The 71,267-nt window shown below is 46.6% G+C and overlaps 4 protein-coding genes across 4 annotated transcripts; 3 read left to right on the forward strand and 1 right to left on the reverse strand.

The window, feature by feature from the left end:
• The first annotated feature begins 21,531 nt into the window (after positions 1-21,531).
• On the forward strand, positions 21,532-25,337 carry LOC123046547 (maltose excess protein 1-like, chloroplastic). Its single transcript, XM_044469945.1, has 9 exons — positions 21,532-21,916; positions 22,025-22,180; positions 22,285-22,575; positions 22,691-22,780; positions 23,418-23,519; positions 23,618-23,736; positions 24,495-24,557; positions 24,649-24,710; positions 24,817-25,337. Exons 1-9 carry the CDS (start codon positions 21,671-21,673, stop codon positions 24,897-24,899), a joined length of 1,212 nt encoding a protein of 403 aa, XP_044325880.1. The 5' UTR covers positions 21,532-21,670; the 3' UTR covers positions 24,900-25,337.
• A 149-nt stretch (positions 25,338-25,486) lies between these two features.
• LOC123046548 (trihelix transcription factor GT-3a) lies at positions 25,487-28,297 on the forward strand. The gene is made up of 2 exons (XM_044469946.1): positions 25,487-26,116; positions 27,446-28,297. Exons 1-2 carry the CDS (start codon positions 25,883-25,885, stop codon positions 28,019-28,021), a joined length of 810 nt encoding a protein of 269 aa, XP_044325881.1. The 5' UTR covers positions 25,487-25,882; the 3' UTR covers positions 28,022-28,297.
• A 2,171-nt stretch (positions 28,298-30,468) lies between these two features.
• On the forward strand, positions 30,469-33,409 carry LOC123046545 (uncharacterized). The gene is made up of 6 exons (XM_044469943.1): positions 30,469-31,001; positions 31,083-31,331; positions 31,715-31,849; positions 32,076-32,258; positions 32,445-32,606; positions 32,771-33,409. The coding sequence occupies exons 1-6, from the start codon at positions 30,558-30,560 to the stop codon at positions 33,173-33,175; spliced, it is 1,578 nt and encodes a 525-aa protein (XP_044325878.1). The 5' UTR covers positions 30,469-30,557; the 3' UTR covers positions 33,176-33,409.
• LOC123046546 (putative FBD-associated F-box protein At5g50270) lies at positions 33,309-35,339 on the reverse strand. The gene is made up of 3 exons (XM_044469944.1): positions 34,364-35,339; positions 34,061-34,234; positions 33,309-33,584 (listed from the first exon to the last, which is right to left on the reverse strand). Exons 1-3 carry the CDS (start codon positions 35,282-35,284, stop codon positions 33,309-33,311), a joined length of 1,371 nt encoding a protein of 456 aa, XP_044325879.1. The 5' UTR covers positions 35,285-35,339.
• Between the last annotated feature and the right edge of the window lie 35,928 nt (positions 35,340-71,267).

The following is a 71,267-nucleotide window of genomic DNA, read 5'->3' on the forward strand; positions in this document are numbered from 1 at the left end:
GGGGGGGGGTAGAGTTTGAAAATTGGCCCCTTTAGTACCAGTTCGTGGCACGAACCGGTACTAAAGGCTTGTCCCCTTTAGTACCGGTTCGTGGCACGAACCGGTACTATAGGTTAGACCTTTAGTACCGGTTGGTAACACAAACCAGTACTAAAGGGGCTCGTGGGGACCCGGCCTGACGCCAGCCTGCCACTACCCCTTTAGTACCGGTTCGTGGCACGAACCGGTACTAAAGGCTCAACACGAACCGGTACTATTGATCGCAGCCATGAACCGGCACTATTGATCACATTAGTGCCGGGTTTTTTACAAACCGGCACTAATGTGCTTCACATTTGACCCTTTTTCTACTAGTGTGATGTCAGTGGCGCCAAGCGCTTGAAGCTCATTTGAGATATCAGTGAGGCGATCGAAGGTTTGCTGAACATTTTCATTGTCGAGTCTTTTGAAGCGGTTGAAGAGATTGCGAAGAACGTCAACATGAGAGTCACGTTGAGTTGAGACTCCTTCGTTTACTTTGGAGAGCCTATCCCAGATAAGCTTAGCAGTTTCCAAAGCACTCACTCTTCCATACTGTCCTTTGCTCAGATGGCCACATATGATATTCTTCGCTTGAGAATCGAGTTGCTTGAATCTCTTCACATCAGCAGCATTCAGAGAAGGTGTGACTGAGGGAACACCATTTTCCACAACGTACCAGAGATCGTTGTCAATTGCTTCAAGATGCATTCGCATCTTATTCTTCCAGTAGCGGTAGTCCGTGCCATCGAAGGTAGGACACCCAGCGGAGACCTTGATCATACCTGCGGTCGACATAACTAGAACTCCAGGTGGTTAAACCAAAATCACACAGAACAAGGGAGTACCTTGCTCTGATACCAATTGAAAGTGCGTTATATCGACTAGAGGGGGGGTGAATAGGTGGTTTTTATGGATTCTTCACTGAGGAATTTGCCGGTGAGGAAATTCCTTAGCGAAGAACTACTAGCAGCGGAATAAGTACTCAGAAGTAAGCATAACAGGATACAGACATATTCATCATGATGAAATGAAGACAAGCACAGAGTACAGGAAGCGTAAACACAGGATAACACAAGATGAAGACAAACAGACTGAAGAAATTGAACTGAGGAAATTTCGAAAGTCATCAGTCAAAGTCTTCAAACACAGATATGAACAATCACTGAACACAGTAATGAGGAAATGAAAGAGTTGAGGAAATAGAACCAGTAAGGTTGGTGAAGACAATGATTTGGTAGACCAGTTCCAACTGTTGTCTCAGTTGTACGTCTGGTTGGAGCGGCTGAGTATTTAAACTCGAGGACACATAGTCCCGGACACCCAGTCGCTGAGCACGCAGCTCAAGACACCAAGTCCTCACCGTGTTCTCCTTGAACTAAGGTCACGCAGACCTCGTCCAATCACTCGTGGTAAGTCTTAAGGCGACTTCCAAACCTTCACAGACTTGGTTACTCGGCGATCCACAATTCCTCTTGGATGCTCTAGACCATGACGCCTAACCGTCTGGAAGAAGCACAGTCTTCAAAGGTAACAAGCGTCGGATCCACGCAGGATTAATCTCTTCAGTGATGCTCAATCACTTTGGGGTTTGTAGGTGTTTGGGTTTGGGTTTTTCCTCACTCTATGATTTTCGCTCAAAGTCCTCGGAGGATGGGTTGCTCTCAATTGACAAGTGTCAGTTTCTCTCGGAGCAGCCAACTAGCTAGTGGTTGTAGGGGGCGGCTATTTATAGCCTAGGGAGCAGCCCGACATGATAAGACATAAATGCCCTTGTCTGATATGACCGTTAGGTGGATAAGATATTTTGGGACAGCTGGCGCGCAGCACAGCAATGGTTGGAAATTTGACTCTCAAATTCCTCAGGGCTATCATGTTCCTCACTGTGTAGGCAATTCACACTGGCGAATTCCTAACTCCTCAGTCAAAACAAATTCCTAAGCGACTAGAAGAACTTCGTCTTTGTCACTGAAGAAATTGACTGAACTGTATGAGATTTCCAAAGGCTTCACTCGAAGGGTTTGGTAGGTGTAGGATTTTGAGTTGAGCATCACATGGAAATTTTTCCTTAGTATTTCCTCGACCCCCTTTAATAGTACGGTGTTTCCTATGACTCAAGAAAGAGAAAAACAAAACTATGAAAACGAAAGTCTTCAAGCTTCATATTCCTCGCATGAATATCAAGTCTTCACGGATACACCAATTTCTTCACTTTCAAAGTCTTCATGAAAGTCTTCAGGAATACCAAAATCTTCAGTCGAAGATATTCATTTTTAGGGGTCGACTTTCCCTGTAAATATCAAACTCCTCATAGACTTATAGACCTGTCTACACTCACAAACACATTAGTCCCTTAAACTATAAGTCTTCAATACACCAAAATCACTAAGGGGCACTAGATGCACTTACACCCTCTCCACGGGCTCCTGTTCAACCACCCCTCCACGGGCTACTGTTCATCCACCCCTCCATCGTTTACTGTTCATCAAGCCCTCCACGGGGTCGTCCTGTTCATCCAGCCCTCCACGGGGTCCTGTTCATCCAGCCCCAACCGGCTCGATCGATCGAGGTCCTGTTCATCCAGAGGCAACACCACGAGGTCCTGTTCATCCACTTCCACCGCTCACTGTTCATCAAACCCCCTCCCCCCCCCCCCGCAACGCTCACTGTTTATCCAGAGGCAGCATCGATCAACTTTAGTTAGCAGCAGTAGCGAAGGAATCGCTTGATCGGGTTCAGTTAACAACCATCGATCGATCACTCGGGTTCAGTAATGCGTAGCCTGCAGTGCAATCACTCGGGTTCAGTTAGAGCCCAACGCCTCGCACAAATGCGTGTACATGTACGAGAGAAACGCGCATCGCTCAGCCCCGACCACCCACCGTAATCGGGAACACCCTGATATTTTCCTCGCCCTCGCTTCTACCACGGTTTTTCCATCATGGACGGCCCAAAGAATGTCATGCAGCTGCGTCTCCGGCCCGCCCAGGACGAAAAGCCCATTTTCTGTCATGTTTTTTTGTCGTGGAAGTAGGATCCCACCACATCTATGATGATACCGGGTTTTGTCACAATTATCGTCATAGAAGTGTCATACGTATGACAGAAAAAAAATTGTTCGGCCCAAAATGTCACGGATGTGTCCTTTTTTTGTAGTTCATGTGGTGAGGAAATATCTAGGCACATATGTCCAGTTGAATATGGGTGGCATAAGTTATTATTATTGACATCACCCTTGAGGTGAGTGTCTTGGGAGGCGAAACTATAAGCCCCTATCTTTCTGTGTGTCCGGTTGAAACGTTTTGCTCATGTGTACGCGGTGAGTGTTAGCAATCATAGAAGACTAAATGATGGTTGAGTATGTGGACTTCCCTAAAGGCTCCAATACGCGACCCTTCATGAAAAGATGATGAATTGTAGTTGCAAAGTTGACTGAGAACATAGTTTGTTGGTTTTCAATAGAGTTTATGCTTTATACTTCATTGTTGTGATGAATTGTCACTTGTTCATGAGAAGTCTATGATAAAAGTTCTATAATAAAAGTTTATATTAAAGTTTGTTGCTGTTATAATATGTCACATGATGCTGCTATGTCCATATTTTTGTTTTTATCGGCACCTCTCTCTCTCTCTAAGCATGTGGGCATGTTTTTCGATTTCGGTTTCCGCTTGAGGACAAGCGAGGTCTAAGCTTGGGGGAGTTGATACGTCCATTTTGCATCATGTTTTCCTACTGTTAGTTATGTTGTTTTATTGTATAATAATGCTTTTTGGAGTAATTCTAATGCCTTTTCTCTCATAATATGCAAGGTATGCACCAAGGGGGAGAATTCTAGCAGCTGGAAATCTGGGCCTGAAAAAGCTATGTCAAGCTACCTATTCTGCACAACTCCAAATGAGCTGAAACTCCCCGAGGATTTTTTAAGGAATATTTAATAAATATTGGAGCAAATAAGTACCAGAGGAGGGCCACCAGGTGGGCACAACCCACCTTAGCACGCCAGGAGGCCCAGGCGCGCCCTGGTGGGTGTTGCCCTCCTCGGCCCACCTCTGGTGCCCATCTTCTAGTATATAAGTCATTTTGACCTAGAAAAAATAAAGAGAGGACATTCGGGACGAAGCGCCGCCGCCTCGAGGTGGAACTTGGGCAAGAGCACTTTTGCCCTCTGGCGGAGCGATTCTGCTGGGGGAACTTCCCTCCCGGAGGGGGAAATCATCGTCATCATCATCACCAACAACTCTCCCATCTTGGTGAGGGCTATCTTCATCAACATCTTCACAGCACCAACCCTCTCAAACCCTAGTTCATCTCTTGTGTTCAATCTTTATATCCAAACTATAGATTGGTGCTCGTGGATGACTAGTGTGTTGATTACATCTTGTAGTTGATTACTATATGGTTTATTTGGTGGAGTATTATATGTTCAGATCCATTATGCTATTCAATACCCCTCTGATATTGAGCATTTTTATCATTTGTGATTAGTTACTTTCGTACTTGAGGTCACGGGAGAAATTATGTTGCAAGTAATCATGTGAACTTGATATGTGTTCGATATTTTGATGGTATGTATGTTGCCATTCTCTTAGTGGTGCCATGTGAACATCGACTACATGACACTTCACCATATTTGGCATAAGGGAATGCATTGTGGAGTAGTCATTAGATGGTGGGTTGCGAGAGTGACAGAAGCTTAAACCCCAGTTTATGCGCTATTCCGTAAGGGACCGATTGGATCCAAAAGTTTAATGCTGTGGTTAGAATTTATTCTTAATACTTATCTCGTAGTTGCGGATGCTTGCGAGAGGGTCAATCATAAGTAGGAGGTTTGTTCAAGTAAGAACAGCACCTAAGCACCGGTCCACCCACATATCAAATTATCAAAGTACCGAACACAAATTAAGCTAACATGATGAAAGTGACTAGATGAAATTCCCGTGTGCCCTCAAGAACACTTTGCTTACCATAAGAAACCATTTTGGCCTGTCCTTTTCCTCAAAAGGATTGGGCTACCTTGCTGCACTTTTGTTACTACTATTGCTACTTGCTCGTTACAAATTATCTTGCTATCAAACTACTCCGCTACTTACAATTTTGGCACTTGCAGACAATACCTTGCTGAAAACCACTTGTCATTTCCTTCTGCTCCTCGTTGGGTTCGACACTCTTACTTATTGAAAAGGATACAATTGACCCCATATACTTGTGGGTCATCAGTTATATGCACCTATTACGTGTTATGATCCGCATACCCCAAGGTGACAATAATTGAGATTCTTTCCCCTGATTACCGTGATTTGAGGAGTTCATGTATTCATTATATGTTAATGCTTTGTTCTGGTTCTCTGTTAAAAGGAGGCATTAATATCCCTTAGTTTCCTTATGGACCCCACTGCCACGGGAGGGTAGGACAAAAGATGTCATGCAAGTTCTCTTCCATAAGCACGTATGACTATTTACAGAATACATGCCTACATTACATTGATGAACTGGATCTAGTTTTGTGTCGCCCTAGGTTATGACTATTATATGATGAATATCATCCAACAAAATCACTAATCCAATGCCTATGAGCTTTTCACATGTTGTTCTTGCTAAGTTATTATTGATGTTACTACTGTTACAACTGCTACTGTTACTGATACTATTGTTACCGTTACCCTGCTATCAAATTACCATACTATTGTGCTACTAATCACTCTGTTACCATGAAGAGCACTTGGTTGTTGAAATTCCAGCAAAGGTACGTGGCTTACTAGCATAATTTTATAACATACATGGAGAGCCACAAGGCCTACCACCGATGAGAGGAATTCAACATAGAATCGACTTAATTTGGGGAGCAAGTTTTCCTAATCTTCCACACTACAAATGAGCCCAAAAGAGCATGCTATATTGAAGGAGAAAGTGGAGGAATTACTGCAAAAGGGGCACATTCAAGAAAGTATTAGCCCATGTGTTGTACCATCCCTGCTCGCGCCAAAGAAAGATGGATCTTGGCCCATGTGTATGGATAGAGCCATTAACAAGATCACCGTAAGCTATAGATTCCTTGTTCCCCGTATGGATGATATGTTGGATCAGCTTAGTGGAGAAAGAGTGTTCATAAAGCTGGATTTAGGAAGTGGATATCATCAAATCCGTATTAGACCCAGGGATGAATGGAAAACAACCTTCAAGACAAAAGAAGGGTTGTTTGAATGGCTAGTCATGCCATTTGGACTCTCAAATGCACCAAGTACCTTTATGCACTTGATGAATCAAGTCCTTCGACCCTTCTTATCCCACTTTGTTGTGGTCTATTTCGATGACACCTTGATCTATAGCAAGGATGAGGATGAACACTTTGATCACATTTGGAAGGTGCTAGAAGTACTAAGGGGAAAATTAGCTCTATGTCAACTTGAAGAAATGTGTTTTCATGTAAACACAACTTCTTTTCCTAGGATTCGTCAGAACATGTGACGGTATTCGTGTTGATGACTCCAAGGTTGAAGCAATCTGAGAATGACCAACCCCAAAGACCATTTTTGAGGTAAGAATTTTTCATGGCCTTGCAACTTCCTATAGATGATTTGTGAAGAATTTCAGCACTATCATAGCACCAATTACCGAGTGCCTGAAGAAAGAAAAGTTCCAATGGACAAAAGCGGCTGAAACTAGTTTCAATGAGATCAAGCAAAAAAATCACAAGGTCCTGTCTTGGTGCTACCTGATTTCAACAAGACTTTTGAGTTAGAGTGTGATGCAAGTGAAGTAGGCATTAGAGCTGTTCTATCTCAAGAAAGGAAGCCCATTGCTTTCTTTAATGAGAAGTTAAGCGAAGATGGGCAGAAATGGAGCACCTATCAACAAGAATTGTATGTTGTTTCCAGAGCCTTGAAAACTTGGGAAGTTTATTTGCTGCCTAAAGAGTTCATTGTATATAGTGACCATCAATCCTTGAAGCATTTTAGAACTCAAAAGCATGTTGACCGCATGCTAGCGAGATGGGCAACATATCTGGAGAGGTTTAACTATCTCATTGTGCATAAAATCTGGCATAACTAACTGAGTGGCTGTAAGGGCATATTTATCCCCAAGATGTTTTGGTGATTGATGACAATGCTTTTGCGGACTAATCGTGTGCATTGAGTTCTTTCAGAGATTCATCCTTTGGCACGAGACGATTACCTCCCCTCGGTGTTTTATTCAAGATGGTGTAGCTCCTTCGTTTCTCTGTTGGTGGACTAGTTTCGTAGGAGTCACCGTACTATCAAGAGGGGATCCGCTTTGGTAAGGCTAGAGTGGAATCAACACGTACACATCCTTATCACACCCGACGTTTCTTTCCGTTTCATTGGAGGTATCTTTCCTATCTGTGCCTGCCCTGTCCTGTCCCAGCGGTAGTACCACGGTCCTCAGCGGTAGTACCACCGAAGCGCGGCAAGCGGTAGTACCGCTCCCCGAGCGGTAGTACCGCTTGTGGTCTTCATCCGTAGTACCACAGTGGTTCCGGGCTACTACCGCCTTGACTCGAGACCGCTGTTTTTTGTGTCGGGTTTTATGGTACTAGTAGCGGCAGTAGTGGCGGTAGTACCGCTCCAAGCGGTAGTACCGCCATTGCTCCCGCGGTAGTACTGCTCTGGGGCCAGGACCCTGCATCCCTCGTCAGCGCGGCAGTACCGCTGGTAGGGAGTGGTAGTACCGCTTATCAGCGGTAGTACCGCCCTGCCCAAGCGGTAGTACCGCTTTGTGCATGGCTGTTTGGGGGGGGGGGTAACGGTTGGATTGTTTCCCCCACTATATAAAGGTGTCTTCTTCCCCAAAGTTGACTTACCTCTTCCCCCAAAAGCTCCATTGTTGCTCCAAGCTCCATTTTCACCCGATCTCTCTCCCTAGCCAATCAAACTTGTTGATTTGCTCGGGATTGGTTGAGAAGGCCCCGATCTACACTTCCACCAAGAGAAATTTGATTCCCCCCCACTAATCCCTAGCAGATCTTGTTACTCTTGGGTGTTTGAGCACCCTAGATGGTTGAGGTCACCTCGAAGCCGTACTCCATTGTGGTGAAGCTTCGTGGTGTTGTTGGGAGCCTCCAATTAGTTGTGGAGATAGCCCCAACCTTGTTTGTAAAGGTTCGGTCGCCGCCTTCAAGGGCACCAATAGTGGAATCACGGCATCTCGCATTGTGTGAGGGCGTGAGGAGATTACGGTGGCCCTAGTGGCTTCTTGGGGAGCATTGTGCCTCCACACCGCTCTAACGGAGACGTACTTCCCCTTAAAAGGAAGGAACTTCGGTAACACATCCTCGTCTCCACCGGCTCCACTCTTGGTTATTTCGTGCCTTTACTTTTGCAAGCTTACTTGTGTTGCATCTATTGCTTGCTTGTGTGCTAGTTGTCATTGCATCATATAGGTTGTCCACATAGTTGCATATCTAGACAACCTATTTTGTTGCAAGGTTTAAATTGTTAAAGAAAAGCTTAAAAATTGTTAGTTGCCTATTCACCCCCCTCTAGTCAACCATATCGATCCTTTCAATTGGTATCAGAGCCTCGTCTCTTTATTAAGGACTTTGCCGTCCGAAGAGTATGGTTGACACCAACGACGGTGCGGAGGAGCACTCCGGTGTGAATCCTATCTCGTCTACGGCCGATGGGGGAACCTCGGTCTCCCGTGAGGAGTTCAATGTGGCTTTAGACACATTGAAAACCTCCATGACGACCGAGGTTGAAAGCATGTTTACTAAATTCCTAGAAGGACTTAAACTATCCACCTCGCCGATGAAAGTGGGTGATCCCACTAACAAGGTGACGGATGCTAACTCCGACAAGGGGGAAGCTAATAGTGAGAAGGGTCCTTCTACTAGTGGTAGAAATGGCACCGGCATCTATGCCCATGTGGAACCTCCTACTTATGGTGGACCGATTCCCTCTACTCATTTAAATCATGCCGGTCCTCCTCCTAAGATTGTGAAAAATGAGGATTTTGACGCTTGGGTTTATCGTTTCAAGCGTCATTTAAAACATGTGAATACTAATCTTTGGAGAATCATAGAAGAAGGTTTCTATCCACATGACCCAAGCAACTTCACCCCTCGAGAAGCCGTGGATAATCAATTCAATGAGAGTGCTCTCTTCATCATCCAAGATGCAATCCTTCCCGAAGATCTCCCTCATCTTCGACCTCATGCCATGGCTAAAGACGCATGGCAATGTGTTGTGTCTCTCTATCGAGGAAGTGCTAGCATTCAACGCTCCAACTATGAAGTGGTGCAAGATGAAGCCGATGAGTTTGCAATGAAAGAAGATGAAGAACCTCGTGAGCTCTTTCGAAGAGTGACCAAACTCGCGGTCGCACTCCGAGATCATGGGAGCAAGGACACGGATGACAATTGGATCAAGCGCAAGTTCCTCAAGGCCATGATGCCCTACAACAAGGCCATGTCCTCCGTCATTCGTCAAAGACCGGACTTCCACTCCATGACCTCAAGTGAAGTGTTGGATGAGTTCGTTGCAATGAGCATCTTGGACAAGACCGCCGACAATGCGGTGCTCCGTTCTCAAAGGGCAAAGAAGCCCAACCTTGCCTTGAAGGCCAAGGTTAGTGTGGAAGAAGAGGAAGAAGAGGAAGATGAGGAGAGCAACCCCGAAGACACGAAATATGATTATCATGAGCACATGGCTCTTGCCTCAAGACAATTTTGGAGCAAGAAGAATACAAGACCCAACTTCAACAAGAACAACTCAAGTGGCCTCAAGGGCAAGCAACGAGTTAGAACTTGTTTCAACTGTGGCAATGTGAGCCATTTCGTTGCGGATTGTCCTTACGAGAAGCGGGAAGACAATGGTGGCAAGTTCATCCGAAAAGACAAAGCCAAGTCCTTCCCCAACAAGAACAACTTCACCAAGAAGACTCCTACTCGCGGGTTGGTGGTTCAAGAAGAATACCGTGAGGATGATGATGATGATGATGATGATGATAGTGAAGCAATGGCTATGGCATCCGTTGCCATTTGCCACAACTCCCCGGGTGTCTCTCTTCGACTCACCCAACGAGAACATCACCGCCAAGTGCCTCATGGCCAAAGCCACCAACAAGGTAACCCCCAACATCAAAACCACCATTATTCCTAATCCTTGTTTGACCGTTGGCTTTGATGATGGTAAGGGGTCTAATGAGTAGGTAAATGAATTTGAGTCCTTCATGAGTAAGCTCAAGGACAAATCCAAGAAGCACTTCGTTGCTCTCTTGAAACAACTTGGTGAAGCCAATGACATGATCGAGGCTCACGAAGATGGAAGGTCATAGTCGTGACTATGCCGATGAGATATCGGATCTCTCTAATGCTCTTGAGGAAGAGTGTGGGCATCGTTTGGCTCTTGAGGAGTCACACAACGATGACCATGCCAAATTAAAGAAATATCTTGATCATGCTCTTGTTGTGTCTCGTGTGCTAACTTCCGAGAAGGCTAAACTTGGGGTTGATCATGCTAGACTCAAGAACGAGTTTGATGTACTTGATAAGGCACATAAGGTCTTGAAAGGTGCTCATGCAAACCTCAAGGAGTCTCATGCTCAACTCCAAGTTAAGCTAACCAAGGAAAATGCCACATTTCCTCACATGGTCTTAATTGATAATGCAAATGCTACTAACCCGTGTTGTGAGCATGTTGCATCTTGTGGAGGAGAATGCCAAGTTGAAGGAACAACTAGAGAAAGGTCTTGTGTCATGCATACAAGGTGAGAAGAACCTAAATGACCTTTTGAGCAATCAAAAGGAAGTTGTGGGCAAGGAGGGAGTTGGGTTCTCACCCAAGTCCAAGAACAAGAAGAAGAACGAGAAGAAGAATAACAAGACCAAACGACCTCCCCCGCTTAAGCAAACTTTTGTGAAGGAGGGAGAGGGTGCTCCTAAGGAGAAGAAGAACAATGCGAAGAGTGGTGATGCCAAAAAGGGCAAAGCCATCTCTCCCAACAAAGCCGGCGACTTTAACCCCTCTTATGTGTTGTGTCGTGCTAGTGATGGGCATATTTATGCTAAATTTGTTGGTTCTTCTTATGAGTACATTGAATGGTCTATTTGGGTGCCTAAGACCCTTGTTACTAACATCAAAGGACCCATTACTAAATGGGTACCTAAAACCAAGCATTGATCTCTTGTAGGTGTTTGCTTCCGGTGGGGGATCATGGTTGCTCGATAGTGGAGCAACAAATCATATGACCGGGAGCAAGGACTTGGTGGTGGACGTGCAAAAGATCCCATCTATGCCCACCAATGTCGAGTGGGGTGATGCCTCACATTCTAAGGTATTGGGTCTTGGCAAGGTTGTCATTTCTCATGATCTAACGATCGAGAAAGTCATGCTTGTTGTGTCCCTTGCATTCAATTTACTTTCCGTTCGTCAACTTGCACTCATGGGCTTTGCCACCTTCTTTGATATTGATACCGTGGCCCTCTTGTGGAGCAAGACTCTTAAAGTAGCCTTTGTTGGGCATGTCGAGAATGGTCTCTATGTGATTAACTTTTCGGAGCGACCCATTAAGACCGCGACATGCCTAATGGCTAAAGTTGATGTGGGATGGCTTTGGCATCGCCGCTTAGCCCACGTCAATATGAGATCTTTGCAAAGTCTTCTCAAGGGGGACCATGTCCGTGGACTAACAAATGTTAGTTTTGCCAAAGATCGTGCTTGCAGTGCTTGTATCGAAGGAAAGCTACATGAGACGGCTCACCCTCCCACGACTATCATCTACTCGAAGAGACCCTTGGAGCTCCTTCACATGGACCTCTTTGGGCCTCCATCCTTTGATAGTCTTGGAGGTAGAAAGTATTGCTTGGTGATTGTGGATGATTATTCAAGATACACTTGGGTATACTTCTTCAAGAGGAAGAGTGAGACTCAACAAACCGTCATCGACTTTGCAAATGAAGCTCAACGTCAACATAATGCAAAGATCTTGACAATAAGAAGTGACAACGGCACCGAGTTCAAGAACTACACCTTGGATGAGTTTCTTAGTGATGAGGGGATCAAGCATCAATATGCTGCACCATATACCCCTCAACAAAATGGTGTTGCGGAGAGGAAGAACCGGACGTTGATGGATGCGGCAAGGACCATGATGGCGGAGTTCAAGTCTCCATACAACTTTTGGGCCGAAGCCATCAACACCGCATGTCATGCATCCAATCGGCTCTATCTCCGCAAAGGCTTGAACAAGACTCCTTATGAGATACTCACCGGAAACAAGCCCAATCTCAAGTACTTCCGGGTGTTCGGGTGTAAGTGTTTCATTCTCAAGAAAGGTGTTCGTTTGTCTAAATTTGAGGCTAGAGCTTATGAGGGCATATTTGTTGGTTATGCTACAAACTCTCATGCTTACCGTGTTCTCAACAAGTCCACCGGACTCATTGAGGAGACGTGTAACATGGAGTTTGACGAAAATAACGGCTCCCAAGTGGAGCAAAGTGGTACTTGTGATGTAGGTGATGAAATTCCTCCCCAAGCCATAAGAAGAATGGGTATTGGTCATATTCTACCCATTGAGGAACCCCTTTTGGCCGAAGGAGAAGGATAATGCTCCACTCAAGTGGAGCCATCACCTACCCAAGACCCACACGCTTCCGAAGAACAAAGTGAAGGCCCTCAACCTCGTGAACAAGACCAAGGGCAAGATCAATCTCAAGATGGTGGTGAACCTCCAAATGATGCCCAAGGTCAAGTTCTCCCCCTCGAGCAAGTTCAAGATCATGAGCAACCTCAAGATCAAGAACAAGCTCAAGACGGCGCTCAAGATAATCAAGTTAACCCTCCTCCTTCCACATATGAGGAGGAATTAGAGCGTCGTGCCGCGAAGATTGCTTCCAAGCTCACCACCAAAGGCCATCTCATGGAAAATGTGGTTGGAAGCCTAAGAAAGGGGGTAAGCACTCGTAGACAATTAGCAAACTATTGTGAACATCACGCGTTTGTCTCTTGTGTTGAACCCCAAAAGGTCTATGAGGCGCTCGAAGACTCGGATTGGCTCAATGCCATGCATGAAGAACTCAACAACTTCGAGTACAACAAGGTGTGGAGATTGGTGCCAAGGCCATCGGGGAACCACAACGTCATTGGAACCAAGTGGATTTTCAAGAACAAGCAAAATGCTCATGGGAACATCATTCGTAACAAGGCAAGATTGGTAGCACAAGGCTACTCCCAAGTCGAGGGTATCGACTACGGTGAAACCTTTGCTCCCGTTGCTCGCCTTGAATCCATTCGTTTGTTGATTGCTTATGCTTCCCATCACAACTTTAAGTTACAACAAATGGATGTGAAAAGTGCTTTTCTTAATGGTCCTATTAATGAGTTGGTTTATGTCAAGCAACCCCCCGGGTTCGAGGATCCCTACTTCCCGGATCATGTGTATCAACCCGATAACGCGCTCTATGGCCTTAAACAAGCCCCACGTGCGTGGTATGACCACCTTACCGAGTTGTTACAAGATCGTGGATTTGAAGTTGGGCAAATCGATCCCACTCTTTTTACTAAGAAGGTCAAAGGGGAGTTGTTTGTGTGCCAACTATATGTTGATGACATTATCTTTGGTTCCCCTAACAAAGCTTTCAATGAAGAATTTGCCGCTCTCATGACCTCCAAGTTCAAGATGTCTTCGATGGGAGAGTTGAAGTTCTTCCTTGGTTTTGATATCAAACAAAGAAGAGAAGGTACCTTCATCAACCAAGCCAAATACACTCAAGACATGCTTAAAAGATTCAAGCTAAGTGATGTCAAGCCGGCTTCTACTCCAATGCCTACCAAGTGCCAACTTGACATTGATCCCAATGGTAAAGCGGTGGATCAAAAGGTATATCGCTCCATGATTGGATCCTTGCTTTACCTTTGTGCATCTAGACCGGATATCATGTTGAGTGTGGGAATGTGTGCACGGTTTCAAGCCGCACCAAAGGAAAGCCATTTGTGGCGGTCAAGCGAATCTTTCGATATTTGGCTCATACCCCAAACTTTGGCCTTTGGTACCCAAGAGGAGCAAACTTCAAGCTTGAAGGATTTACGGATTCCGATTGGGCGGGAGACAAAGTGGATAGGAAGTCCACTTCCGGAGGGTGCCAATTTCTTGGTTGCTCTTTGGTGAGTTGGTCTTCCAAGAAGCAAAGTTGTGTGTCTCTCTCGTCCACCGAAGCGGAATATGTGGCGGCCGGTAGTTGTTGTGCACAACTCTTATGGATGAGGCAAACTTTAAAGGAATACGGTGTCATTTGTGACAAAGTGCCTCTTTGGTGTGACAATGAAAGTGCCATCAAGATTTCTCTCAACCCGGTGCAACATTTCAAGACGAAGCATATTGAGATTCGGTATCACTTCATCCGGGATCACATTAGGCGAGGGGAGATCGAGCTCAAGTATGTCAACACTCATGATAACCTTGCAGATATTTTCATGAAGCCCTTGGATGAAGCAAGATTTCGCGAGTTAAGGCATGAGCTAAATATCATTGATTCGAGCAATGTGACTTGAACCCGTGCACACCCCACCTCACTCAACTTGTTGTCTAGTCTAGATGTAGGCATGGACATAGGGGGAGTGTTGCTCTCTCAATGAACTCTCCCTCCCCCCCATTATGCATAAATTGATCTAGTCTTTCACTTTAACCATTTTTATGGTACTGGTGCTTCAAGGACGAGTTTTGGTCATGGGTCCAAGGTTAAAATCTTCGCGACGCCATACCTCTTGACTCAAACATAGGTGGCCTCGGCCACCGCCCTCTCTTGAAGAGGTGTGTTCTGGTCCGTTGTTAGTGTGTTTGTGGCCGTGTTGGTCTTTCCTCCTTCTTGGCTGTGTTTTCCGTTCCTTTTTGAGCTTGAGCCGTGTGTCTAGAGGCCTGTTGGTTGCTGAGCGGTACTACCACTGGTGGTGTGCGGTACTACCGCTCTAAGCGGTACTACCGCCCACCAACGCGGTACTACCGCTGCGAGGTGGGGGCAGGGGGTTATATCGGGGGTAGGGGGAGTTTTCTTCTCCCCCATACCCATTCGCTCGCCCCCTCGCTCTGTTCGTCTCTCCAGCAACCGGGGCCTCGGGAGAGCTCCGGCGGATCTCCCTCTCCGAGGCACTCCTCTCCATTTCCTTCGGTGGAGACGATCCCCACCTTGTCCTCTTGCCATGGATGCCGGTGTTGCCCTCGTTCCCTCTCTCTTCTTGTCTAGATTTCCAATCTAGCATCTTAGGGGCAATAGTGGTTGCATCTCTAGATTTTTGGCCAAATCTAGGCTTGAGTAGGATGGAGAAGGCATCTAGGCAGTTTGGATTGGTGGTTGGTAGAAGTATTTTTGAATTTGGTAGGATGGTAGTGCCGGATCTGACCACGGCAGTAGGAAACTGTTGTTTCCCCGTCTCGAGCGGTACTACCGCTCCCTCTGGAGCGGTACTACCGCTTGGAGCGGTACTGCCGCTCCCAGGCCGCGGTACTACCGCCCTCTACCAGGTTCCACCATACTCTTACTACTCAGTGATCCTTTTTGGTTGTGTTTGGTGGCTTATGCTCGTTCTTTCTGGTTGTTTGCGTGTTCTTGTGTGTGGTTCCAGGTGATGAGCTTCCTGAGCATCAGGCTCGGCGTATCAACCCCGGTCGTGCCACGTCAAAGCGTTACCGCACAACTGAGTCTGCAGGAGGTTCCTCAAGTGCTCCACCTCCACCTCAACTCAGAAGAAGTCTGCTGTCAAGCCGAAGCAATCTGGCAAAACCGTGCCAGAAATGCAAGCCAAGGAGTTCTGGGCAAGACGTCGCCGCAACCCCTATGAGGCAGACCAAGATCCCACTTTGGTCAACCGTCCGTTCTGGAACAGGTTTCAGTTTGCCATCTTCTTTGATGTACTCAAGGCCAAGAAGAACCTCTTTGTTAACGTGCACTCCATCGACACCGACCATATGGAGAAGGATCCTGAATACTTTGGTGAAGCTCTTCAGATGTGCACTCAACTGAACATTCTTGGTGTCATGCAATTCAACAAAGATTATGATGCTGATATTGTGGCCCAATTCTATGCCACGGTTCATCTCGGGACTGATGAGGACAGGACACTGACTTGGATGACCAATGGCAAGTTGCTTTCAGTCAAGTGGAAGGCGTTCATGGAGTTGATTGGGGTGGAAGATCAAGGGCTTGCGTCTCCTGTCGGCTTTCGCCCACACCGCAACACCACCTCCACTCACAAGCAAGCTCTATGGCCCTACTGCACTTTGAAGATCAACCCTGAGACGAAGAAGGAAACGTATGAGCTGCCTCCCTTTCTGGACATTCTTCACCGTGTCTTCCGTGAGACTCTTTTCCCTCGCATCGGGAATCTGGATATGGTTCATTCTTATCTCGTGGACATGCTTCTCTTCTGCCAGCGTGAGAAGGAACAAAACACCGGAGAGTCCCTGGATATATCTCATGTTATGTGGTCTGAGCTTTTATCTGCTATCTCCGAGCGCAAGTGCCCGGTTTATGGTCCGTTCATCATGCTGCTTATTGAGAAGGCCTGGGATCGTGTATATCCCAAGGTGATGCTAGAGCTGGAGAGTTGGTTTCTCACGACATCAAACGTCTGAGGAAGAAGGACAACTGGGGCACTCAGGTCCCTAAATCTGGAGGTCCTTCGTCTGCTACTGCCATGGAGACCGAGGAGGAGGCTGAGGCTGAGGCTGAGGATGATGATGACTATGTGCCTTCTGCGGTAGAGCCCTCTTGGGCAAAGAAGCTCAAGCTCAAGATGAAGAAGTTGTTCTGCATGGAGGCTCACGGTTAGTACATGACTCATGTGGGTGAGAAGAAGGCCCGTAGTCGTCACAAGGAGCTCATGCATCAGTTGGGTGCCACTGTTAACAGTGGATCTGAGGACCAGCTTACTGAGGAGGAGGAGTGGATTCAGCAGCACTGCCCGTGGACCGATTCTGATGCCGAGCACTTCCCGACCGACGATGGTGGCGCAGATGATCCCGCTGAGACCTGATATTTGAGTCCCTCTCTTGCTATCACCTGGAGCCGTAGCAACACTCCCTCTCCTTTTTGGTGTCTTGATGCCAAAGGGGGAGAGAGTTTAGGGATTTGTGTTGTGTCTTCTGTCTTCTGTGTTTGTGTTTTATCGTAGTTTGCTTGGTTTGGTTTGTGTCAGTGAGACCTAAGTTCCAGTCATATGGTGTGAGACATATGCTACCTTATCTTCTTTCGAGTATCATTATCTATGTCTGTCTAGCTTATGAGTTGCATGAGTATCCTGTTATCTATGTTGCTCTCATTTACCTTGCTTAGGTGGTTGGTCTCTAAAATGTAGGGGGAGCGTTGATCCTGGTATGTGTGTCGTGCAGTCCAAAGCACTTATCTAGATAACACACACCTAGGGGGAGCCCATCTACATTTTAGGACGGTGGGGTTTTGCGCTTGTCCTATATCTTTCCTGTTTGTGCAAATCCCGTATTGTCATCAATCCACCAAAAAGGGGGAGATTGTAAGGGCATATTTATCCCCAAGATGTTTTGGTGATTGATGACAATGCTTTTGCGGACTAATCGTGTGCGTTGAGTTCTTTCAGAGATTCATCCTTTGGCACGAGACGATTACCTCCCCTCGGTGTTTTATTCAAGATGGTGTAGCTCCTTCGTTTCTCTGTTGGTGGACTAGTTTCGTAGGAGTCACCGTACTATCAAGAGGGGATCCGCTTTGGTAAGGCTAGGGTGGAATCAACACGTACACATCCTTATCACACCCGACGTTTCTTTCCGTTTCATTGGAGTTATCTTTCCTATCTGTGTCTGCCCTGTCCTGTCCCAGCGGTAGTACCACGGTCCTCAGCGGTAGTACCACCGAAGCACGTCAAGCGGTAGTACCGCTCCCCGAGCGGTAGTACCGCTTGTGGTCTTCGTCCGTAGTACCACAGTGGTTCCGGGCTACTACCGCCTCAACTCGAGACCGCTGTTTTTCGTGTCGGGTTTTACGGTACTAGTAGCGGCAGTAGTGGCGGTAGTACCGCTCCAAGCGGTAGTACCGCCATTGCTCCCGCGGTAGTACCGCTCTGGGGCCAGGACCCTACATCCCTCGTCAGCGCGGCAGTACCGCTGGGAGGGAGCGGTAGTACCGCCCTGCCCAAGCGGTAGTACCGCTCTGTGCATGGCTGTTGGGGGGGGGGGGTAACGGTTGGATTGTTTCCCCCACTATATAAAGGTGTCTTCTTCCCCAAAGTTGACTTACCTCTTCCCCCAAAAGCTCCATTGTTGCTCCAAGCTCCATTTTCGCCTGATCTCTCTCCCTAGCCAATCAAGCTTGTTGATTTGCTCGGGATTGGTTGAGAAGGCCCCGATCTACACTTCCACCAAGAGAAATTTGATCCCCCCCCCACTAATCCCTAGCGGATCTTGTTACTCTTGGGTGTTTGAGCACCCTAGACGGTTGAGGTCACCTCAGAGCCATACTCCATTGTGGTGAAGCTTCGTGGTGTTGTTGGGAGCCTCCAAGTGTTGTGGAGATAGCCCCAACCTTGTTTGTAAAGGTTCGGTCGCCACCTTCAAGGGCACCAATAGTGGAATCACGGCATCTCGCATTGTGTGAGGGCGTGAGGAGATTACGGTGGCCCTAGTGGCTTCTTGGGGAGCATTGTGCCTCCACACCGCTCTAACGGAGACGTACTTCCCCTTAAAAGGAAGGAACTTCGGTAACACATCCTCGTCTCCACCGGCTCCACTCTTGGTTATTTCGTGCCTTTACTTTTGCAAGCTTACTTGTGTTGCATCTATTGCTTGCTTGTGTACTAGTTGTCATTGCATCATATAGGTTGTCCACATAGTTGCATATCTAGACAACCTATTTTGTTGCAAGGTTTAAATTGTTAAAGAAAAGCTTAAAAATTGTTAGTTGCCTATTCACCCCCCCTCCCCTCTAGTCAACCATATCGATCCTTTCAGTGGCCGATGCTTTGAGTCATCGTGCATGCCTCTTGACTTCTTTTGAGGCTGAACTTCTAGGCATGAACCAAATGAAGGAGTTGTATCAGGATGATGAAGACTTTGGCCATGTTTGGGTGAAGCACATTAGGAGTCAGCCGGTAGGTGACGACTATTTGGTGTGGGATGGCTATCTCTTCAAAAATGATCGTTTGTGCATCCCAAGAAGTTCTTCGCGTGACAAACTAATTAGAGAACTCCATTCAAGTGATCTTAGTGGGCATATTGGACGGGACAAGACTATCGCTAACCTGGAATCTCGCTACTTTTGGCCACAACTAAAGAGAAATGCTGGAAAGTTTGTTCAGCGATGCCCTATATGGCAAACCTGTAAAGGACAAATCCAGAACACAGGGTTATACATGCCTTTGCATGTTCATGTAGCTCCATGGGAGGACATCTCTATGGACTTCGTCTTGGGCTTGCCAAGAACAAGGCGGGGAAGTGATGCTGTGTTTGTAGTCGTGGACAGATTCTCTAAGATGGCTCACTTAATCCCATACCGCAAGACAACGGATGCCCATCATGTGGTAAATCTGTTCTTTCGACAAGTGGTCAGACTTCATGGAGTACCAAGGTCCATCGTCTCAGACCGTGATAGCAAGTTTCTTGCTGCATTTTGGCTCACTTTGTGGAGGCGATTCAACACTGAATTGAAATTTTCTAGCACTGCTCATGCACAAACAGATGGACAAACGGAAGTGGTGACCAAATTTTTGGGTAATCTAATCCGTTGCATTTCTGAAGAAAGAAAGGGACAATGGGATTTGACTTATGTATTGGAGAGTTCTCCTACAATAACTCCAAGCATAGATCTATAGGAAGGATCCCTTCTTCCATTGTCTACACTAAAGTTCTGACACATGTGGTGGACCTGGTGAAGCTACCATCAAAGGGAAACTCAAAATTAGCATTGTCCTTTGCTGATAATTACACCGAGTTATTTGAAGAGATTTGTGGTGCTTTGGAAGCACAAAATCAGAAATATAAACAACTTACTGATTGCAAAAGGAGGCCAAAATCATTTCAAGTTGGTGATAAGGTGATGGTCTACCTCCGAAAAGAGAGGCTGCCTTTAGGTGTTAAGGGGAAGTTTAAGCAACGAAGGTATGGACCCTTCTCTATCACGAGGAAGATAAATGATAATGCTTATGTGATAGATCTTCCAAGCGACAGGGGCATATCAACACTTTAAATGTTGCAGACTTGACTGTCTACCATCCAGAAGAAGCGCTCTACGACGATAACTCGAGGGCGAGTTCCAAACAACCAGGGGAGAATGATGAGGAACAATAGATGAGAAAAAAACATGCCAGATCTGTTTGGCTACTTCTAGATACCTCCACTCTAGTGTAATATTTCTTTTCTTTTCTTTACCCTACCTGCTGTTTCTAGAGTTCTCTAGTTATAAGTAGCTGTGAGTAGAGTGGTTAATCTTAAATAATATTTTCTAGAGTGTTCCAGCTATAAGTAGAAGTATGTGAAGGCTTCTCAAAGCCCTATAAATAAAGGTCCTCACCTCTACTTTAGGAGCAGACTATGTACCCACTACTTATAATAAAACTTGTTCTTATCTAAGATTTTGAAGTAGATCTTGTGCCCTAGGAGTTCTGCATTGAACTCTTGCTGCCCTATCGGCCTACATTCGCCTCTAGAGCGATATCTAGCACAACACGTTGAAGTTGTTCCTTCAACACTTGTGATGTACACATTGTCGCAGCTAGGTGGAGCTGCTCCTCCACATCCTTCGTGCTGCTTCAGAAATCGCCGATGGTGCAATGTAGGAGTTACTCAACTCTCTCTTTGTCTTGCTGGTTTTCGGTGATCAAACTCACAAATGATTTTTTGTAGTTTACCCTTAGTCCCGATGCTCCACATCTCCAAAGCACTTCTAACGAACTCAAGGTCCGGGGTGTAGACATGACGAACAACGCCACATCGTCCGTGTATATTGATGGCCACTGTGTCATCGAGATCCATGTGTATGTGCTCAACACTCCAGCTTGCATAGCCGTAGTTACAATAGCCGTGAGGACCTTCATAGAGATGACGAACAATAGAGGGGAGACTGGATCCCCTTGGCGTAACCCTTTCGCATGCCAAATTCTCCTTCTCGGGACTCCATTGATCACTACACTCGTGCTCGAGGTTTGTAACAATGTGGCCATCCACTTGAGAAGTGGGTCAATCGTAGACCCCTGTTTCATCAGAGCCCACCCGAGCGCGAGAATTACGACTGCAGTGAAGACCCAAGTAAAAAATTTAGAAGATCTTCAAGAAAAGAAAAAGGAGAGCAGTATTTCTCAAAAAAGAAAAAGGAGAGCAGTGTTTCTCAAAAAAGAAAAAAAAAGAAAAAGGAGAGCAGTGTTTCTCAAAAAAGAAAAAGAAAAGAAAAAGGAGAGCAGTGAAGATTACGGACGGGGACACGAGCGAACGGGCGGCGGCGCGGGGTCCCGGGTCCATCGGATCGCGCGCGCGCGCAGCGCACGTCGCGCAGGCCAAGGCACCCGGCGCGAGCACGGCGCGCGTCCCCCGCGGCACCGCCCCCCTCCCTCCCCATCCTCCCGTCCTCACGTTCCCTTTTACTACTTCACTCACCACCGTCACACGTCGTGAAGCGCCCCCTCGCCTCGCCTCGCCTGAATCCAGCTCCTGCCTTCCACCCACCCCCGGTGCGTCTCCGATGTCGTCGCCGTCGCTGCCCACCGCGCGCCTCCCGCTGCGCCCGTCCCCTGCCGCGGCAACAACGCCGCTCTCCCGCCGGGGCGCGCCCGCCCGCTCCCTCGCGGCATCCCCCGCCCCCGCCATCGCCCTCAAGCCCCTCGTCTTCAAGGCGCCCGCGTCCGGCTCCTACCGCTCCGCGCTCCTCCTCCACCGCCGCCGCCGGTATGCGCTGCCCGAGACCGCCGTCTCCGAACCAACCCCCAAGGTCTGCTTTCCTCTCCACCTCCCGACATCGGCGGCGAATGTCGCGGGGGGGAATGTCGCCTGATTAAGGCTGCCTGCTGCCTGACGACGCTTGGTTTGGCGCGCGCAGGTCACCAAGGAGTACCTGGACTGGGACTCCCTGACGGGCAAGTTCGCCGCCAGCGCCAACGTGCCCTTCCTCCTCCTCCAGCTCCCGCAAATCATCCTCAACTACCGCAACCTCGTCGACGGCAACAAGAGCGCCCTCTTCGCCGTCCCATGGCTCGTACGCCCCTAATCATCCCCCCGTATTTCGCTTTCTTAGTTTCTCATGCTCTGATTGGTCGATTGGTCGATTTACGGCGAGCATTGTCTGTTTGGTCGCTCCAGGGGATGCTCACCGGGCTGCTCGGCAACCTGGCGCTCGTGTCCTACTTCGCCAAGAAGAGGGAGACGGAGGCTGTCATCGTGCAGACGCTGGGCGTTATCTCCACCTATGTGGTCATCGTCCAGCTTGCCATGGCGGAGTCCATGCCCTTCCCGCAGTTCGTGGCCACTTCGGCTGTTGTCGGCGCCGGGCTTGTCCTCAACTTACTCAATTACATTGGGTGGCTCCCAGAGACCCTCTGGCTGCTATGGGAGGATTTCACGACAATCGGCGGCCTTACCGTGCTCCCTCAGGTGACACTTACTTTTGTTCTCTGTCATCGTGCAGATCCAGCTGATGCCCCTGCTAGCTTATGCCATCCAGTGTCATGTTAAGCGTGATTATCTCAATGGTGAATTGAAAATGCAGGTCATGTGGTCAACGTTTGTTCCCGTCCTCCCCAGTAGCATACTGCCTGGCATAATCTGTGGCTCTTTGGCTGTTGCTGCTGTCGCAATGGTATGACACATCCTCTTGCATAAAGCTGTTTTGCTGAAGTTAGATGTGCGTGTACTCTCGTACCATCTCAATGCCTTAACGGAAACTAGAAAATGTGTAAGTTATACTGTACAAAGAGGTAATGGTAATTGTAGACAACCTATTGTCACTTGCATGACTTTAGTTAGTGCCCCATAATAAATTTGAGGTTGTAAAATAGCCTGTGGATTTAAGAAGCTTGAGTGCAGAATAATTAAACCCAGTTCCAAACTAGTACGAATCATGATAAGAGTTCATATTAGAGGTGTTTTAGATTCTTTAAGTGTGATAGGTTTGTTTCTCTTTTAGCACAGTACAAATCTGATCATTGATTCTTTATTTGGTAATTAATAGTTTACTCTATGTTTTGATCTGTACTTAGGCCCACTTGCTTCACAAGAAAATTTGTTCAATAAAATTTCTAGTACTTCTTAACATTCTAGGTATAAGAATGTCCATTGTATTTACTCTACTCCATCCTTTCTATTTCTGTTCATATGCCTCTGTATTAGAGTTTTCGTGCTAACTAAGCAATTTAGGACTAATGACACAATATCCACTTCTAGTATATTTGTCCTTTCTTATGTTAGCCCTTGATTTTGTGTTACATTAAATTCAGGCAAGGATGGGCAAGCTTTCCGAAGGAGGAACTAAATTTGTGGGGTCGTTGTCTGGTTGGACTGCCACACTTTTGTTCATGTGGATGCCAGTTGCACAGATGGTACTCAAACTTTTACACTTGTAGCATTTGAATCTTAAGTATTTAGTATCCCTTAACAGGAAGACATTTGCTTACAATTTATTTGGTGGGTTATGCAGTGGACAAACTATCTCAACCCAAGTAACATCGAAGGGCTGTCAGCGTTCTCAATGTTGCTTTCAATGATTGGAAATGCACTTATGATTCCTCGTTCTGTATTTATCAGAGATCTGATGTGGTATGTTCTATTTCAACCTATTCATTTTTCAAATCCGAGCACAACTGCATGAGAATATACAAAGGTGGACGCGTTAAAAAATATACAAAGGGGAATGATTCTCATCTGAAGAGTCAACCTCCACAACCTGCTTTTCTACTTCCCCAACAGAAACAGTCAATATCTTCCTAATCACCGTTTTAAGAGTTCTGCATGCTTTGCACATCGAAATTTATAGTTTAATCAGATGTGTTATGGTAAGCCTGATTAATGAGAAAAGTATCTGAAGGAGGAGCTCTCTTGGACCAATTACTAGTTGAGTTAGATTCAATCTCCTAGAAACATCCACCGTAGACGAGATAAGTTAGACTTATTTATTATGGCAAACAGAGAAGATGAGGTCATGTTAAAGTTATCGTTACTAGCCGGAGAGGAAAGAGATTCAAATTATGAAGTTTCCGAGCAGTAGGTGCTTAGCGAAACTCACTGCAGAAGAGGGTAAATGACTAACCTAACCAGTTTCCGTGTATGGAACTCTACCAAAGCCGTCCAGTAAGATATTTTCATTTACATCCTCGGTAATTCCATGACAGGCCATAAGTTGGTTGCTTATTTTGTGAAATTGCGATTGAGATAGAGGCCAAATGTAGTTCCATTGTAAGATAAGAAGTCCATTTCTCTTTGATGTTTCCCAATACAGTCAATCAGATGCCATTTTTTTTTATCTATCCACAGTTTCTTATATGACCACTCACTCTTGATTCTCCTAATCCATTTAGGTTCACCGGTTCTATTTGGGCATGTGCCCTACAAGGTTGGGGCAACCTGGCCTGCATGTACTGGTATGTTTTCGCAGCTATGAATGATAGCCCTGATTTACATATACAGCAAGTGTTTGTACAAGACTTAACCCTGAGCTGTTGCCCATTCCAGCTGCAACAGCATCAGCAGGGAATTTTTCTTCGCGACGACATTTGGGTTGCTTCTGTGGCTAGGTTTCCTCCCCGCTCCATCTCTAATAAATTCCGTTACTTTTCTTTATGATGAACCGCAACTCTTTGGAATCGGTCTCCTAACCGCGAGTCGCGCGCCGTGTTCCAGGTTTCACCTTCGGGAGAGACACCGATGCCTTCGGCAACAGCTCGCCCATGGATTCTCTGAAGGAGCTGGTCTTCGGGAAGTGATGACACCATCATCAGCAAGCAGTTGAAAGCAGCTGACTGTTCCGGGGTAGTAGGAACCAACCAGGAAAGCCCTCCTACAATAATTTTCTGGTGACCGGCAAGCAAGAACGAACCGGGCCGTGGTAAAATTCTTGGTAGGCATAGCATAGAGGTGAAAATTAAGAAGGGTACGCCGTCGCCGACAGTCCTCCGGCCGTGGTGAAACGCCGAGACGAGCCCCACCGCTGCAGCTTGCAGAAAGCGCCGTGGGTGTTCACGTGGCAGCAGAAGCTACCGTGTGGCGTGACCACCACCGGCAACGGCACCGGCCGGGGCCAGCTCGCTTGCGCAGAAAGGGTACAGTGGAGGAGTGGTAGCAGCAGATCTATTCTATTCGTTGTAAGAAAAATAAAAGTTTGCATTTCTTCTCACCTTGAATAAAGTTTACATTTCTTCTCACTCATGCAAATATATATGGAACAATTTTTTTGAGTGAAATATATTTTTGCTTGTTTTGGCGGAAGAATAATCTGTACAGTAAAAGGGTGGGAATATCTTTTGTTTGTTCTTGGGGATGGGAGGCCAGTGGGTCAGTGAGTGAGTGGGTGGGCGGCGGCGGGCCCGGGCCAGGTCCAGTCCAGTCAAGACCAGCCTAATACAAAAATCAGCCCGGTAAAACGATGATTAAAACCGGGAAACGCGGACGACAGCTAGTGTGAACGGAAGGGGCCCCGCCCCGTCGTCTCCGCGCAGAGAGAGAGGGAGAGGCGTGTGAATGGGCAGAAAAGTAAGAAACGTCAGGCAGCAGCTGCAACTGCAGCGGCATCCACCGGCGAGACGAGAGCGAGAAGAAAACGAAACGAAAAGCGGGGCGAGGCCACGGGCCAGACGCCAGAGGAAGGTCGCGTGGCAGAGCACGCCACCCAAAATCAATCCAGGCCAGAAAGCGAGCCGGGCGTCCGCCGCGTCACGGGCGTTGCTAGGCGGGAGAGGGCGGCGGGACGATGGAGGCGGGCGGCGGGGGAGGAGGGTTCAGGGACGAGCGGGTGCCGCAGTGGGGCGTGCAGGAGACGCGGGAGCTCATCGCGGCGCGCGGGGAGCTGGAGCGGGAGGCCGCCGCCGGCCGCAGCGCCAAGACGCTCTGGGAGGCAGTGGCCGACGCGCTCCGGGCGCGCGGGTACCGCCGCACCGCCGACCAGTGCAAGTGCAAGTGGAAGAACCTCGTCAACAGATACAAGGTACGTACCTGTGTGCTATACTCTGCCTGCCGCCATTCCCTTGCACCTCTGCCTCCCTAATAATGGAGTAATGGTTATAGCTGTCTGGTCTGGTGTCTCCAATTCTTCATGCTGCTAGGCCAGCCTTTGTGTTCTCAGTTCTCCGAGCAACGATTTCTCATGTAATGTTCTTACTTGGCAATCTGCAACGCATTTTGTGGGTGCTTTGGGTCCCCAAACGGCCCCTTTCTATCTCAAGAGGTCCTTTTGGGATTGGTAGGACAAGTTCCCTTCCCTTTGCTGCTTATAAATGACTAACGTTTCAATCAAAGGGAGGGATCTCTGGTCCTGTTGAATTAGTTGTTTATCCCTTCTAATTTTAGAAGGGAAGTTGAATACTTTTTGGCCCTAGGCAACCTAAAATGACCAATGAATGTGTAGCATTGTTTGACAAGTCATGTGTTGAATTGCACACCTTTAATTTCACGGAGTTTAAAATCCATGTCAGCCTAATGCAGTTGCCTGGCTGTAATGCTAAATTACAAGGCATTTTGTTTTTCCGTCTTCTTCTTATAGATATGCCCTAGGTCTGGGAGTGAGGCTTTTCTGAGTATAGTTGTGTCTAATTGGTATGCGAAAAAGTGTAGTATTCAGTTTTCCTTTTTAGCATTTCACTTTGTTCATTGCTGTATTTTGGGGTAAAGCTAATCCAACATGACACGATTGTTCCGTATGAGGCTAGGATAACCCAAGGAATCATCAACAATAATGGATAATTGCTCCTGATAGAAAGGGGAAAACATGTCAGCTCAGGTGAATATGGTCAGATTAGTAAGTGTGAAGGAAAAGCCAGGGTGGAATTTCTTTGCTTTAAGGGAAACTTCAGTGACAAACTATCCAGAATGGAGGCCACGAGTTTTGTCAGAAAAAGATACAGTACTATTTTTGTACACCCCGGGGGAAATATGGATGGCATTTCAGATGGTTTAATTAGGTTTATTGAGAAAGAACCAGGGCAAATTTTGAAATTTCAGGGGATAGACATGTACTACATTTTTTTCAGAGGAGGTTTGAAATTTCCATGTTAGGTTTAGAATGACGCTGATTTTGGGTTTGTTTGTGTGTTGGAACCAATTTCAAGTTTTCAGGTAAAAATGGTCCATTGGGATGTTCCTACAATGTGTCGCCTAATTTGTTTCCGTATTATCTTTGTCGTGACGACATTCCACTACACCCCTCTTTTTTGGTCATCTTTGCGATTATAAGTTTGCTGTGTGATTGCAACTAAGATTTATAGTACTACCTTCATTGCTTAGTTTATGGGGCAATAACTCTTTCTTTTTTCATCAGGGGAAAGAAACATCTGATCCAGAAAATGGTAGACAGTGTCCCTTCTTTGAAGAATTACATGCAGTCTTCACTGAACGTGCTAGAAATATGCAACGTCAACTCCTTCAGTCTGAATCGGGAACTTCAGTTAAAAAGAAATTAAAGCGACCTAGCGGTGACCGGTCATCTGGGGAGTCTGATGACAATGAATATGGCGTTGAAGTCAGCGATGATGAGAAACCCATGATAAGCAAAAAGCGGAAGGCCAGTGATAAGGGGCAACCATCGCAACGAATGGCGGAAAACTCAAGGACCGGCAGTTCAAGCATCCATGATCTGTTACAGGAATTCCTAGTGCAGCAACAGCATGTCGATATGCTGTGGCATGAGACGATGGAGCGGCGCGCCCAGGAGCGGCTCATTTTCGAACAAGAATGGAGGCAGTCGATGCAGAAGCTTGAGCAGGAGAGGCTGATGCTGGAGCAGTCATGGATAGAGCGTGAGGAACAGCGAAGGATGAGAGAAGAAGCAAGAGCTCAGAAAAGGGATTCGCTCATGACCACCCTGCTGAACAAACTCTTACAAGAAGATCTATAGAAGGCGAAGCTTCTTCGTCAACGGGTAGATAATGTACTAGACATCATTTTTCTTACCATGGTTCATCGATTCTTTTTAGCTATTGTAACATGCTGTTGTCCAGAAGATGATGTTTGATGCAGCTTATTAACTTTATAGGGCTCATTTGCAATTCTTTACCGGGGTTATATTTATATACTAATTTATTAGAGATGTAAGTATAAGAGATAGGTGATCTACTGATCTATGTGATTTTCAGAGACATTAGACTTTCAGGCATCAGTCGTCTTGCGTGAATATCATGTGCTCTAACATTTTCATGGCATTGTTCCTTTTTTTTTGAACAGTGAAAGGGCCCAAGGCCCATACTTCATTGGATAAGCATCAAAGCATAGATTACAACAGGACCCAACAGAAAAAGAAAACAACAAGTAAGTCCCTGACTTTTACATAGAGGACCCCAAACTGAGAGCAAGAAACGTGATCGGGTCCTTGGCAGCTGCCGCCCGGACTGAACCTCGCTGCCGTCGGGGACGAACCACTTGGTGCGACGAAATCGCCATAGAAGCATAGCATGCTCCGCATGGCTTCCGAGTTGCAGTTGAAACTGCCTCCCATAAGGCACGCAAGCCGGGAGGAATAGAGTCGGCCGCCATTCGACCAGAAGAAGCAGAGCACCGGTAAAGACCGGCAGCCAGCCAAGGGCGCCGTAGCTCCATCAAGGAATCCTCTGCTGATAAGCTCGAACTCGATCTGAGGGCTTCAGATTTCTGCATCTTCGTTGCTCCTCATCCACCCCCATGATGGCCTGAAAAAGCAAGCAACAGCAGATGGTTGCCCTCCAGATCAGGGAAGATAACAGGCTTATTGGAGAGGGAGAGCTCCTGCCAGATCCACTCCTATCTGCTCCCGTCCTCCATGGACGGCAAGCTCGGAAGGAACCCGGCGAGCACCGAACGCTGCCTGGACGCGTCGATGGGGAGCTCGAGAACGGCATTAACGCCAGACGCCCCGAAGGCAAGACTCTCTCGACTACTACATTTACTACTACTATATACAGAGGGGGGCCAACCGCCTATCCCATCCTCACGCCGGACGGCAGAGCCGCCGGAGAGAAAGAGGAAAAGGGGCAAAGTCGGAGCAAGCAAGACGACTCTCAACCTGAGCTACTCAGTGCCGGCAAAACAGTATGTGCGTGGTTGCGGCATTGTTCCTTATGTTGTGAACTTATAATGCAGACTGGATTTATGTTCTACTACAATGGTGAATTTGTGATTGGAACTTGTTTGGTTTGAGCCCACAAGAGACCTTGCCTGATAGAAGTAATGCCCAAAACCAGGGCACTGCCAAGATCGTGGCAAAAAAAGCGGCATTCAAAAAGTTAAATTCATTGGTCTCGGCACTCCCTTTCAGCGGAGTTATCCCAGCTTTTTTGTGAGCTAAATGTGACTGTTGAAACACATTACTACCTCTGTCCTGGTTTATTGGTCCCCATAGTATTTTGTACCAAATTTTGACCATAGATTTAACTAAGTAAAAAATAATGCATGTCAGCAAAATGATATCCCTCAATTCGTATTTGAACATAGTTTTGAGAGATATTATTTTTAATTACATGCATTAACATTTCGTTAGTTAAATTTAATATCAAAATTTTGCATAAAATACTAAGGGGACTAATAAACCAGGACGAAGGTAGTACTTTCTTTTCATTCTTTTCTTCAGATTTAAACATGAATTTCAAACGAAGATAGTTCAGGTAGGGCCACCTCTTGATTTAGAATTTTGTAGGAATGTAATCTTTTAAGAAACTTGCTGCTGAGAACCGTTCAATTGGATCGTGGTTGTCAAATTCCTACATAATACATTCCTTTGATCTCGATTCCCCTCTTTGACTCGAAAGATTATCACAATGTACTGAAAGAAAGCAAACGAATCAAGCAGCATGTCCATTCAAATCCAATATGATTAGAAAACCTAATACATTCGAAAACAAATGAATTGTAGCAAGAGGTCTGAGTGCATGTAATTTTTCCTCTAAAATCGAGTGCAAAGGAATTTCTTTCTTAGAGAAAACTCTTAAGAATTCAAATCCTGTCAATCAGACGACGTATGTGCGTTTTTTTCCTTTCTAAGGATCAAAATCCCCCAAAGAATCTTAGAAAATTCCTTGGAAGCAAACGAGCCCTTATTTTCTTTCTTTTTGACAAGTCTAATACTTGAGGACAGGGCGTCGACCTGTTGGCTGGGCAGCTGAGGTTGCTGCCAGCCCACCCAAGTTCGAGTCCCGGCACGGACGTGTCTTTCTCTCTCTCTCTCTCTCTCCTAATTTCTCCATTTTAAAAATTCAAAAACAAAATTTCTCCATTCTTTCTTGCTCATTTATGTTTAAAAGATTCAAAAGCATTTGTGAGTTCCAAACGGGTTGTGGACACAAGTTTTGGTTCAGGTCCGGGTTGCAGTGCATCTTCCCTTGACACGTTCCAGTAGGCCACTGGATAAGCCGCGGAGGTCGGAGGTCGGAGGCGGAGGCGGATAGGCGGCAGCCTGACCGGCGATGGAGGGGAAGCCGCTGCATCTCCTCCTCCCCCACCCTCGCCTCCCATTCCCAGCCCCAGGCCCCCTCCCTACCCACCGCCTCCGCCTCTCCCTCCACCACCGCAAGCCGAAGGCGAAGCAGCTCGCCTTCTCCTGGCCGCCCAACAGCCAACCGGCCACGCCCGGCCGCGGGGGCTGGGAGTGGGCGCGGGGCGCCTCCGCGGCGGCGGCGCTGGCGCTCCACCTGGCCGCCTGCTCCCTCCTCATCCTCTTCCCCGCCCCGGGGGCACGCGCGTGCGCCCAGCCGCCCCCTCCTCCCGCCGCCGCGGAGGCCAAGGAGCAGGAGGAGGGCGACGAGGAGTGGGAGGCCGCGCTGCAGCAGTGGAAGTCCAAGACCTACGCGCTCTCCGTGCCCCTGCGCGTCGTCGCGCTCCGCGGATCCTTCCCTCCCGCATGGATCAAGGTCCGCTCCTTCTCCCCTTATGCACTTCACACCATTTGCTTTGACTACTGAACGATTATGATTTTGGTTTGTTGTTTATAGGATTTCGTTGAAGCACAGGGGAAGCGGCTCAAGTTCAGCCCTGAGTTCCGCCCTAGTATCGACGCTCTCTTCTCCGAGTTGTCAAAATGCGTGGACAAAGGTCAGGTTCAGCCGAAATCCGCCATGGCAGCTGATGTCGTCTCAATTGGGGACTCCTGGCTCGGCTACGCCATTCGTAAGGGACTGGTAGAACCTATCAACAATGCTGAAGAGCAGGATTGGTATAGGAGCCTAAGTGACAGATGGAAGGTAAGAATCGACAGTTGAAGTGTTCTTCCTCTCTTACCAATTCTGATAGTCGCACTGGTTCCTGCTGTTAATGTTGTGTTGCCTTGTATGCTGTGATAACGAATGCGGATGGCTGAAGAAGTGTTATTTAATTTGTGTAGATGAATTTTTTTATAAGAAAGATATTCTATCATGTGAATCACAATGACATGTAGGTTTCTAGCACAATCTCCATAACTGGAATAACATCTCCCATGTTCATTATTTGCTTCAGTCAAACTCATTTTCTTCCAGGAAATATCATATTTGTGAAGCATAACTTAAATGTACTCCCGGAAATGAATTAGTCAATTCAAGTGAAGATGTCCAGAGGTGTAGTTTCCATTTTCATTATAGTCTATCAGGTTCATTTGTGCAGGAACCAGAAGGGAGAGGCAGATTCTAATGGCTCAGTATGGGGTGTTCCATACAGATGGGGCACAGTGGTCATTGCGTACAAGAAAAGCAAGTTTAAGCAGCATAACTTGAAGCCAATACAGGTAAAAAAAATTCTTCAGAGAACATGCAGCATTAAGCCGAAGATACAATGTGAACTATACAGTGATTAACTTGTCCTTAAAGGCTTTTGCTAGTACTGATTGAGTTTGACTATTTTGCTACTTATAAGTTACAAAATCCTTGTGAGTAAAGACACATATATAGATGATGGCATTGTGCACGCAGACATCAACGTGGTAACTACTCATATTGATGTACCATCTGTAGGATTGGGAGGATTTATGGAGGCCTGAACTTGCTGGGAAGATTTCAATGATTGATTCTCCTAGAGAAGTAATTGGTGCAGTCCTTAAGCAGTTGGGATCATCATATAACACAATTGACATGGAAACAGAAGTCAATGGTGGTAGGGAAGCAGTCCTAAACAGCTTTACACAGCTACAAAAGCAGGTTTCTACCAGCTAACCCATCTTCTCTATGTTTCTTGCTTTCCATCTATCGTGTTCGATCTGGAAAGTGAAGTGATGGTCCAAAATAATTTCGTGCAAAATGCAAAACGACCCTTTATAGGAACAATTAACAAAGTCTTGAATTACGATGTGCTGCGTTGGATTTAATTTTGGTATCCTTCTGTAGGTCCAGCTATTTGACAGCATGAACTATCTGAAATCATTTGGAGTTGGGGATGTTTGGGTCACAGTGGGTTGGAGCAGCGATGTCATCCCTGCTGCAAAGCGAATGTCCAATGTCGCTGTTGTTGTTCCCAAGTCAGGCAGTAGCCTCTGGGCTGATTTATGGGTATCTTATGATTTTTCCCATGCTTAATTTCATTACTGTGATTGTCAATCCATGGAGTATATCGCTGTTGTTGTTGTTGTTGTTGTTGTTGTTGTTGTTGTTGCTGCTTCATTGCAATAGTGAGCCTACTGTCTTATTGGTTGCATTGGTTTTATGCACTACAGGCGATACCTTGTGCGACAAGGTTTCAGACTGATCGAATCGGGGGCAGAACTAGAGGTCCATCTCCACTCATCCACCAGTGGTTCGATTTCTGCCTGCAAAGCGCCAGAAGCTTACCCTTTTGCCAGGAAATTATCCCAGGAGCATCACCGCTGTTCCTTGAGAACCCAGCTCCGGAGGTTCTGCAAGATCGAAACAAGAAGAAGCCAAAGCTGGAGACTAACCTTGTCAGGGGAGTGGCTCCCCCTGAAATCCTGGAAAAATGTGAGTTCTTAAAACCTCTATCGGACAAAGCAGTGGGTGACTACCAGTGGTTGATGTCGAGAGTGCAGAGACCACGAGGCGGTCTGCTAGGAAACGTGCTGCAGAGGATATCAACCGTGCTAGGCTTGAAATCGAGATTTTAGAGCACACACCCATCGACACGAAGTTTATCAGTCATAAGTATTTTTTGGAGACGACCACTAACAAACCAATAGTTAGATCATGCATAGGATCCACTTCTTACAGTACCACCTCTAAAAACCTCTCGTTGGAGATTTAATGTAATCCGACTCTGAGATTTGGACGAGAAATGCTGCGGATCATCTCGGAAACTTTCTCGGTTGGTAAAGGAACAAGGTACGACTTGTTGAGCACCACATTTATAGGTCTTGTTGCACTGCATCTGGATACTAGCAACTCTAGAAATTCCACCTGGTCATCTGCTCCCATGAACGTATTGATCTCTATCTCTTCAAGTGAATCGAGGGTCATATTGTTGGCCCTGTAACTCTCCGGCAAGCGACATGGACAAGCCGTCGAGCATGGGTCTTTCTGAAAAAAATTTCATGTAGATGCAATATTATTCAACAGTTGCAATTTTTAAACAAAATAATATGACTACATTAGGCGAAGAGCTACAGTACATAGTGCATTAATTATGGTACTGTGTGATTTTGGACCCCCTTAGCTGGCGAACGTTTTGATGACAGTTTCTTTAGAGCGACATGGCATTTTCGATGTGTGTGGGATGGCAGCTTCTACAGAGCAACATGACATTTTCTAGGAGGACGGCGTGTGTGGGATGGCAGCTGGTCGCACCATCCTCCCATGTCGCTCTGAAGAAACCGTCACCCACGGAATGCCACCCTCCCCTTGAACATCAGCCACATAAGATTCCGATGATTTTTCAATGGGCCTCCAAATCATAAGCTACTACTCCTAAACATGTTTCCTTAATTTCAAAATCGTGAATATTTGGGCTACAGTCTATGAATGAACTGATAAAATGAACCCCAGAAATTACGTACCGTCTGAGTGTATGTCTCCAGCACAAGCCTCCTTATAGCGTTGCTTCTCCTGAGGAGATGCAGCATGGTTGGAACAAAGCCGTGGTGATCCCCCGTTAACGATACCGATAATACGGTCTGACACACGGGAAGATTGTTTACATCATCCAAGAAGCTAGTGTATCCCTCCATTCCCTGAAAAATAATAATCGGAAGCACAAAAACGAATCATCAAAATTAAAGGACCAATTAACATGGATCGCCTGAGCAAGAGCAACAAAATCCATGGATTCATACGGAGAGAAGCCAATTAATTGGACGTACAATGAGGGCAGACAGTCTCAGCTCGTCGACCGCATCGAACCGCCGCGCCCTCGGGGGCGCCGCCGCGTGTAGGTACAGCTGCGTGATGTCCAGCCGCCGGAGACGACGAGGCACGTCGTCGGCGAAGTGGTGCCGGTGCAGGCGCTGGACCTTGGCCTCGGCGAGCCTCGGGGCCGAGATGTGGGCGTGGTGGAGGAAAGACGCGACCAGCACTTCGAGCATGGGGGCGGCGACCCCGAGCCGCTGGGCGCACCCGGCCCCGAATTCTAGGCGCCTGAGGGAAGCGGAGCGGATGGAGACGTCCGAGCAGGCCACGAGGTTGACGCGCAGGGTGAGGTCCGTCAGGCGCGGGCACATGGACGACACGAACGCCCCGAGCTCCCGCCCGTCCATGGCTGCCGACTGTATCGTCAGGACGGTGAGCGCAGCGAACGAGGCCGCCGGCCGGAGCCGGAGCACGAACTCCCCCGCGAGGGAGAGCGCGATCTCCGTCGCCCTCCCGCAAGGGGGCAGCTCGATTTCCTGTCCGTGGGTGGTGGGCTCGGAGCGGGGCAGGGCGAGGGACAGCGTGCCGGCGACGCGCTCCGAGGCGACGCGCAGCCACGAGGAGACGCGGCGAGCTTCGATTCGGCAGAGCCTGACGTCGGGCACGGCGATGGTGAGCGCGGCGACGTCGACGTTGGAGGCGGAGTAGGCGGCGAGGGCGCCTTCCACGGCGCGCAGGAAGGAGCTCGGCGGCCGGCCCGGCACGTGGAGCTCGTCGATGACGAGCTCGGGGATGCTGGTCCAGACGTGGCGCCAGCGGCGGGAGAGGATGCCGGTGCGCGCGGCGGCGGGGAGCGAGCGGAGGCGGAGGAGGACGTCGCGCAGGAGGTCGTCGGAGAGGCCGCTGATGCGATCGTCGCTCCCAGCCTCCTCCATGCTCGCACCCCGGAGTATGTTTTTAGATGGATGTGCGCAGAGGTTGATTAGGGATAATAATAGATTAGGTGATTAAGTCATGTAAATCACATGATGTTATCCTTTTTAGTCATGGTCTTTTTTTTTTCTTCTGTAGTAGATTTTTTTTGACATCTTCTGTAGTAGACACTGTTGGCCGCCGGTGAAGGTGGCAGCAAGTTTCTCGGCCACTCCGTTGTTCGGGGCAAGGGGTATGGACTCCGAGGCAGCGCCTCAGGTAGACATGACGGTGTCCACCAGACGGCGGGTGGTGTGCACTGGTGCCGGGGGTCACCCCGATGAGTGTAGGTTATGGTGCGTAGGGTACCCCGCGTTCCTCCGGTGCTAGATCTGAAGATGACATCTTCGATGCGTGCTGCTCTCTTCACCCACCGGACTTGGCCGGATCCAACGGATAGCTAGGGGAATAGGGAGGTATGGACAAGGGAAATACCTTGGCGGGCGGTGGCGGCCACGACGCCGACAACGGTTTGGGCACATTTCCCCCCTTGAAGGTGATGTCAAGGTAGTATCCCCCTTCTCCCTCCCGTGCACCCAGGTGAAACCCTCAATCTGGAACTAGGCGGCGATGGTGCTCAACGTCATCACCTCCTTGGAGGTATCGTTCTGGGTATGTGTGGGCGTGTGGCGGTGTGTGGGCAGTTGCTTGTTCGGTGTGCTCTTGGTGGAGGCGTTTTTCATTTCCAGTGGTGACGCGGAAAAAAATTGGGTGGAGACCGGTTGCAAAACTCCTCCCCTGCATACCCGATCCGATCTGCCGCCACCTGTCCTACCAATGCATCCCACGGCATCCTCTCGCGCCCGTGTAGCGCTGCTTTCTTCGGCTCGTTCTGTCGCTCTCGGCGCTTCCGCTCGGCTCGATCCGTAAGATGCTATATCGGCTCAAGAAACCGAACACAATCCCCATCTTGTTCCATGCCCAGGACAGCCAAGGCCGAGCGATGCCGGCGGAGCGAGATGGCGGCACCTGCGGAGCGGAGTGGCGGCGACGACAGACCAGGAGGCACCATGGACACCTATGCCCAGGGCTCCACGAGTGGTGCGCGTCCGTGGGAGAGCTGCTCAAACTGCCGGCGTCAGAAGACCCAAATCAGATGTCAGCCGCCGTGAACGACCGAAGTTGGGCATGGAGGCTAAAAGCACAAGTGCTCCCTAGGTGGTTTTGGTAATTAATGTTAACATATCTCTTGTTGGACTAACAATTTTATCTAGTACATTTCAGATAAGTTCAACATTGGAGTGGCATGGACTAAAGGATGTGGGAACTCCTTCAAGATGCTAAGGACAAAGGATTGGCTCAAGCTTCAAGCTCAAGACTCTTCATTTTACATTTTAGTGATCCAAGATCACATTGAGTCTATAGGAAAAGCCAATACTATCAAGGAGGGATGAGGTGTTGCTTAATAAGCCTCTTGCTTCATGTGCTTAGTGATATGCTCCAAAAATCCTCAACCACTTTCTCACATCCACATATGTCCTAAACCTAAAGTCAAACTCGGCCCCACTGATTCTTTCTATCCGGCGCCACCGAGTTTGGATGTCTTAGCCACTGCCACAAACCCTAAGCAAATCGGTCTCACCGATAGGGATCTCGGTCTCACCGAGATGGGATTGGAATCTCTTTGTGTATGTCCATTATCAAAATCGGTCTCACCGAGTTTGAGCAATCGGTACTACCGAGATTACAATGCAAACTTCCGGGTTGACTCATTACCAAAATCGGTCCCACCGAGTTTGATAATCGGTCCAACCGAGTTTGCCTGACCAGCTCTCTGGTTAGCTAATTACCAAAATCGGTCCTACCGAGTTTGCGTAATCGGTCTCACCGAGATTACGTTATACCCTAACCCTAACCATATCGGTCCTACCGAGTTGCATTTTGGTCCCACCGAAAATCCTAACGGTCACTAAATTTGCTACATCGGTCCGACCGAGTTTCTCAATTCGATCCCACCGAGTTTGGCAAATTGTGTGTAACGGTTAGATTCTGTGTGGAGGCTATATATACCCCTCCACCTCCTCTTCATTCATGGAGAGAGCCATCAGACTAAACCTACACTTCCAACTTACCTATTTCTGAGAGAGAACTACCTACTCATGTGTTGAGGCCAAGATATTCCATTCCTACCATATGAATCTTGATCTCTAGCCTTTCCCAAGTTGCTTTCCACTCAAATCCTCTTTCCACCAGATCCAAATCCTATGAGAGAGAGTTGAGTGTTGGGGAGACTATCATTTGAAGCACAAGAGCAAGGAGTTCATCATCAACGCACCATTTGTTACTTCTTGGAGAGTGGTGTCTCCTAGATTGGCTAGGTGTCACTTGGGAGCCTCCGACAAGATTGTGGAGTTGAACCAAGGAGTTTGTAAGGGCAAGGAGATCGCCTACTTCGTGAAGATCTACCGCTAGTGAGGCAAGTCCTTCGTGGGCGACATCCATGGTGGGATAGACAAGGTTGCTTCTTCGTAGACCCTTCTTGGGTGGAGCCCTCCGTGGACTCGCGCAACCGTTACCTTTTGTGGGTTGAAGTCTCCATCAACGTGGATGTACGATAGCACCACCTATCGGAACCACGCCAAAAACATTCGTGTCTTCAATTGCGTTTGAATCCTTCAAACCCTTCCCTTTACATTATTGCAAGTTGCATGCTTTACTTTCCGCTACTCATATACTCTTTGCATGCTTGCTTGCTATGTGTTGTGAATGTTAAATTTGTGCCTAAACTCCACTTAAACTTAAATTTGTTAAAAACTGCAACTTTGGTACTTAGTGTCTAATCACCCCCCCTCTAGACACCTCTTCTCAAGGTCCTACAAGTGGTATCAGAGCTTTGGTCTCCATTGCTTTGGTTTAATCACAATTGGAGGAAGATGGATGAGTCTACTTTTGGGATTCTTAGACATAGAGTGCCTATTCTTGATGGAGAGTATTTTCTTGAGTGGAAAAATGAGATGCTTGTAATTTTCAATCAATATCATTTGAATAAGTACATTGCTAGTCCTTGTGCACCTTGTGTTGATCCTATGCATCCTACCCTTGATGAGTCTATTGACATGATTAGGAATGTTAGAACTGTTAATCCTATCACTAGAGGCTTTCCTAGAAACTTGATTATAAAACTGCCTACTCTTGAGTGTGCCTACACTATATGGAAATTTCTTGAGGAACGGTTTCCTGATTATTCTTTGAAAAATCTTGATGAAATTCTCCATAAGTCTATTTCTTTGAGTAAAATGAATACTAGTGATCCTATGTTTGGTGATCGTCTATTTGAGCTTACAAACCTTATGCGTGCCAAAGGAGATGTTGGTATTATTAGTGATATTATTTCCGAAGCTATAAAAATTCATAGACAAGATCATTGTCAAAATCACTCTAACGAATCACCCTCTCTAGGATTTGATCCACCACATGACGATGTTGAACATGGATACTATGATGAGGATGATGATAGTGACTTCGATCTTGATGATGCAATGAGACATTTTGGTCTTATGGCAAATCTTCGAGGATATATGTCAGGAGGAAAGGAATGGGTTCTTGATAGTGGATGTACTGATCACATGACCGGAGATAAAGACATGTTTCGTGAGCTTGCTGATAATGACAGTCCTCGAAAGTATGTCACCTTCGGTGACAACTCAAAGGGTAAGGTGGTTGGCCTTGGTAAGGTGGCCATATCACATGATAGCTCCATACAAAATGTCATGCTCGTTGAATCTCTTGGATACAACTTACTTTCAGTATCTAGACTTGCTGATTTCGGTTTCAGTCCTATTTACTGAAGTAGATTGCCAAGTGTTTCATCGAGACAATCATAAAATGGTCTTTACCGACATACGTAGAGGTGATCTATACATTGTTGATTTCACTAAAAAGGCTCAACCTAAAACTTTCTTCATTGCTAAATCCTCAAAAGGTTGGTTATGGCATAGACGACTAGGTCACGTTGGCATGAGAAACCTTGACAAGCTTATTAAGGGAAATCATATCCTTGGAGTTAATGATGTCATATTTGATAAGGATAGACTTTGCAGTGCTTGTCAGGCAGGTAAACAGGTTGGAGGAAGGCATCCCGTGAAGAACACCATGACCACAAAGATGCCACTCGAGCTACTTCCCATGGATCTCTTTGGTCCCAACTCTTACAAGAGTCTCGGTGGAAATTCTTTTGGTCTAGTTATAGTCGATGATTTTTCAAGATTTACGTGGGTGTTATTTCTTGATGATAAATCGCAGGCTCAGAAGATCTTCAAAAACTTCGCTAGGAAGGCCCAAAATCAATTTGAAGTGAAGATCAAGAAGGTTCGCAGCGACAACGGAACGAAGTTCAAGAACGCAAATGTGGACACCTTTCTTGACGAAGAAGGGATTTCACACGAGTTCTCGGCTACGTACACACCTCAACAAAATGGAGTTTTTGAGAGGAAGAACCGGACGCTCATCGAAATGGCAAGAATGATGCTTGATGAGTACAAGACGCCGAAGCACTTTTGGGCAGAAGCGGTTGAGACAGCTTGTCATGCAACAAATCGCTTGTATCTTCACAAGCTACTCAGCAAGACGGCATACGAGCTCCTCACCGATAACAAACCCCAAGTTGGATACTTTTGAGTATTCGGCTCAAAGTGCTACATTCTTGATAAGCATCGTCGTTCTAAATTTGCTCCTAAGTCTCATGAAGGATTCCTACTAGGTTATGGATCAAACTCTCACACTTACCGTGTCTACAACAATTTCACCCGAAAGGTTGAAGAGACGGTAGATGTGAAGTTTGATGAATCTAACGGCTCGCAAGTAGAGCAATTGCCAATTGATGTAGGAGACAAAGATCCTTCGGAAGCAATCCAAGACTTGTCTATTGGCAAGGTCCGTCCAACGGAGGTGAAGGAGAGTACCTCGTCCGTCCAAGTGGAAGCTTCTACTTCACGACAAGGTGAACCAAGAGTTGATACGGAAGCATCCACAAGTGGGACACACCAAGATGAAGGAAACGAGGAAGTGCATCAAGATGAACGTCAACAACCTCCTTCTCCACCACGACAAGAGAACGACAATGCCAACAATGAAGAAGGCCAAGAAGAAGAACAAGATGAAGAAGATGTTCAACGAAGATCCAAGCAAAAGCTTTCACGAGTTCGAGCAAGAATTGCTAAAGACCATCCCGTCGAGCAAATCTACAATGATATTCAAACCGGGAGAATCACTCGCTCTAAAACTCGTCTAGCTAACTTTTGTGAAAACTATTCTTTCATCTCTAGCATTGAACCTATGAAGGTCGAAGAAGCATTGGAAGATCCGGATTGGATAAATGCTATGCATGAAGAGCTACACAACTTTGAGAGGAACCAAGTTTGGACATTGGTTGAGAAGCCCGACAACAACCACAACATCATCGGTACCAAATGGGTGTTTCGCAACAAGCAAGATGAAGATGGACAAGTAGTTCGCAACAAAGCACGTCTCGTCGCCCAAGGCTACACACAAGTCGAAGGTATGGACTATGGTGAGACTTATGCTCCCGTTGCTAGACTTGAGTCTATTCGCATCTTACTTGCCTATGCTAATCACCATGATATCACATTGTACCAAATGGACATTAAAAGTGCTTTTTCTAAATGGTGAAATAGAGGAGGAAGTTTATGTTAAACAACTTCCCGGCTTTGTCAATCCTAAGAAACCAAATCATGTTTACAAACTTCACAAAGCTCTTTATGGTCTTAAACAAGCTCCTAGAGCTTGGTACAAATGTTTAACGAAGTTTCTTCTTGGAAAGGGATTTGAAATTGGGAAAATCGATTCCACACTCTTTACTAAAAGGGTTAATGGTGAACTATTTGTGTGCCAAATCTATGTTGATGATATTATATTTGGTTCAACTAACCCTCATTTTAGTGAAAAGTTTGGGAAGCTAATGTCGGAGAAGTTTGAGATGTCAATGATGAGTGAACTCAAATTCTTTCTTGGGTTGCAAATCAAGCAAACTAAGGAAGGTACTTTTGTCTCTCAAACGAAGTACACTAAGGACTTATTCAAGAAGTTCAATATGCAAGAATGCAAAGGTATGTCTACGCCCATGCCTACTAGTGGACATCTTGATTTGACCAAAGATGGTGAACCGGTTGATCAAAAGGTTTATCGCTCTATGATTGGTTCATTGTTATATCTATGTGCTTTACGTCCCAATATTATGCTGAGTGTGTGCATGTGTGCACGATATCAAGCTGCTCCTAAAGAATGTCATCTTAAGGCTGTGAAAAGGATAGTGAGATACTTAATCCATACACCAAATTTTGGCATTTGGTATCCTAAGAGGGCCTCTTTCGATCTTGTTGGCTACTCCGACTCGGACTATGCCGGAGACAAGGTTGATAGAAAGTCCACTTCGGGTACTTGTCAATTTCTTGGTAGATATCTTGTGTCTTGGTCTTCCAAGAAACAACACTCGGTATCCTTATCCACCGCCGAAGCGGAATACATTGCTGCTGATTCATGTTGTGCTCAATTACTTTGGATGACCCAAACTCTTAAAGATTATGGGATATATGTGAAACATGTTCCATTGCTTTGTGACAATGAAAGTGCTATCAAAATTGGTCATAATCATGTGCAACATTCTCAAACTAAGCATATTGAAGTTCGTCATCATTTTATTCGAGATCATGTTGCTAAGGGTGACATTGATCTTAAGCATGTTCGCACCGAAAAACAATTAGCGGATATATTCACTAAACCTCTTGATGAGAAAGTGTTTTGCAGGTTAAGAGGAGAACTGAACATCATTGATGCTTCAAACTTGGAGTAGAAACTCAATTGGATACATGCAAGACATGAGCTTATAACTAATCCTTGATATCTCTCTTATGATGAAAATCTTATGTCTTGGATATATTTGTATCTTGCATGTTATCTAACCCATGTAGGTACTTGGCTGAATCAAACTCCATGAGATTGTAACCTACTCACATCTTGAGCAATCTCTACATCACCAAGTCTCTATACAAAGGTGGTTGAAGACAAGGAAGCACTAAACCATTCAAACATATCGTTTGACAAATTCTATGTTGAGCTTCATGATTGTCATTTTTGGATACACAAGTGTTCTTCCTTGCAAGATCTAACCCATGTAGGTAGATGGACTCAAATACCAAGTGGTGCTCCAAATTCTTGATGAGCTACATCAACCTCGAGCAACTCACACAAGTTCAACTACATGGACAACACCACCAACCAAGGTATGTTATTCAATCTTAGAGAAGCTTTACTCCAAGACATGAGCTAAAGCAACTCAACAAGATGTGAATACATCAAGATGCTTAAACGAAAAATGGCAACCCCATTTTGAGCTTAAACGATGAGTATGACCTATGATCAAGTGATCTCACTTGACTCCTAAGTCAATATACTCTAACATAGGTGACTTTGTCGCCGACCATCTCTAGATGAAGTTCTCTTGTGTTTTCTTCTGTATTTTTGCATTTGCTCATGCATATTTGTTTCCCCTTCCAAAAAAAACTTCATCTAGATTTCTTTCTTTTTACTCTGCGTTCTATGCATCCAATTCCTTGCATATCATTCAGTAAATTCCTTGCAAATCTTTGTGAGATCTTATTAGTCTAGTGAGCTGAGGTGACAAGTGTTTTTCTCTGTGATGAACTCGGTTTCACCGATTTGTTGTTTTCGGTCCAACCGAAAATTTTCGGTACCACCGAAGCATACCACTCGGTGCCACCGATTTCACAACAGGAAAAATAGTTTGCCACTTATTCTGTGTTTCTTCTGATCCAACTCCACTCAATGAATCTTGTCCTCTACAAGCATCACATTTTTATCATTGCTTTATGTTGTGACTCAAGGATCAAACCCATTCACGACAAATTCTAGAGGGAGAGAGAGAGATTACATCTTTATCAAGCCCTTCTTGGAAATTGATGTCAAAGGGGGAGAGAGAGATCACATCAAAGCTTATCACTTAGAGAGAGAGATCACATTAGAGAAGGAGAGAGAGAGATCCTTCAAGGGGAGAGAGAGAGTGATCTCCAGGGGGAGAGAATACTAGTAGAAAGTATTTTCTCAAGGATCCCAAATGCTTGGTGTTCAAGAGGAGAGATGCCACATGTCTTCTTGAGGGGAAAGACATGTTCATGTGTGCTTACTTGCATTAGTTTGCATTAGCTCTGTTCATTTATATCTTCCAGCTCTGATTTTCTGTTCCCTATCTTCTCCCAGTATCCCATGTTAGATTCAGGGGGAGCAAGACATCTAAGGGAAAGAAATCATTTAAATTCATTGCATATCTTTACTCTTGGGGACATGTCTAATCAACTGTGGTACTTAGTACTCACTCTCTACATGTCATCCCAGTCTTGGTATTCTTGTAGATTCTTCTGTTTGCTCTGGCTAGTAGATGTACCTGTGTTATCTAACCTTGTTTGTGCAGGTTCATTACATCCTAAGCCTACTCAAGACTACAAGGTAAGTATATGCATCACAATCATGTGTATGAGGAATTCTTGCTGATGTACATACTGTTTGCAAGAAGGACTCATGGGCATGAAGGAATTTCCTTAAATACGTTTTGCTCTAATGCATATGGCCAAGATACATGTAACACATTGCCTGCTCTATCATGGTTATGCTATCACATGCTTCTATATTTCATATTCACATGATTGCATACATGTAGGGGGAGCCTATGCTTGTTACATGTCTTTCCAAAGATTTACTTGCTATTTCTTAAATCTTTATCTAAAGCTTTGATGTATGTTGTCATCAATTACCAAAAAGGGAGAGATTGAAAGCACAAGTGCTCCCTAGGTGGTTTTGGTAATTAATGTCAACATATCTCTTGTTGGACTAACAATTTTATCTAGTACATTTCAAATAAGTTCAACATTGGAGTGGCATGGACTAAAGGATGTGGGAACTCCTTCAAGATGCTAAGGACAAAGGATTGGCTCAAGCTTCAAGCTCAAGACTCTTCATTTTACATTTTAGTGATCCAAGATCACATTGAGTCTATAGGAAAAGCCAATACTATCAAGGAGGGATGATGTGTTGCTTAATGAGCCTCTTGCTTCATGTGCTTAGTGATATGCTCCAAAAACCCTCAACCACTTTCTCATATCCACATATGTCCTAAACATAAAGTCAAACTCGGCCCCACTGATTCTTTCTATCCGGCGCCACTGAGTTTGGATGTCTTAGCCACTGCCACAAACCCTAAGCAAATCGGTCTCACCAATAGGGATCTCGGTCTCACCGAGATGGGATTGTAATCTCTCTGTGTATGTCCATTATCAAAATCGGTCTCACCGAGTTTGAGAAATTGGTACTACCGAGATTACAATGCAAACTTCCTGGTTGACTCATTACCAAAATCGGTCCCACCGAGTTTGATAATCGGTCCAACCGAGTTTTCCTGACCAACTCTTTGGTTAGCTAATTGCCAAAATCGGTCCTATCGAGTTTGTGTAACCGGTCTCACCGAAATTATGTTATGCCGTAACCCTAACCATATCGGTCCTATCGAGTTGCATTTCGGTCCCACCGAAAATCCTAACGGTCACTAAATTTGCTCAATCGGTCCTACCGAGTTTCTCAATTCGGTCCCACCGAGTTTGGCAAATTGTGTGTAACGGTTAGATTTTGTGTGGAGGCTATATATACCCCTCCACCTCCTCTTCATTCGTGGAGAGAGCCATCAGACTAAACCTACACTTCCAACTTACCATTTCTGAGAGAGAACCACCTACTCATGTGTTGAGGCCAAGATATTCCATTCCTACCATATGAATCTTGATTTCTAGCCTTTCCCAAGTTGCTTTCCACTCAAATCCTCTTTCCACCAGATCCAAATCCTATGAGAGAGAGTTGAGTGTTGGAGAGACTATCATTTGAAGCACAAGAGCAAGGAGTTCATCATCAACGCACCATTTGTTACTTCTTGGAGAGTGGTGTCTCCTAGATTTGCTAGGTGTCACTTGGGAGCCTCCGACAAAGATTGTGGAGTTGAACCAAGGAGTTTGTAAGGGTAAGGAGATCGCCTACTTCGTGAAGATCTACCGCTAGTGAGGCAAGTCCTTCGTGGGCGACGGTCATGGTGGGATAGACAAGGTTGCTTCTTCGTGGACCCTTCTTGGGTGGAGCCCTCCGTGGACTTGCGCAACCGTTACCTTTCGTGGGTTGAAGTCTCCATCAACGTGGATGTACGATAGCACCACCTATCGGAACCACGCCAAAAACATCTGTGTCTCCAATTGCGTTTGAATCCTCCAAACCCTTCTCTTTACATTATTGCAAGTTGCATGCTTTACTTTCCGCTGCTCATATACTCTTTGCATGCTTGCTTGCTATGTGTTGTGAATGTTAAATTTGTGCCTAAACTCCACTTAAACTTAAATTTGTTAAAAACTGCAACTTTGGTACTTAGTGTCTAATCACCCCCCCTCTAGACACCTCTTCTCAAGGTCCTACAGAGGCGCCCTTGATGGCTCACGGCGTGCAGCACCCGCTCGGCGAGTATGTGCGTGTATGGCGCCGGCGTGCTCTCGTGGCCATGAGCTCGCTGGATATGATATCCGTGTTCACCAACAACTGAATGAATTTGTTTTCCCGATTCAAAAGAAGAGTAGCTTTTCAGTGATGAACGAGCGCCTTCCATTATAGTTTGATTTTCTAGCTTTGTGGTCGTTGCAATTTTCTTGTCCATGGGCATCACAATTGTAATATCCTCTCTCCATAGAGCATGACTGTATAATAGTTGAACTAGTATAATTTTCAGATTTCAAATCTGTTTGATATCACACTGTATTTCTATTATCAATAAGCATGAATAGGTTCCCTTTTTTTGCAGCAGTTGTTCATGTCCGTTCTTGGATTTCATTGTTATGTGCTCTATGCTGCAGGCACCATCACATGCAACTTGTTTGTGTTCCACAAAGCCTCCTACAGTTTAGAAGCCAGAGTTTTCTGAACTTCTCTGAATTATAATTGATGCACTATCATTCTTGAAAAATAATAATAATTGGTGCACTGATAGTTAAGGTTTGCAAATAGGTTTATAGTGGCCTAACGGTGATGCTGGATTGATAGATAGCTGGGTAGGAAGAGAGAACAAGTAAAGGTTAAACGGATAATCCGATGACACCGAGAACATGAAGTAGATCGTGTTAAGTAGACTGTATTATTTCTGCATTTTCATGGCCGGCTACGAGGTCAGAAAAGATGTCAAAATGCTCACTGATCTTCTGCTCAATGGATTGCAAGGAAGCATGTTTTTTTTGGTTACAACGTACTTTCCTCAGTTAATTTCAAGATTCAGAAGCTTATGATGAAAATAATGCTGATACACTATTGTAAATTGTTCAGAATTATTGACTGTAAAATTTTTGATCTGTAAAATGATAGATTCTTGTGATCATCTATAAATTGAAAAAAAAATCATGTTTTATATCATCTTTTACATGCTCATATCTTGATTATGTTGCAAACAGGAAAGCACAACTAGGTCCTGCTAGCTTTTACAAGAGAGAACCTCAATTCCTTTTTGTATCAAAACTGAAAGCATGCAGATTTCTCATTATATATTTGAACATTTCATTGTACTCAGACAACCCTGATTGGAAAGCGATTGCAAATGGATTCAAATTGGACTGAAATTTAAACACCAAGGGGTAGCATTCCAGTAAATCAACCCTATGAGAATATATACATAATCATGTAGATATTACAAAGCAAGGTTCCTTATTGTCGATTTGGCACTCCATCAGAATGATAGAGCAAATTGTTCTCGAAAGCATATGAAAGCAAGGTTCCTTATTTATCAAAAAGTAACTTTCTAACGAACGAGGACAATGTGGCTTCTTGTTGAACTCCATGTAGAAGACTTGTAAATCCGCCTTGGACGAAAGGAGAAGGCATGGCCGAAGGCTGCCCGTACACATCTGTTGAGAATGTTAGCATGGATGCATTAACATATCCGCCTTCAATCAACGGAGAAGCCATGGTCGAAGGCTGGCCATAGACATCACTTGATAATGTTGGCATTGAGGCAGTAGCATATCCGCCTTGGATCAAGGAAGAACCTATGGTCGAAGGTTGCCAATGAACATCATTTGCAAAGTTTGTCATAGCGTCGATGCTACTAGCATTAAGGTCCTACATCATGGAAGATGAAATAGTTTAAAACAACAGATCAAGTACAATATGAAAGTAAAATAATGAGTACAAGCCATGTCTTACGATCAATTCATTTGGATCATTGTGTTCCTCTCTATTTTCTGTTGCATTCTTTGGATCTTCTCCTATAGGCAGACGTAAAAACCAAAATAAAATAAAAATGACTATTGAAACATATACTAGATAATAGCTTTGCTAGATTGGGTACAATCGATCAATACCTTTCTTGTTAGAATTTTTCTTTTTCTTTCCTTTCTTCCTTTCAAGAGAGATTTTTGATCGTTTACTCTTTGCGCCTTTTACCACCGGAGAAACTCTAAACGATACAATACCTTTTAATGTCTCTGCAACACACTCAGTCGAAACTAGCGGAACCTCATTGGATTTTTCTTTCATCTTGCTAAGAGAATTATCTGCTTCCAAGTCCAACTTATCAATGGTTTTCTCCAAATCATCAAGAAGCTCTTTCATTGTCGAACATTTCAATGCAACAGATGTTGCCTTCCATGAGATACGAGCCGCTTGTGTTTTCAAATTTTCTGTATCAGTTCCTTGCTTCTCAATATAGAAGCCTCTCTTTGCATATTTTGTCCATCTGTTCAGTATATATTTCAATGGCAAAATGAAAACATCGTTCATGTTGAAGACCTTGAGAGCATGCTTGCACAACGAACCTATCAGATATGCATTTCATATTTTATCAGTTTGTATTAAAAATCATATTGCAATAAAAAGTTACACATACCTATGGATTCAAACTTTCTGCAACAACATGTAACAGTCATATCCATACTGTTGAATACAATTGTTGCTCAATGCTCGTTGTGCATATGTGTAACCATATATGTGAACATTGGCCCTTCATTTGTTAGCAGTTTACAAGAGAATGTAAACTGCATTTTAAATTCTTTATCAAACTCGGAATACATCCTACTTGTATACGATTCAGCCGCAGTCTTCAACAATGGTAAATTGCTATAAGTAACCGGGTTCTTTTCGACGCGAACTAAAATCTTCATCCAACTCATTCTCGCGAAGGCTCGCTGCAACCTTGTCACGCTCTACAAGGAGTTTGGAAAGACCAAGTTTCCTACGAAATCATTTCTTGAAGACATTATTCATTCCTTCACTCCTTTGAGTCGAGTTCATATCAGCTGTAAATGAGTCACGATAAATGGCAGCCCACTTTCCCCTCAATTCATACAATTTTGCCATCCATTCGTTGTCCTCAAGGTTATACTCCTCCAACAATTCTTGCCACTTCCTCTTGAAGATACATTCAGACCTGTCTTCATAGACACATCTCTTAAAATCCGGTAGAAACTTCTCAGGATGCTTATGAATTACATGCCCGAGATGTTTAGTAGCATTAAGATAGATGTGCCACAAGCAAAGACGATGGCTTGTATTTGGAAATACATAAGCAATTTCTTCATCCATGGCCCTGTCTTGATCAGTGAAAATTGTGCTTGGATGCTTGCCTGACATTGCCGTGAGAAATGTCTCAAATAGCCAAACAAATGAATCGATGGACTCACTAAATATCAGTGCAACCCCAAATATTACTATCTGCTTGTGATGATTGGCACCAAGGATTGGAGTGAAAGGCAATTCAAACTTATTGGTATCAAACGTGGTGTCAAATGATACAGCATCACCAAAGCATGCATAATCCATAATGGACTGACCATCTGCCTAAAAAAATTAGCTATCTGTCCATCCTTCTCATCTACTTGAATCGCATAAAAAAATGTTGGATCCTCCCTCTGCTTATTCTTCAAGTATTTTAACAGTGTTTTTGCATCATTGGATTCTAAATACTTCTTCCTTTCCTTACCAATCTCATTATTGCAATCCATTTTTGAGAATGGCACTTTGTCGACTCCTCCACAGAACGCTACCATGAAATCATACACCTGAGATGGCTTCATCCCAGCTTCACATATCTGGCCAATTAGCGCTCTGTCCGCTTCTACAACACGTCATTGGGATCTCAACTTGTGTAACTTATTGGGACTAGCAAGATAATGATTGTGATCGGTTACAACCTTTTGCACTGTCCAAATCCCCTCTCTACTGACACTAAATTGAACACGAGCCTGACAACCTGTTCTTGTAGTGGCCTTTGATGACTCGGTTTCTCGCTCTCCCTGATTACTGCAAACTATATATTTCTGGGATATAGTTCGATCTTGGTGGCGCTTTGTCTGGCTCTTTCTGATACTAAACCCAATCTTGCCGGCATATGTGTTGTACATGTCGTATGCTTGCTGCTCTGAATCGAATGACTTTCCCACTTCGGGAACGATCAAAGCTTGCCCAACTTTATCAACCACCTACATTAGAAAGTGTTGAGAATTAACGTTACATTACCACAATGTAAAATATATTTATGTTCTTCACAACACATTAATTTTACACTAGGTGCGTCATGGATGGAATACTTTGTTTTGAATAAGCTATTGTACTATCAAGCCAAATATTAGCAAATCATTGTTTACAAAATTAATAATATGTCATCCTCAAATTGTTCATTACAGAGAAACATCTTATCTTGACTTCCTAATCTAGCTTTTGGCATGGCAATGTACTATACACATGCAAACTGAGATTGTTGTAAGGGACAATCTCGAAGAACGAGGCAACGACCATATCTTTTGTATCTCCTCTCTGTTAGCTCCATGACCACTGTCGATCACATCGTCCTCCTGGCCTCTTTCTCTAGTCATGTTGGTTATGTCATACTCCTGGTGTTCTGATACGTGCAGTGGCGGTAAGTCTATGTCACATGTTACTGCCTCCGGTGCCACTGTTGACAGCGGGCTATACGAGGTGGAGAAGCGGCCATCCTCATCCGCATGGTTTACATCATCCAAGGCGGCGACGGGGCCGAACTCCGGCGTGGCGACTCCCGTCCTTCTCGATGGAGGCAACACTTCAGGCAGCGGGAGCACGACCCGCGGCGGCCATGGCTCTCGTTCCGGGCCGATGCAGCCATGGGACAGAGAGGGCGGCGAGGCGTTCTGGCGCGGTGCGGCCATCGCTGACCCAGGGATCCCACACCCACCAGTCTGATCGTGTGGAGAAGAAGGCTACGATCCCTCGGCCATGGAAAGTCCGATTACCGCGGAAGTGATTGATACGGAGCCGTGTAGTTTGTTTCCTGGAGCCGATGCAAGGTACTGTGCCGAGGAACGTACGTGCGGGTGGGAATGAGAGGATGCCGTGGGATGCATTGGTACGATAGGTGGCGGCAGATCGGATCGGGTATGCAGGGGAGGAGTTTTGCAGCCGGTCTCCACCCAATTTTTCCTCCGTGGAGGGTTGGTTTCCTCCTCGACCCGTCGTGATCTTCGTGTGGTCCATTTTGTTCGACAGGTCAACGCTCTTGACACTGACCGAGAGGGGAATAGGGAACACTCTACAGTGACAATGAAGCAATGGTGGTGATGAGTGATCGTGGTCTTGGCGGCTCCGACCCATCCTAATGGCTTGGTTGCTCAATTCTTCGGTCATGCCTTTTTTGGGCGATCTCATTCCTAAAGCTAGCATCTTCGACTTGATCCGTGATGTGGGTGGTGGCATTGGTCCACGGGTAGTTTTCTTTGTGAGGTGGTTGCGCGCAACATTTTGTTTATTTGTCAGCTAGTCCATTGTTCGTGGGCGAGCCGCTCTACCTTACCGACTGTGTGACGCCCTTCGATCGAGGGTGAAAGGGCATGTGTGCCTTCTTTCAAAGGTGGATACGAATGGCAATGTGATGTTGCATCATAGTGTTTTGCTTATTTGTTTGTGGTTTGTTATCTTTTCTTCATCTCTCTATACTGGCTGTTGGGGTTGCATCCTCATTTTCATGCTTGCTGCTCTGAATCGAATGACTTTCCCACTTCGGGAACGATCAAAGCTTGCCCAACTTTATCAACCACCTACATTAAAAAGTGTTGAGAATTAACGTTACATTACCACAATGTAAAATATATTTATGTTCTTCACAACACATTAATTTTACACTAGGTGCGTCGTGGACGGAATACTTTGTTTTGAATAAGCTATTGTACTATCAAGCCAAATATTAGCAAATCCTTGTTTACAAAATTAATAATATGTCATCCTCAAATTGTTCATTACAGAGAAACATCTTATCTTGACTTCCTAATCTAGCTTTTGGCATGGCAATGTACTATACACATGCAAACTGAGATTGTTGTAAGGGACAATCTCGAAGAACCAGGCAACGACCATACCTTTTGTATCTCCTCTCCGTCAGCTCCATGACCACTATCGATCACATCGTCCTCCTGGCCTCTTTCTCTAGTCATGTTGGTTGTGTCATACTCCTGGTGTTCTGATACGTGCAGCGGCGGTAAGTCTATGTCGCATGTTACTGCCTCCGGTGCCACTGTTGACAGCGGGATGTATGAGGTGGAGCAGCGGCCGTCCTCATCCGCATGGTTTACATCATCCAAGGCGTCGACGGGGCCGAACTCCGGCGTGGTGACTCCCGTCCTTCTCGATGGAGGCAACACTTCAGGCAGCGGGAGCACGACCCGCGACGGCAATGGCTCTCGTTCCGGGCTGATGCAGCCATGGGACAGAGAGGGCGGCGAGGCGTTCTAGCATGGTGCGACCATCGCTGACCCAGGGATCCCACGCCCACCAGTCTGATCGCGTGGAGAAGAAGGCTCCGATCCCTCGACCATGGAAAGTCCGATTACCGCGGAAGTGATTGATACGGAGCCGTGTAGTTTGTTTCCTGGAGCCGATGCAAGGTACCGAGCCGAGAAACATACGTGCGGGTGGGGATGAGAGGATGTCGTGGGATGCATTGGTAGGACAGGTGGCGGCAGATCGGTTCGGGTATGTAGGGGAGGAGTTTTGCAGCCGGTCTCCACCCAATTTTTCCTCCGTGGAGGGTTGGTTTCCTCCTCGACCCGTCGTGTTCTTCGTGTGGTCCAATTTGTTCGACAGGTCAACGATCTTGACACTGACCGAGAGGGGAATAGGGAACACTGAGGGAGTTCTGGACTAGGGGGTGTCCGGATAGCCAAACTATCATCATCGGCCGGACTCCAAGACTATGAAGATACAAGATTAAAGACTTCGTCCCGTGTCCGGATGGGACTTTCCTTGGCGTGGAAGGCAAGCTTGGCGATACGGATATGTAGATCTCCTACCATTGTAACCGACTCTGTGTAACCCTAGCCCTCTCCGGTGTCTATATAAACCGGATGGCCTTAGTCCATAGGACGAACATAATCATACCATAGGCTAGCTTCTAGGGTTTAGCCTCCTTGATCTCGTGGTAGATCCACTCTTGTAACACACATCATCAATATTAATTAAGCAAGACGTAGGGTTTTACCTCCATCAAGAGGGCCCGAACCTGGGTAAAACATTGTGTCCCTTGTCTCCTGTTACCATCCGCCTAGACGCACAGTTCGTGACCCCCTACCCGAGATCCGCCGGTTTTGACACCGACATTGGTGCTTTCATTGAGAGTTCCTCTGTGTCGTCACCGATAGGCTCGATGGCTTCTTCGATCATCATCAACGATGCAGTCCAGGGTGAGACTTTTCTCCCCGGATAGATCTTCGTATTCGGCGGCTTCGCACTGCGGGCCAATTCGCTTGGTCATCTGGAGCAGATCGAAAGCTACGCCCCTGGCCATCAGGTCAGATTTGGAAGTTTAAACTTCACGGCGGACATCCGCGGGGACTCGATCTTCGATGGATTCAAGCCACAGCCGAGCGTGCCGCACTGTCACGGCGAGCATGGTTTAGCTCTGCAGCCGGACAGTATCCTGGAGGCCGCACTCGAACCCGCTTCGATCTTCAATTCGGAGCCGGTTGCGCAGATCGAGGATGGATGGCTAGACACCGCCTCGTGGGCTGCAACCTCTACGGCGATAGAGCCGAACAATGACTTTGTCCCTCATGAAGCCTGTGGCTCCGAGGCGCCGGAACCCTTGCCGGACTCCGAACCTCCCGCGCCCCCTCCGATCGAATTTGATTGGGCACCGATCATGGAGTTCACCGCAGCGGACATATTTCAACGCTCACCTTTCGGCGACATCTTAAGTTCGCTGAAGTATCTCTTGTTATCAGGAGAGCCCTGGCCGGACTGCGGCCAGGACAGTTGGGATGCGGACGATGAAGAAATTCAATGCCCACCCACCACCCAATTAATAGCCACTGTCGACGATCTAATCGACATGCTAAACCACGACTCCGAAGACATCGACGGTATGAACGACGATGCCGGAGACGATCAAGAACCAGCGCCTACCAGGCACGGGAAAGCCACCCCAACTCACGACGTATACATGGTGGATACACCAAAAGGAAGCGATAACGAGGAAAAACGGGACGTGGCAAAGGACAACTCCCCCAACAAACAACCAAAACGGCGACGCAAGCGCCACCCGAAGACCGGCCTCGATAAAAACGGCACCCATAAGGACCCGGCCCTGGAGCAGGGCGAAGCGGTGGACGACGCACATGTCAACAAGCAGCCAGCCGGACGTGAACTGGACAAACAACCCATCCTCGGTGAAGATGATCTCACATCACCAGAGCATATGAATCTTCATAAAAGGCTCGTCGCCACTGCAAGAAGTTTGAAGAAGCAAAAGCGGAAGCTCAAAACAGCGGAGGACACACTCATAATGAGATGGAGCAAAGTACTCAACAGCGCAGATAAACATGGCGCTAGTCACCAGATAAAGAGCTACCCGAAGCGCAAGCTGTTGCCCGAATTTGACGAGGAGGCCTTAGAGCCCCCACACTCAAAAAAGAAAGAAGCCGCCTGGCCGGATAGACGACCAGATGACAGGCCAAGAGCAACAAGGGGCGCCGCACACAAGCCGGCACACGATCAGCATAAAGACCCTCGGAAAAAGGACGACCCAGTCAGATCTGTTTATGGGCCAAAAAAGAAGACTCCAGGAAGCAACATAACCCGCCGAGCATTTGAAGACAACGGCACACCCAAATACAGGGGCGCCGCACACCCACTATGTTTCACCGACGAGGTACTGGATCATGGATTTCCAGCGGGATTCAAACCCGTAAACATAGAAGCATATGACAGAACAATAGACCCCGGAGTCTGGATTGAGGATTACATCCTACACATACATATGGCCAGAGGAGACGATCTCCATGCCATAAAATACCTACCCGTCAAGCTCAAAGGGCCAGCTCGGCATTGGCTTAAAATCCTCCAAGAAAATACCATTGGAAGTTGGGAAGAGCTTGAGGATGCGTTTCGAGCAAATTTTCAGGGGACCTATGTCCGTCCTCCGGATGCAGACGATTTAAGTCACATAACTCAACAGCCCGGAGAGTCGGCACGCAAATTCTGGAACAGGTTCCTCACTAAAAAGAACCAAATAGTCGACTGTCCGGACGCTGAAGCCTTAGCAGCCTTTAAACACAACGTCCGAGACGAATGACTCGCCAGACACCTCGGCCAGGAAAAACCAAGAACAATGGCCGCACTAACAAGCTTCATGACCCGCTTTTGCACGGGGGAAGACAGCTGGCTGGCTAAGTGCATCACCAGCAACCCGAGTACATCCGAAGTTAGGGATGGAAATGGGAAATCACGACGCAGAAAAGATCAGCGCCAGCATAAGGAAAATGGCCCAAATAGTATGGCGGTCAATGCCGGATTCAAAAGCTCTCGGCCGAACAACAAAACAATGCCCCTCAAGGACAATAGTGACGAGCTATCCAACCTAAATAAGATTCTGGACAGACTATGTCAAATACATGGTACCTCCGGGAAGCCTGCAAACCATACCCACAGAGATTGTTGGGTCTTCAAACAGTCCGACCGACTTAATGCCGAACACAAGGGGCTCGACACACCAAGCGAAGGTGACGAAACCCAAAAGCAGCACTCCGGAAAACAGAAGACTTTCCCACTAGAAGTCAAAACAGTGAACTCACTTCATGTGATAACACGAAAAGACAGCGCGGCACCTGCAATACCAGGACACCGCCCGCAGAATGGGGATAGACCATACCAAATTCGCCATAGTAGCACTTCCTTCAAAGGAGTGACGCCAGGCCTTTAAGCCAATTATACAGGCTCTATACCACTAGAGGTTGTGTTCGGTCCATCCGACAACCTCCGTCGCGAAAAGCTCACTATCCATCGCCCCATTCAAACAGTAGCCCTTAAGCACTACCGGGGCGCACAGCTTTCGCCAGCCCTAACGCAATACCACATTACGCGTTTTTTACGCTTAAAAACGCCCGGTCAACATGGCATAATTTCATTAAAAAGTAACTCCGAGTGTTCCTCGACCACGGAGAACGTGAGACTGCCTCGACGGCCACACACTAATCAGACCTTGCGGGTCAATGCCCCTAAAAACAGGTCATTCAGACCTCGGACATGGTTAGACGAGTCCGGCAAGGGGCTTCCCAGCCGCATATCCCCTTTATAAGGGGCCGCGTGTATAAATGATGAGAGCCAATAAAGCTCAATTTTTTTTCCTTTTATTCTATTTTTATACAACCTCTGCACGATATTTCTTGGAAACTAAGTTCTTCTCTTTTACAGATGAAGCACGTGCTACACCCGTCCAGGATACAACACAACGGAGACACAGGCGCAGACGTGCAGCAGGGACCCGTTGCAAGGATTCTCTTCAGATTAAGACCCTGCGTCAACCTTTCTTACTGTCTCTTGTTGATACACATCCCCCGGTTTCTTACTATAACCGAGGAGGAGGCTGGCGTTTTGGCATCGGCCGCGTCAGAAGTTCCCGCCTGAACCTGGACACTAGGGGCTTAGGGCATTGTTCTGCCCGGTATCATAAAGACCGAACACCTCAGGGAGTGTTCGGCGTCTCGAGTTTGGCCTTATATGCATCAGCTCCGAATCATGTCTTTGGTCAAATGTTGGGTTTGCCCGGCTCCTGTGTTTGGCTGCCTTACGTTCCGTATCATCGGCTAACGCGGCACCAGGAGAACTACTGCGATTGTGCCCCGGTTCGGCCAGGCGAGCACCTCAGTAGAGAAAGCCGAAAACTGACTGTCATGATATAGCGAGAGACTGGTCAACCACTCGATCGACCATTGGAATGTTTAGAATTCCTCCACTTTGACGAAGGACCAATTCCCGGTCAGGCACATACGTGCCCCGAAGTTCGGAGAGGAGCGGTGCCGCTAGGGGCTATATATTAGCCCCACATTCGAGCTCCTATGGCTAAGTGAAAGTGATAAAGCATTATAGTCCGGTTGCCTAGTTTGCTACGCTATCACCTCCCTAAAAGGACCAAGACGTTGGATTAAGTGTGAAAAAGCGCTTTTCTTTTTGCAAACACCCCCGCACCATGTGCGTGGGGGCTGAAGCCAAAGACTGCAACTTTCAGGTTATTCATACATATACGGCCGCACAGGAGATAGTTCAATACTTGAGCACACAAGTATAAAAAGTTATTGCATTATAAACATGATCTCAGAAATCATACATGTCATTCAAACATAACATCTTTCGAGCACTGTGCCTCTATTATACGAGTGCCCTGCAGGACTTCCTCAAAATAGTGCTCGGTGGGGAATCGGCTTTTGTCCGAACCCCGGGATGCAACAGCGGTGGCATCCATCTCCGCCCAGTATGTCTTACCACGGGCGAGAGCCATCCGTGCACCTTCTATGCATGCCAACCGCTTCATCGCCCCAATACGCGGCAACGCCCCAAGGAATTGCTGCAACAAGCCAAAATAACTCTTCGGCTTGGGCCTTTTCGGCCACAAATGAGCGACCACATCCGTCATGGCAAGTCCGGACAATCTATTCAGCTCAGCCCACTCAACCAGCCGATCACTCAACGGAAGTGGACGCTCCGGACTATGGAATTGAGACCAGAAAAGCTCTTCCATTTCATGACACTCCTGGCTTCGAAAGTGCACGACTGCGTCCGCCGCACTCGCCGCCAAGTCCAGATAAGGATCCTCCGCACCGTACAATCAGCCCAGCTGAGCATACTTCGGATCCGTGAACTTCCTACGCAGCATAAAGGGCTTTCCAGCCACAATGTCTCCGACCTGACGAAGTTCCTCCTTCATAGCCCGCATCGCACTACGGGCATCCTTGGCTTCGGCGTCGGCCTTCTTCAGGTCCTCTTGCTCCGCTCGGTGTTCTCCTTCAAGAACCTCTAGGCGGTCGGTAGCAACTTTTAATTTCATGGCCATTCCGGCCATCTCCTCCCTGCTTCGGCAGTGAGCAGCCTTCTCGGCTTCTAGCTCTTCCGCTGCCTTCGAGGCAGCCGCCTCACTTTTTCTGGCTTGCTCCTTGGCCCGAGCAAGTTCTGCTCGATTCCACAGCAGCAGCACTATCTACATCAGGCATACAAATTGTAAGGAATGGGCGTCAGCTCCCTTACTAGGCGACCGTAGAGCAACCACGTACCTTGTGACTCATCGAGTCGTTTATTGACCAGCGAGATGTCCGCATCCGCAACGTCGAGTTGCCTCTTACGCTCGGCAACTCCATCAGTCCGGCTGGCCACCGAACGTTCCGCCACCTGCATAGGAAAGGCGACATTATATAACTGAGATTATGATCCTCGGCACGCTGCCGCTTTCGACAGCATACCAAGTCTCAGGGGCTACTATCTATACAGGCAAAAACTGTCAAAAAGTATATCATTTTTTGCGTACCTCAAATCCCGTCAGCAAACTTCCGATGGCCTCACACAACCCGCTTTCGGCGGATGAGATCCTCTCAATCACCATACTCATTAATGTGCGGTGATCTTCTGAGATGGACGCCCTCTTAAGCAAATCCTGCAGCTCCACCGGCCGTACTCCAATGGGTGCCGAACTCTCTGGCCCCGCCGGACTTGGGGAGACCCTCCGCGACGACACCTCAGGGTCGTCCGCTCCGCACGATGGGGCGGCAGATGGAGGCGTTTCGCTCTCCATCATATTCGGACGAAGGTCTCCCGAAGATGAGCTATGCTGAGATGGGCTGAGATCCGAACTACAAGGTGAAAACTTCGGTTACCCTTAGAAATTAAACAGGGATGTTCACTATTACAAAATTCCCCCTTTTTACTTACGGCTCGCTAGAGGGCTGATTCCTTCGAGGAGACAGTACGGTCGGGGCTCTTCCCGGCATAGGACCTTCCGGTACAGATTTCTTTCCCCGCTTTGAGGCCTTGGCCTCCGGGTCTTCGGAAGCGGTCCTCTTCTTCCCCTGGAAGGAAGGACTCTCGATTCCTCCCTTACTGAAAGCCTCCGTGGCTGAGGTGGTAGATCCCCTGTGCCCTTCTTCGCCCTCCTCCGAAGGTGCAACCTCTAACATTTTGATTAACACGGGATCCTGCGTGGTCTCAGGGAGGGGGGCCGGACACCGTATCAGTTTTGCTTGCGCTATCCACTCCTGTTCAAGGGATAGCTGGTTAAAAGGCAAACCCACAGTAAATAAATGGGCGATGTGTCCAGACACAGGGCAACTTACTTGAGTATCCGGGCGATTGCAGCTTAGGCGAGCATCCTCGGTCAATTCCGGATGCATCTCTTGCGATCCGAAGAACAGTTTGTACATCTCCACGGGTGTCAAACCCATGAAGTGTTGAAGAGCTCGTGGCCCCTCCGGATTAAATTCCCACAGGCGGAGGGGGCGACGTTTGCAGGGCAGTAGGCGCCGGATCAACATAACCTGCACCACTATAGCCGATCTCCCTTTCTTGGAGGCCTCGAATCCGGTCCTGCAACAGGGGAACGTCCTTGGACGGCCCCCAGTCACGCCCCTTGTTGACCCATGACATCAGCCGTTGTGGAGGGCCTGGGCGGAAGACGGGCGGCAGCCTTTGCCTGCTGCCCCTGGGAGCTGTGATATAGAACCACTCCTGTTGCCACAAGCCGAGCTCCTCCTGAAAAGAGCCCTCGGGCCATGGAGCATCGGCCCTCTTGCTTATAACCGCCCCTCCGCACTCTGCCTGACGCCCCTCAATCACCTTCGGCTCCACATTGAAGGTTTTGAGCCATAAGCCGAAGTGTGGGGTAGTGCGGAGGAAGGCTTCGCAGATGACAATGAATGATGAGATGTGGAGGATAGACTCCGGAGCCAAGTCATGGAATTCCAGCCCATAGTAAAACATGAGCCCCCTCACGAAGGGATCCGTCGGGAAGCCTAAACCCCGACGGAGGTGAGACACGAACACGGCGCTCTCGCCACGCTCGGGAGTAGGAATAACTTGCCCTCGGGCAGGAAGCCTATGCGAAACCTCGTAGGTTAAGTACCTGGCATCTCTTAACTTTAGCACGTCCTCTTGCGTGACGGAGGAGGGCATCCACCGGCCTCGTAGGTCGGGGCCGGACATTGTCGAAGATCAAAGGTACCCGAATATGGAGCCTTGGGTGTTGGAACTCGGGGCGAGGAGCGGATTCGATAGAGGATTGAAGGAAAAGAACGGGCCTTGATCTCATTATAAAGAGGGAGAATACCAAGAGCCGTCCCCGTGACCGTTTTGAACCCGCCTTCGATGGAGGGGGGCGTGGCAACGGGCGCGGTTGGGTTACCCACGTCCGTATTGATGGGAATCCCGGAATAAGGGGAACACGATCTCTGCTTCGACAAGACGTGCCAAGGAAACCGCCTCGCTAAACGCGCTGAGGTGATACAATAAAAACAATTTGAGTAAAGGCTTGGTAATGGTGTGACGTCACGCCGCAAAATACGTCAGCAGATTGGACTTGTGTAATATTATTCTCTCTACGGTGGTATGTGAAATTTATTTTGCAGAGCCGGACACTATCCTGGTGTTCACAATCTTCTATAAATTATTCGGAGGAGGAACCCGCCTTGCAATGCTGAAAGACAACATGCGCGCCGGACTCGTCGTCATTGAAGCCTGGTTCAGGGGCTACTGAGGGAGTTCCGGACTAGGGGGTGTCCGGATAGCCGAACTATCATCATCGGCCGGACTCCAAGACTATGAAGATACAAGATTGAAGACTTCGTCCCGTGTCCGGATGGGACTTTCCTTGGCGTGGAAGGCAAGCTTGGCGATATGGATATGTAGATCTCCTACCATTGTAACCGACTCTGTGTAACCGTAGCACTCTCCTGTGTCTATATAAACCGGATGGCCTTAGTCCATAGGACGAACAATAATCATACCATAGGCTACCTTCTAGGGTTTAGCCTCCTTGATCTCGTGGTAGATCCACTCTTGTAATACACATCATCAATATTAATCAAGCAGGACGTAGGGTTTTACCTCCATTAAGAGGGCCCGAACCTGGGTAAAACATCGTGTCCCTTGTCTTCTGTTACCATCCGCCTAGACGCACAGTTCGGGACCCCCTACCCGAGATCCGCCGGTTTTGACACCGACAAACACTCTACAGTGACAACGAAGCAATGGTGGTGATGAGTGATCGTGGTCTTGGCGGCTCCGACCCATCCTGATGGCTTGGTTGCTCAATTCTTCGGTCATGCCTTTTTTGGGCGATCTCATTCCTAAAGCTAGCATCTTCGACTTGATCCGTGATGTGGGTGGTGGCATTGGTCCACGGGTAGTTTTCTTTGTGAGGTGGTTGCACGCAGCATTTTGTTTATTTGTCAGCTAGTTCATTGTTCGTGGGTGAGCCGCTCTACCTTACCGACTATGCGACGCCCTTCGATCGAGGGTGAAAGGGCATGTGTGCCTTCTTTCAAAGGTGGATGCGAATGGCAATGTGATGTTGCATCGTAGTGTTTTGCTTATTTGTTTGTGGTTTGTTATCTTTTCTTCAGCTCTCTATACTAGCTGTTGGGGTTGCATCCTCATTTTCATTTTCATTTTCTTCTGTTTGCAAGTTGGTGGTTCGTAGTAACCTAGTTGATTGATGACTTTGTTGATTCAAAGCCAGACTCATCTTGAGCCTTTGTTCTAAAAAGCACTTTGATATGAAGCCGTCGCAATGTTTGTGAAATATCCAGTGAAGGGGGAAACTATGAATTAATAGAAAAATTGAAGCAATCGAATCGGGCATGAATAAAGCAGGTCGCACGCACACTGCGACAAGTGGCTATTCTGTTCATTCGAGACATGATAACAGAAGCAAAGAGATATGAGGCAGTTCCAACATTAGTTCATAGACGGAGAAGTATTCATAAACTAGACTGGCACTAATATCTTCATCGATCGCATGTTCTGGCTTCAGATCAGGAGACTCCCCGGTGCAGGTGATGCGCTACTTCTTGCGAGGCAGGAGCAAGCTGGTGAGTGCGTCGCGAGTCAGCATTGTAGCCCTTAGCAGCTTCAGGACCTGTCAACAAGGAGGCCAACTTCAGTCAATGTAGGACACAAAAGCTGAAATAACCAAGAACAAATGGCTAGTTTTCATGAGTGACGGTCAACTACATTTCAGGCATGATCTGTTTAGCATTTGTGGGGTTAATTACCTGGGTTTGGTCGAGAGTGAGATCTGTCTCCACAAGCTTCTCCTTCGGAATCCTAGCTGCGCGCATGACTTGCAGAGTGTTGGTCATGGTGAAATCGAGGACGCGCAGGTCACTCGTCACCAGGAACTTTCTGAGCCCTCCCTTGACATACGCCATATCGGTGCCACTTCCTATGCCTTGGCATTTCGGGTTCGTTTCCGTAACAGTTCTCTCCATAACCATACGGTAACTGCAACTGCAACCGCTTGGGCCGTATGGAATTTTAACTGCACGACACGTAAAGCAGCTGAAGGTCAGACTTCTGGGACTCATCTCTTCTGTTTGAAGTACATTTCTGCTGCAACCAAAGAAGGGCGCCAGCTTTGGTGTTAGGAGTAAAGTTGGACATCCTTGTTTCATGCATGTTCTTGCACTCCCATCAATACTTCTGTAGAGACCATCGATAGAGCCGTTTGACGACCATTCACCATAGGACTTGATTATGGATCCAAGTGGAACACAAAGCAATCCGAAGAGAGTATCAACAAAATCCCCTCCGACTTCAGCATACAACACCGTGGTCTTGTCCTTTGTATGAACGAGCTTTATCGTGACTGCGTTGAACACGGGCTTAGTACCACCAGATTCTTTGGGAAGCACATTCTCAGGTAACTGATCCAAACGTGTTGCTTCCGGTAAGATGCGAACATCAAAACATAATCCGGTTAAAGGTTGCTTGGTAATCAATACGTTCTTAAGCAAGCTACTTATCTGCAACAAAAATGACAATGTAACTTAGTAGAAATATAAACTGAGAAGCAGTTGCAGAGAGAGAAAGACTAACTTTGTTGGCATTGAGTTCAACTATCTTCTCTTCAATCCTGGCCTGGTCTTGTAGCCCAAATCTGTCGAACAGGGAAAAGACAAGACCTGTAGAAGCAGGAGCCACCTGGAGATCATCAGTGACGATGTACTTAGGACCATTATTGACAAACACCCCATCCTTATAGTCCCCAACAGCAGCAAGAAGATGCGGTGGACATTTCCAAAAGCTTGACGAGCAGCCAAGTTTGCAACCAGGTGGTACAGAGCTAAATTGCTGGTGTAGGGTGCAGGTGTAAAATCCACTTTGATTGGTATCGTCGACTTTTACCTTCAGCCGCTCCAAGTGAAATGCTGCAGCATTGACAGGACTAAGAAGCATGGCCTTGCACTCCTTGGTTTGGAAGTGGTCTTCATTGAGAGTCTCCACGCTCTTGTACAGCTCATCAAGGCACCCTACCTGAGACTGCTTGCCGAGAAGACGAACAATCGTGCCGAGAGGCAGCGTGAGGAAGCTGAAGAGTACGTCGACGAACTCCTTGTCGGATTATGCGAACAGTACCCTTTTCTTCTCCTTGTCGATGAACAGCTTCACGGCTACAGTTGGCCCCCCGTCGCTCGACATGGTCGATTTCTCGGATGTTCTAAGCTCTACCAGTCTCTTGTGAGCAAGATGAGTTTGGGAGTTGCGTATGGATCCCTTAAGTATCCTCAGAGGCCTCAAGGCTTTGGCTGCGTTGCGTCACATTGGTAACAGCACAATTAAATGGCTGGGTGGAATTTTTTTTTTTCGAAACGGGCTGGGTGGAATTTGAAGGGGCTAAATTGAAGGCTTCGTGCGAAAAGTCTCTAAGTGTCGATCTTTTCATTTCCCAAGAGGATGATAATACTGTACTTTGATTATTTCTCCTCGGAAAATTGCATGGGCCTTCCCGTGGATGGAAGGCGTATGGGCAGTATGGCCGTACCTAGCTCAGCTTACATGGCGATCGTCCGAAGTGGATTTTGTCTACGAAATTAGTGGGCGGACGACGAGCGCCAGCCGAAGTGCCGAACTATGCATGATGCATGATTGAACGGCCCTGTCAACTTTCTGAAAAATACTTTCATCCCGCTTTATATATAAAGCAAACCATCGAGCATAAAGTTCAGCAAAGGTACCAACATGCAAGCACACACACAACCGCCCCACACAGGAGTCCCACAACACAACACACACCACAGGGATAAGGTTCTGCCGAGGGCACAGCTCAACAAACCCAAAAAACGCAATAAAAAATGAACAAAAACACAGGCGGCGGCGGGACGGTCCTGTCAACTTTTACCTGGCGCATGGACGGCTTGATGTGTACTGTCGTCTGTAAATCGTCCAACATATGTCGTGTGTGTCGCATCACTTTTTTTGTCTAACTCATTGAGCATGCAACGCAGTATCCAGTCCACCCATCCAGCATGCACGTCAAATCAACTATCCTGCGTGCACGTCAAATCAACAGGCTGCATGTACCTAACAAACCCATCATTTTATTACCCGTTTGTAAAACTTAAATCATTTATATCTTCTAAACCAATATTTCAATTTTATTTTTTATATATATTTGAACTTCTGACGCAAAGACCTTTAGAACAAGACCAATGTTGAATATATTTGAACTAGTTTGAAATTTTTCATCAAAGTTCCATAAACTTAAATTGTGTATGGCTCAAACAAGTTCCATAAACTTTTCATCAAAGTTAAGGCAAGCTGTTTATAAAGTTCTTTGATTACAAATACATTTTCTAGCAAAGTTCTTTAATATTTCTAACAAAGTGCAAACCCACTGTTCAAAAAGTTCTTCAACTTCTTATTATATTTATTTAGCACTTTACAATAAAAATGAGAAGTTCTTTATTGTTTTCAGCAAAGTTCCTCACTAAAAAAACTGATAAGCTGCTAAACAATCGTATTTCAGTTTTAGTCCACAAAAATGTGTTTAAAAATTATCCAAGACTGATCTTGGTCTAAAGATCTTGATGTCAGTTCAAATATATAAAAGATTTCAAAAACAAAATTTTGGTTATAAGGATATGAACCATCTAAACTGTCAAAAGAAAACTAAAAGTAATGAAGTTTGAGGAAAGAGGAAAGATACTCTAGGCATGCATGTGTCAGACTGTGAGATGGAAAAGAGAGAAACAGGGGCATGCACATGCAAAGGGCTCGGATCCTATGCTGGTGTCACGCCCAATATGCGACCCTATCCAAAAGGAACTCGAAGGTCCCACCAAGGATAGACCCGCATAATGAAACACTTTTGCAAGGTGGATATCATTACATCAACATTACATAATAGATGGGGATACATACATAAGGCATACAATGCCATACGAATACAACATCACAATACATAAGAGCATCATCCGACTACGGATGAACACAGACAGAAACTCAAACGACATCCACCCTGCTAGCCCAGGCTGCCGACCTGGAACCTATCCCCTGATCGAAGAAGCAGAAGAAGAACTCAACGCAAGCAAGCATCGCTCTCGCGTCATGATCATCGCATGAACCTGCACCTGCAACTGTTGTTGTAGTAATCTGTGAGCCACGAGGACTCAGCAATCCCATTACCATGGGTATCAAGACTAGCAAAGCTTAATAGGAAAGGAAGGGGTAAAGTGGTGAGGCTGCAGCAGCGACTAAGCATATATGGTGGCTAACATACGCAAATAAGAGCGAGAAGAGTAGCAAAGGAACGGTCGTCAACTAGTAATGATCAAGAAGTGATCCTAAACTCCTACTTACGTCAAACATAACACAGAAACCGTGTTCACTTCCCGGACTCCGCCGAGAAGAGACCATCACGGCTACACACGCGGTTGATGCGTTTTAATTCGGATCTGGTGTAAAGTTATCTACAACCGGACATTAACAAATTCCCATCTGCCTATAACCGCATGCACGGCTTTCGAAAGATTATACCCTGCAGGGGTGTCACAACTTAGCCCATGACAAGCTCTCGCGATCAACGAAGGAATAGACCTTCTCCCAGGAGGACCCGATCAGACTCGGAATCTCGGTTTACAAGACATTTCGACAATGGTAAAACAAGACCAGCAAAGCCGCCCGATGCGCCGACAATCTCGATAGGAGCTGCACATATCTCGTTCTCAGGTCAACACCGGATGAGACATCCTACGAGTAAAACCAGCCCTCGAGTTGCCCCGAGGTGGCCCCGCAGTCTACTCGGTTCGGACCAACACTTAGACAAGCACTGGCCCGGGGGGGCTAAAATAAAGATGACCCTTGAGAGAGCGACTCCCAAGGAAAAAGTATAGGTGGTGGTGAGGCAAATGGTAAAACCAAGGTTGGGCCTTGCTGGAGGAGTTTTATTCAAAGCGAACTATCAAGGGGGTCCCATAAATCACCCGACCGCGTAAGGAACGCAAAATCCGGGAACATAACACCGGTATGACGGAAACTAGGGCAGCAAGAGTGGAACAAAACACCAGGCATAAGGCCGAGCCTTCCACCCTTTACCAAATATATAGATGCATTAATAATAAAAGAGATATTGTGATATCCCAACCAAAATCCTGTCCACCATGGAGAAATCTTCAACTTCACCTGCAACTAGCAACGCTATAAGAGGGGCTGAGCAAAGCGGTAACATAGCCAAACAATGGTTTGCATAGGAAATGTGTCAAAGGTTAGAGGTTCATGGCAATTTGGGATGGCTTGAGGATCAAAAGATAGGTAACGCAGCAAAGCGATAGAACGAAGCAACTAGCATAGCAATGATAGTAGTGAGATCCAGGGTAGCGGTCATCTTGCCTGAAATCCCGCAAGGAAGAAGAACGAGTCCATGAAGAAGACGAACGGATGAAGCCGTACCAAGCGTAGACGAACGAATCCTCACGATCGCAACAAAACAGGAACTATCGAAAAGAAGCACACAACATGGTAAACACACCACACATGAACAAGGCATGATGCACGAACAAGCATGATGCAAGACAAGACTAAATGAAGCTACTCATGGCAAGAGATGATGCAAACAAGAGCAACACATCAAAGCAAGTTTAAATGAGGCCGGGAACAACATATAACAATTCCGGTAAGTCCTCATATGCATATTTCGAAATTGGTCCAGATCTGAATAAACCTTATGTTCAAGTAGTTAAATATCAAATTAAGATGCACAAAGATGATCTACACGAGATTCTAGTCAAGTTACATATAAAGTTCATTTAGTTCGGAGCTACGGTCTAGAAGATATGAGCAAAACAAGTTAAACATGGCAATGATGCAAAATGCATCCAAACATCAAGCAAACACCTTAAACAAGGATGCAACATGATAATATGAAGCTACATGCAAAATCAAGCAAGTTTCATATAGAGCACACTCAAAACGGAGCAACGGTTCAACACATGCACACTATACAAGTTATAAGGACAAGCTGTGCAAAACAGCCACTAGGCATATTGCAAGCATCAAAACAACATGCTACAGCATCTCAACAAGAAAACAAAAGACATGGGAATGATGTACAGGTAAAGTATAATAAAACATGAACACTGAGCTAACTCCAGAAATCACTAGAACATGCTCAAATACACATGATAAGATTGCAAGTTATAACAATTTCAGACTTTGCAGAAAATAATATCACGATGCAATGTTTAGAGCTAAGAAACAACATGTTACAGGAACTTATAATAGAAAACAAAGGCATGACATGAATCTACTCAAAGCATAGATCAAAAGTCCCTTACTGACCATAAGCCAAAAAGGATCAGAAAATATGATGGCACCCACGTAAACATAGCAAGTTATTATACAGATTCAAACATGGCAGAAACAGAATTATGAAGACATATTAATGAGCTTGTGCAACTCACTACAGAGCAATACATGGCATGGCAAGGCACCCAACAGTAAGAAGACATATTTTTGAAGCTAAGCATGGCAATAGCAAGGTCATAGGGTGCATGGATCACTAGGAAAACACATGGAAACAACTAATCATAATGTTAACAGACTGACAACAACATTATGAAGCAACTTTGGAGCAATATATGAACAAGCTACAGCAACCTATAAATGCAACCAGGAGCGTGGATGGATAGAGGATGACATGTAGATCAAAACATGTTTATAGAACATCTCCAGATTATGCATAGAATGATTAGTAGCAACATGTTTATATAGCATCACGAAATAACAGATTCAGCCTAGCAAAATAGCAACATCATGAACACTACTTAACAAGCTCGATTCACTCACCACAAGTCATTGCATGACAAGATAAACATAGCATCATCAAGAAGACATGTTTATGTAACCAACCAAGGCAAGAACAAGTTCATAGCATGCAAGGGTCAACTATAGCAACCTTGGCCAAATTGAATAACATGTAAACAATCTGCTAGGAAACATTTTGAAGCAAAAGTAGAGCACGAAAATAACATCCTAGACTACTCCATAATTTCAACCAAGGGCATGAATGGATAGACAATAACCATATGTTCAAAACACCCTTACTGAAGTATCTCAAAATATGCATGGATCTCTCTGTAGCATCAAGTTTACATGGCATCAAAATAACAGCAGAACAGGGACTAAAATCAGTAACATCACGATGCCTAGTTTGCATGCTTGTGCTAGTCACCACATTGATCACAAAAATGCATGGCATATACCACTGTAAAGAAGACATGACATAGTTCAAAACACATGAAGACATCAACCTCATAGGATGAACACATCAATCATGGCAAAAATGATAAAAGAGCTCGTTCTGATAACAGACAGCAGAAAACATCATGAAGCACTCTTACAATGATGATTCAGGCATCAAGATGACCTCAAATGAATATGGTGCAATGTAATGAAACGATGTACTCCTCGAGACGAATAATTTGACATATTACACACACGAAAGGGAGCTACATATGCAGAGATACGATGGCATGAACATGGCATGAAAATGACATAATATTCGGGACTTGGGCAAATTTGGAGGGGGGAAAGTCAACCTCGGATCTAGGGATCCCGGGCACGGATGCCGAGGACGGCCGGAGCACGCCGGAGTTGGGGCCAGGGTGGCCCGAGGGGGCCCGGAGACGGGCCGGACCGGCCGGATCCGGCGCGGCGGCGGCGGAGGGCAGCCGGGCGCGGGGCGGCGAGGCGCCATGGCGGCCGCCGGAGGGCGCAGAGGCGCGGGCCGGAGGAGCTCGGCTCCGGCCGGCGAGCAACGGCGGCGGCCGAAGGAGGAGGCACGGCGCGGCGCTGCTCGGGGCCGGGGAGGAGGCGGCGAGCGGCGGAGGAAGGCGACTGCGGCGGCGGGGTCCCGGGCGGCGGCGCGGGGAGGCGGCGGCGACGCGCCGGCGGGCGGGGCGCGACGGCGCTCGGGCAGCGCGAGCGCGCGGCACGGGCGGCGGCGCGCGGGCCCTCCGTGCGGGAGGCGCGCGGCGGCGGACGGGCCGGGCGGGCCCGATCCGGGCTCGCCGGGCCGAGGCGGCGGGTGGCGGCGGAGATGCCACGTGGCGAGATCTGGTTGGTTGCGGGGGCGAGGGCGGACATGTCCGGCGAGGTGCGGACGCGTCCGGTGGCGGCGGAGGGAAAAATCTAGGGTTTCGGGGGGAAATAGATCCGAAAATGGAGAGGGGGAGACGTTTTTATAGGTGGAGGGAGCTAGGAGAGTCCAAATGAGGAGCGGTTTTCACCCACACGATCGTGATCGAACGACCGAGAGCATGGAGGGGAGTTAGATGGGTTTTGGGCCACTTTGGAAGGGGTGTTGGGCTGCCAAGAGAAGGGGGCTTTACGGTTACCCGGTTAACCGTTGGAGTACCAAACGACCTCCAAATGGCACGAAACTTGACAGACGGTCTACCGGTGCTATACCAAGGCCACTTGGCAAGCCTCGGGCCATTCCGAGAAAGTTTAACACCCACTCACAACGTGAGACAAAAGGGGAACACCGGAGGACATAGGAGCGCCGGATTGCAAAACGGACAACGCGGAAATGCTCGGATGCATGAAACGAACACGTATGCAAAATGAAATGCACATGATGACATGATAAAATGCAACACGCAAGCAAATGATATGGCAACGAAGACGAATAACTGGCAAACACCCGGCGCACCGGATCCGGGGCGTTACAGCTAGCGGCTGAGATATACCACAAGTAGAAAAATGACCTAATATGAGACACATTAGTGACGGTTCCAACGGCTAGCCGTCCGTTCTCATTAGTATCGGTTCGTGGCGAACCTTTAGCACCGGTTCGTGCCACGAACCGGTACTAAAGAGAGTGGTGGCAGGGTGTTGTCAGTCTGGGGCCCCTCCAGCACCTTTAGTACCGGTTCGTGGCATGAACCGGTACTAAAGGTCGACGTGCATAAACCTTGCGACCACCCGAGCCACTCTGTTCTTCCCCTTTCCCCTCACTTCCTCTGTTCTTCCCCTCTCTTCCTCGAGCTCCTCACAAATTTTGCCCGAAATTTGTCAAGATTTGAAGCCCCCCATCCATTCAAATGATCACAAAGGTTAGCAACTTTGTCCTTTCAACTCTTATTGCTAGATTAGCTCTTGCAATGCTTTGTATAGTGATTAATTTGGGAGGAATTATATTTGCTAGTATTTGATTTATATGCAATTTGAGGTCAAGAATAACACTTAGTTTGCATATGTAGGTGTGGTTTACTTAGTGCCTTCTAAATCTCCGTCGTAACCACCGTCGATCGCCCGCACCGTCCCGTCGCCGGCACCACCTTGTGGTGAGGCTCTTGTTCATGAATGTTTTACATTACCAAATTGATGTTTGTGTGATTTGGATATATAGTTACTCGTATAATTATCTTACCCGTATGTTGTTTATTATACATAGTGTCATGGTTGTGATATCCGTCCCCGTCGGCCCTCGTCCTTGTTATGATTCGGATGTGGTATATTCTCTTTTAAAACTAGTTGTTGCATTTCGTGTTTATGACAAATTATGCCCATCAAGTTGACATAGATATTTTTATCTAGGAGGTATGTGAACCGGAAATTCCAACCGACCCTATTGTCGAGAGGTTAAATTTAGTTGAAAGAGAAAACGAGTATTTGAAAGAAAAATTGAAAAGAATTGAGGGGGAGAAGATGGAATTGGAGTTGCATGTTGCCGATGTCGTCGATGATCACAAGATCAAGATGGAGAAAATGAGGTTGAAGATTAGAAAGATTAGAAAATATGCCATTGATAGTGTGGCTTGGTATCATTATGCTGTTGGATCAATTGTTACCTTAGTTGCGATCTTCATCGCATTTGTTGTTGCATTTAAATTCTTTAGCTAGAGAGTTATTTGTATGTTGCATTTAATTAAGTGTTGTATATGAACTTTATGTATGAACTTGTATTAATTTGGTCTATTCGGTGTTGTGTAATGAAGATGAGCCGACAATGGATGTATGATGACCGATGCTCTCCCGAGTTCATTAATGGCGTGCATACTTTTCTGCGGGCCGCTGAGGCAAACAAGCGGGCGGATGGTTTTATGCCTTGTCCATGTGCTGGCT

This window comes from Triticum aestivum, chromosome 2B (genome assembly GCF_018294505.1).
Source record: "Triticum aestivum cultivar Chinese Spring chromosome 2B, IWGSC CS RefSeq v2.1, whole genome shotgun sequence".
In the NCBI taxonomy this organism is placed as follows: Eukaryota; Viridiplantae; Streptophyta; class Magnoliopsida; order Poales; family Poaceae; genus Triticum; species Triticum aestivum.

Coding starts and splice junctions, on each gene's coding strand:
- LOC123046547 (XM_044469945.1), top strand. CDS start 21,671: ATGTCGTCGCCGTCGCTGCCCACCGCGCGCCTCCCGCTGCGCCCGTCC. Junction 21,917..22,024: donor TCTCCGAACCAACCCCCAAG/GTCTGCTTTCCT, acceptor TGGCGCGCGCAG/GTCACCAAGGAGTACCTGGA. Junction 23,737..24,494: donor TTTATCAGAGATCTGATGTG/GTATGTTCTATT, acceptor TAATCCATTTAG/GTTCACCGGTTCTATTTGGG.
- LOC123046548 (XM_044469946.1), top strand. CDS start 25,883: ATGGAGGCGGGCGGCGGGGGAGGAGGGTTCAGGGACGAGCGGGTGCCG. Junction 26,117..27,445: donor ACCTCGTCAACAGATACAAG/GTACGTACCTGT, acceptor TTTTTTCATCAG/GGGAAAGAAACATCTGATCC.
- LOC123046545 (XM_044469943.1), top strand. CDS start 30,558: ATGGAGGGGAAGCCGCTGCATCTCCTCCTCCCCCACCCTCGCCTCCCA. Junction 31,332..31,714: donor GCCTAAGTGACAGATGGAAG/GTAAGAATCGAC, acceptor ATAGTCTATCAG/GTTCATTTGTGCAGGAACCA. Junction 31,850..32,075: donor ATAACTTGAAGCCAATACAG/GTAAAAAAAATT, acceptor TACCATCTGTAG/GATTGGGAGGATTTATGGAG.
- LOC123046546 (XM_044469944.1), bottom strand. CDS start 35,284: ATGGAGGAGGCTGGGAGCGACGATCGCATCAGCGGCCTCTCCGACGAC. Junction 34,235..34,363: donor TGAGACTGTCTGCCCTCATT/GTACGTCCAATT, acceptor ATTATTTTTCAG/GGAATGGAGGGATACACTAG. Junction 33,585..34,060: donor TGGAGACATACACTCAGACG/GTACGTAATTTC, acceptor AATTTTTTTCAG/AAAGACCCATGCTCGACGGC.